Genomic DNA, 70,738 nt, shown 5'->3' on the forward strand with positions numbered 1-70,738 from the left:
ATTGGGCCATCTAACCTAAATCCACTATTCTAAGTGGGCTTAGCCTGTTGGACTCACCTACAATATATATAAAAATTAGGTACCACTATAGAACCTAGATATGCAGTAGAATCTATCAACAAAACCTATTAAGAGCACCTTGCAACATGGATAGCCCTAAAGTTGCCCCCTAGCTTCCTTGTGTCATCCTCATGTACGTTTGATGAAAATAAATTTCGACACTACTATCAGACTTGGCTTTTCTATGGTTACTGTTATTGGTAGAAATGATGTGGGAGACATACTTTTTGCCCAATCATTTGTTTTACCTCCTATGGATCCTTTGATTGGTGAATTTAAGGCTATTCTTTTGGCCCTAGAGTTAGGGGTGCACCACTAACACATTTTTGTTTTGTTTGAAGAATACTCCTTTCAAGTTATATAAGGTTGAATCATAGAAGCTTTCAACTAGTTATCCTTAAACACTACAAAATTCCAAGCTCCATTGTGCCATAGGTAAAGTCTTCCTTAAGTTCTCTATATTGTTGAGTAGCTGAGTATAAGTGGAATGGAACTTTAAACATCTCTTTTCTTCTGCTTGGATCTTCTCCTAGGGTTATAGACTATGTTTGGCTCAAGTGAAAATAGAGAGAATGGAAAAAAAAAAAAAAGGGAGAGAAAATATGAGAGATTTTAGGTGGGAGGAGTGTTTGGTTGAAGTGATTTTAGAGAAGAGAAAATAGTGGAGTCCGACTGTCTTCTCCATAGGCCCATCATTTTACAGCCCCCAAATTAGAGAGAAAATTGGGAGAAGGGGTTGGATGAAAATTGCTCATCTATAGCTTCCCCTCCCCCCAAACTAAATTCAAACTTTTTTTTTTTTTTGGGGTTCCTTGCTTTACGTTTGGGTTGCTCATTTTATTCCAAAACAATAATTTTCTTCCCTTCATAAAATATTTATATATAAAAAATAATGCAATAGAGTATAAAAATAAATTTATACAAACTATTTTCTACTCCATACCTCTCAAATTTTTTACCCTCCAACCAAATACAAATTAAAAAAATTGAAATATTTTTAATCTTTCCACATTTTCAACCTCTAACTAAACCGACCTGGTTTAGCGGCAGCTCTCCTCCCCTTATTTTCTCTCAATACATAATTTTCCCGACCAGAAAAACTTACTATTGTTAGCCAGCCAACAAGTTCCAAATGCCCCCACTACACTCTATACTCTACATTACAGAGTACTACTACACACATGCACTCAGTTAAAAAAACACAAGGGGGACACGGCTGCACATAAAAAATACAGTTTACCCCAAACCCAAAGGAATCTTAACCTTTCCCAACTCCTCACTCAAAACCCGCGAAAATCAAAACCCCTAAGAAATTAAAAAAAGAAAAAAACAACTAGTAGTTCCAACAAGCACTCAATTTTAAATTTCCAGTGCAATTAAGCGCCGTTACATGAAATGGATCGAATCGAAGCAACAAACGAGCTCTCTTTCCGGGTCGGGTTTTCCGGCCACAGTGGCCATCTCAGAGTGGAGCCAATCTCCACCGTCGAGCGCTCCGACCCCGTCAATTCCCTTCCCGATTTCATTCTGGTCAGTGTTCAATCTCATTTCACACCGCACTTTTTAAAATTATTGCTTCTGCTCTGCTCAGTTTGCTTGCTCAACTTTGGCCTTTTGTTGTGAACTCTGTGATACACTTCGTGGCTCTTAGGGTTTGGTTAAGATGTCATTGTGCTCTAATTTTCCATAGATTGTTGTAATTTTGTTGTTGTTTAATTTAGAACCTTTATTGCGTTTTGAATTTCTTGTTCAGCAATTCTATTAAATTTTTGTTGGATCATTTTTTGTTATGAGCATTTGGCACTATGAAACTTTCAAATATTGGGAGCTAAGTGAAGCATTCAATGTCAAATTGGACAGGTTATTAGAAACCTAAAGTTTCAAGTAGCTAACTCCTTTTTGTTTACTATAGTATTGTTTTCAGTCGCCAAAGTTTGCATGAATTTCAATTTTCGTCCCTAAAACTGTTGAAAAATGTTTCACTTTTATCCCTAAACTAAGAAATATTCATACCTATGTTTGCGCCTAAACTAGTGAAAAGGCACTTTAAAAAGTAAGTGTAGATGAAAAATGAACTTTATGCAAACTTTAGGGACGAAAACAATATTTTAGTCTTTTAATTATGCTACAAAAAGAGCACTCATTCTTTGCATTGATAACTTATGTAATTTCTGTTTCAGCCACCTGCATTTCCGAGGGAAACACCCAAGTCGATTAAAACGTATGTAGAAGAGACATATCTATCGCCTAGATTAGACCCTGAAGAATTTTCGCCTGAAAAGGTTGGAAGGCAGTGGGATTTTGATTGGTTTGGAAGGGCAAAAGTACCCCTAGAGCCATCATTACCACGCTCTATTGTGGTTCCTACATGGGAATTGCCATTTAGACGCCAGAAGAAAGGGTTGATGCAAGAAATATGGGAACCCAAGTCTGTTCAGGTATGAGATTACCATTTCTTCAATGTGTGTTATTGGTCACTAATTCTTCATTTGGCCTAATATTGAGAAATCAAGAATGGTTGCCATTGTTTATATTGCTATTTTGCAATTGATAATAAAACTTACCAAAAGAAATTTGGCAATATTCTTCATTGCTGTTATTATTACCTCCTCTGTTCCTGACTTAGTCTTGGGAGTTGGTTTATTATATTGTTTTAGGTGGATGTATCAGAACTAATTGTTCGAGCTCAAGACTCTTTGCCACGCACAGCTGGACCTCCAAAGGATTTTCTAAGGGGCAGCATAAATAACCGCCCTTTTCGTCCTGGAGGTTTGGATGAGTCCCAGTCTTTAGAAAGGATTCATCCTGAAGGTGCTTCAAATGGTGAATGGGTACGTGAAGTTTTGAATGGTGGCCCTGCTCAGGCCGTTACTCCAAGCTTGAAGAAAGGGTTGGACCTTGGCAATCTCAAGGTTAATTGACTTATCGATCATTCATAAATCTTTTGACAAATTACTCTATATAAAGATTTTATACTGCAGACTTATTAAATACAAGATCTTTTCCACTTCCTTCTTCTACAGGTTTATCCATCCTCATGGAATGTTTACAAGGACCAAAGTTCAATCAAGAGCACATCTGATGAAAAGCTGGTGAGTCTAGATTCTTGTTTGGGCTTCCTGGTGTTAGGATTGTCTAGACACCCACCCAATTGGACCCACTCGCTTGATCCAGACTGACTTGTCATGATTCGACTGGTTTTGATGGCAGTAGGTGGTTGATGGCAGTTTGTTTGTTTCCAGCAAGTTTTCCACCCAGATATGGTGGAGATCTTGAGACCTCCACCTCTCCCCATCACCACCAGCCCCATATTATACCATTGTCGCCAGATCTACAACTACCATTGTTTTTAGCCTGTTGCGACTGAATACACTCAAATGGTTGAGTTGCCGCTTTTGTTTAGTCGACAGCAGGTTTTGCCCTCCCCCACCTGATTTGCTCGGGTTGAGTGATGGGTTGAGCCCAAACTCAACTCAACTTGACCAGTGGACACCCCTACTTGGTCTCATGAATGTATGTTATTGTCTGATATTTTATGCCTGGGTAATGATTTCCGTTACTTGAATATGCAGGGTGAGTTATCTGTACAGTTTGATGACTTGTTCATGAAGGCTTGGGAAGATGATATTGTTCCTGAATATGAGGGAGATGGTACGTATGATCTGCATTTTGATATTCTCTTCATGGATGCATCTGTTTTTGAAGTTATGATATCATGAGCAAATTGACATGAAGGAGCAGAGCAAGGCTTGTTCAGCTTGGGCTTATGAATGACCCAGGTTGTCCTTGCATTGCATCAAGTAGATTCTTCTTTATTTATACGTATAGAAAAAGGAATATTCTTAAAGTAGTTCATTTTCATTCAGAAGGCTACTAAAAGTCCTCTAAACAGAGATGGTTGAGGTGGCTTGCTCATTGTGATTTTTATATCCAGCTCAAGGACCAAATTTTAAACTGACTAGATCCAGGTGGGGCAAAATGGAATTTCACAGAAGTTTTGCATATTCTGTGATCTGCGTTTTGCACTGGATTCTAGTATGTTTGTATTCTGTCACAATAGAACTGTTCTAAAAGAACAATATAGAGGAGATGAGATGAGAAGATAAGTGAATCTGGTCCCACTACCTCTTGTTTGGTGATGGTGCAGGAAGAGAAATTATAGACTGTGGGTTGCATGAAGGTTTTGTTATGAGTGGGTTGTAGCTGTGTGCTTTATATGTTCTACACAGACAAATCTTTTTTTTTTTTTTTCTCTGCTAGAGAAGTATTTAGAAAAGAATTTAATGAGAAAGATTAAAAATGACTACCCATACAATATTGACTTAACACCTAAAATCTCTCCTCTTCTGGAGAGATTTGAAAAATGGCCCTCAAAATATGTTTTTTTTTTTTTTTTAATCTCACTACTCTCCTCTTTATTTTTCATCTAGGTAGTGAAAGGGGAGAAGCAATGAACTTCTCTTTGTTTCGTTTCTCATAATCCAAATACACCGTCCAACTTTTTATGTGTGAAGGATTGAAGAACTATGGATTTTTTTTATCATCATCATCATTATTATTATTATTATTTTAAATATGCTTTTATGGATACAAGGTTTTTATTGTAAGGTTTGTGTGGAAAGTTTTAATATTTATATATTGAAATAATATTGGTGTATCAATTTTAGCTTGGGAAAGATTGGTTTGTATGCATTTAGTCTTTTTTTTCTTTCTTGGGCTAATGTTCAATGCTGACTTTGAAGGTCCATTGTCGGAGGCAGAGTCTGTTAAATTGGAAGATGAAGCAAATAACGCTGATGTGTCCAGCAGCCCAAATGAGCCTGAATTATCTCTATTGGATGATATCTTGTCAGTTGAATCAGGAGGATCAACAACAAAATTGGATGGCATAAGTGATGGTGGTGGACAGCAGAAGCAGCAGGTGAGTTCTCCAAATGTGTATAATATCATGTTATTTGCCTTGCTGTCTGCCCCTTTCGCTGTTGGTTATGCTGTTCTTTTATAAGTTAATCAATTGGCAGACTTGGGCTGTTATTGGAGGTGGTGAAGGGATTGCAGAGCGCTTCCATGAACTTGTTCCTGATATGGCTTTAGATTTTCCCTTTGAATTGGATAAATTCCAGAAAGAGGTATTGGTCAAAGCAAATCATTTTCGCCATCTGTTCATATATTAGTTTTCTATGGCAAGAATAAAATGGATAACCTAAACTTGCAACAGTAATTTTTTTTTTTTTTTTTTGGTTATGAAATGAAGCAGGGAGGAATATACTTTCCGCTAACTTTTAGGATTTTATTTTTCTCATGTTCTTAAATTTAATACCCTCTACCGGTCATGGTAGAAACCAGTATATTATAAATTTTGGGTCTTTTGTAGAAATTAATGTTGAGGCCTGTAAGAACCTTTTTGGTATATCTTTAATTTCATTTACCATCATTAAACCATCCATTGCATTTTTTTTTCATTGATTTAGTTCTAATTTTGTCATGTTTTAGAAGCTTAGGAGTTCTGGTAATATTTTGATTGTGCTACATTCCATTTTAAATGGATTCCAAAAAAAAGAAATATAATTTGCATTAAGCACATTAAAGAGGGCTGAATTGGACATTGCATTTTCTTCTTCACAACATCTACATATTATTTGTGATACAGCAGGTCTTCCTAGAAATGGCATCAAAGCTTTTGTGGTGTATTAGCATATATGTTTTATGACAAGTTTCATGCATGTGTAAAACCTTTGTGTGTTGTGCTATCTATTATTTCTTTTCTTTTTAACTGTAGTAGCTTGAAGGGTTATCTGCATCTTAACTAAGATTTATATTTTGGGTAATAATTACAGGCTATATATTATCTTGAAAGGGGAGAGTCTGTTTTTGTGGCTGCTCATACATCAGCTGGAAAGACGGTCGTTGCAGAATATGCGTTTGCTTTGGCATCAAAAGTATGACATGAGCTTTGAACTAGTGGTTTAATTTTTTAATTTTAAATAGTTAATTTAATTGAGTAGTTGAATGTAGCGTTTTGATTTTCAGATCTCCCGAATGTTGAGGATCTACTTATGTGTTAGAATAGTTATATTCAAGCATGAGTTGTTGTTGAGTTTTACTCATTTCCTATGCTAAGCATTTTTACTTGATCCTTATGCCACGCAGCATTGCACAAGAGCTGTATATACCGCTCCTATTAAAACCATCAGCAATCAAAAATATAGGGATTTCTATGGGAAATTTGATGTTGGACTTCTCACTGGAGACATTAGCTTGAGGCCAGAGGCTTCATGTCTCATCATGACCACTGAAATATTAAGGTCAATGCTTTACCGGGGTGCAGATATTATACGTGACATTGAATGGGTAAAGAGGCTCCTTTTTTTTAACAGTAATTTCCCCCCTTCTTGTTACCAATTAAGTTCTTTCATTACTTTTAATTTTGTGATTCTAGGTATTTCATTATAAATTAGTAAAAATATTTTCTTTATTAATTTTTTTTTTTTTTGGCTTCATTTATGAAACAGGTTATATTTGATGAGGTGCATTATGTCAATGACGTTGAAAGAGGTGTTGTTTGGGAAGAAGTTATAATCATGCTTCCAAGACATATTAACTTTGTTCTCCTTTCGGCCACGGTATTTGCTTTTTCCTAATATACATATTTAATGAACACTGCTTTTGAGATGAGTTGCTTCAATATCAGTGATGATTACTTTGATGGTTTTTCATAGCTTTAGTAATCTTAGAGGGCTGGCACTGCTAGTTTATTTGTTACTCACTTGCAAACCAGCTTTAAACATGTGAAGCATTTCATTGGAATGTCACATTTGTTAGCTTGAGGTCAGGGATTTCTTGTTGTTATGTGTAAACTATTGGTCATTTAAATTTCTCTTATATGTACCTGTCATTTCATTTATTCCTTAATTGTACACGTAAACTCTGCATTTATTTGCTGTTGCCAATTACACCAATTTTTGAATTTGTTTATCATCCTGTTATCATGAAGTACACAGCTCAGTTGTTGACTTTCTGATGATGTTAATGTTGATTCATATTTCGGGATAATTTACGGTTAAGCTTTGCATTTATGTACAATGTACACTATGTTAGATTCATTAAGTTGTTTTGGGTTCTAGTCTTGCTTTGCCGCTTGCTCAAGGTTTAAAATGCTACTTCCAGAACCTCCTTTTTTTTTTGTTGTGAATGGAGGTTCTTCCAAGTTAATTGTACAGATAGAAGCACCATCAATTTTTGTGCTGGGTAATTAGTGAAGAGCTTAAGTTACTTTGCCTAACAACATTAGAATCAGATGAAAAGGAAGATTTTCTTGTTACTTGGGTTCGGCCTATCTATATATTGTAAATGCTCATTTCCTGAAATTGTAAGGAAAAAAATTATATTGTTTCTTACAGACAAATGTGTTGGTTTACTGCATTATTAAACTTTTCTAATAAAAGTCAGCTCATGTAAAGATATGTATTAGTTGCATATCTTTGATGTTTAGTCTTTGTTTCTGCAATGTCTCTCTTTTTCATAGCCTCAAGATGTTATTATCATTTTACAGGTACCAAACACGTTTGAGTTTGCTGACTGGATTGGGCGGACAAAGCAAAAGGAAATCCGTGTAACTGGGTAAGTAGTAAATCTGTATGCTTACTGGAGTTCTTTGTTTTTTTTTTTTTTTTTTTTTTGTTCACAGGAGGGGTGGGGGGGGGGGGGGAAGGTCTTACTAGAAGCCCATTGGGACTATGGGCTACACAACAGGACGTACCCTCTCCCTTCGCTCAAACCCCCCTTCCCTGGTATAGGCAAGATTCACTTTAGTTTCATGATCTTGAGAGCTTTGAAGTTTTTGAAATTATTGGTTTTTTCTTGCTTTCTTTTCTTCATTCATGTTTGCTTTTCTTAAATAAGGATACAGCAGAAAGGGGATTTATATTATGCCTGTTGTGTTTGCTTACCTAAATTTCTGTAATTAAGTATGTTTTTGTTATCAGGACTACAAAAAGACCAGTACCACTGGAGCACTGCCTATTTTATTCTGGAGAACTTTACAAAATATGTGAAAATGAAAAATTTATGCCTGAGGGATTTAAAACTGCCAAAGATGCATTCAAGAAAAAGAATTTGATTGGTGTTGGTGGTGGTACTGGATCTTATGCTGGGGTCCCAGCTGCTATCGATGGCCGAGCTCAGAGACGTGAACATTCTAATCGGGGCAAGCAGAATAAGCATTCTGGGAGCCAAAATCTGGGTAACTTTACTGGGACTGTTGGGGGGAGTCGAAACTATGGGAACAGCCAAAATAACTGGGGGTCAAGGAGATCAGATGCTTCTCTGTGGTTGCAGCTTATTAACAATCTATCAAAGAAAACTCTATTGCCTGTATGTTAGAATATATCTTCCTTCAGTATATTACTGTTAATCATGCTTTTTTTATTTTATTTTTTTTAATTCTGGTGATTCTGAAAACGATACCGAGAACATTTTTAGAATTTGTGGTTTTGTAGCTCTGTTTCAATGTTTTAGAATTAGTTGTATGCTGCTGATTTTCTTTCTTAACTATAAAATGAAATGAAAACATAAAAATGCCTTTGGAAGATAACAAAGGTAGGTAGTTTTGTTAGATAAGTGTTTTATAAAGTGTTTTGTTTTCAGCCATTGAGTGTTTCCCTCAACTAGGAAAAAAAACCCTGCTCTTTTCGTTAGCTGTGTCACCTTCATTTTTATCAACAGAAGATAATATTTGTTTTTCCAACAAACATGAACTCATATTTCACTCTGATATCTATGAATTACTAGACTGTTTTATACAAATAGTGCACTGGATATAATTAGTTGCAACATAGTGTTCTTGAAGAGCTGCGATAGTGTTCTTGAAGAGCTGCGATAATTTAGAAGGGATTTTTGTTTTATTTTATTATTATTATTTTTAATGAATGATAATGTAGAAGTATTTTCTTTTGTTGATAGGTAGCTGTAGAATTCTAGCTGGTGCTTATTTGGGATCACTTTGGAATTGTTGTTTATATGATGTGCTTATGTTTGGATCATTTTGGGCTAGATTAGGGTAGCTTAATTTGTGTGAGTTAGCATTAAATTATTGACTGTTTCTTTGTTAAATTTATAATTTTTAAGAAATAAATTAGGAGCTTATTCTTGCTTTTGCTCACATGTGTAGGTGGTTATATTTTGTTTCTCAAAGAATCGCTGTGATAAATCAGCTGATAGTATGTATGGAACTGACCTCACTAGTAGTTCTGAGAAAAGTGAGATTCGTGTTTTCTGTGACAAAGCATTTTCCCGACTAAAGGGATCTGACAGGAATTTACCACAGGTTTGGTTGCTTACTGATTATTATTATTTTTTTCCAATTTACACCATTATTTGGGTGTTAGAGATAATAAAATAATGTGATGTACAGATTGTTAGAGTTCAAAGCCTACTTCATAGAGGGATTGGTGTCCATCATGCAGGGCTGCTTCCAATTGTTAAGGAAGTAGTTGAGATGCTTTTCTGCCGTGGTGTAATCAAGGTAAATATGCTTGTAGACTCTTTCAGTGTTGTATGACATTCAAATTTGGTTTCTCAAAATGATGCTTCAGTTATCCCTAATGCTCTTAGGAGGTTGAGGAAATGCTGCAATCCAATTCTTTATAATGCATCAGAGTTGAGGTTTCACTAACGTTATTTTTGTGCGTATTTGAGTTTTAACAGTCGGAGAAGCTATAGTGGGTTGATGCTTATCTCTGTTATTTTTAGGTTCTATTTTCAACGGAGACATTTGCAATGGGGGTCAATGCTCCAGCAAGAACGGTGAGGCTTGTCTGATGGTTTTACTTTTACCATAATTAGGAGTTGTTCACTGCTCCAGTATTCAATCGTTGTACTAGGTTTATAACTGACCTGTATGTTTTGCATACATCTTTTAATTACTGAAACCTTGAATGTTCAGGTTTTTGAAAGTCAATAAAACTGGCTGCTATTCTGATCGATCAAGTAGTTAGTTCCATGACATTCTAGGTTATAGTAACTTTTGTTTTTGACTTTCTAATTGTTGTTGCATTAGTAACAAAAACGTTTTCTGTTTGCAATGTAAGCATCAAGCTACAGATAAGCTGTTATGGTCATGCTAGTGTTCCTCAGCTTGATGAAGTTGTATGAACAGTCATCTATGAAGGATAAAACATAGTTGGGCATAAGGTCCCCTCTTGTCATCCACTAAATATGGCATTGTGTGTATTGGTGTATGGTTTTATGTCCAGAAGTAGAAACATCAAGAATTACTAATTATGACGAATTAGTTTTTATTTTCCATATCTTTATGTGCTATGCTATATCCAGTTGTAGGTTTGACATTTTTGTATTAGAATTTAACCTAACTGAGGTTTTTGCAGGTTGTTTTTGATACTTTAAGGAAGTTTGATGGCAAGGAATTTAGACAATTATTGCCAGGAGAGTACACTCAAATGGCAGGCCGTGCTGGCAGAAGAGGACTTGATTCTATTGGTACAGTGGTTGTTATGTGTCGTGATGAAATCTTAGAAGAGAGTGATTTGAAGCATGTTATGGTTGGAAGTCCAACTAGGCTTGAGTCTCAGTTTCGGCTGACCTATATCATGATTCTACATCTTCTCCGTGTTGAAGAATTGAAGGTACAATATTCAATTTATGCAACTCCTATCTTAGAATAAGGGTTTTGGATAAAATTCTCTATGAAAGCTGAGCTTCTTTCCAAAAGTGGTTGTAGCTTGGGCTATCAGTACAGATACTAGTCATCCATACTTATGTAGGACATGAATGGGAAAGCAATACATAGATATTTTTATGATATAGTGGGCATATTCTTCAGGCTAATCAGTGAGATGTTTTCAGTTTTATAGAGAAATGGTGGTTGAGGATCTGTATCTACAATAACCTTTTTGGACTGACTTCCTGTCAAGGTTTTTTTTTTTTTTTTTGGGAAAACCTTGCATGTTCTTGAGGAGTCTCCTTTAATAATTACAGTCCAACAGATTGTCTCCTGCATTCTATCATCAATCATTATTCTGCTTAAGTTTTTTCTCAGCCATTTCAACTAATCAAGGGAGTTTATTTAACCAATGTTGGTTGGGGGGACCCTAATTGCAGGTGGAAGACATGCTGAAAAGAAGTTTTGCTGAATTCCATGCTCAGAAGAAACTTCCCGAGCAACAACAACTTCTAATGCGAAAGCTTGCTCAACCCACAAAAACTATTGAGTATGTCAGCAGAATCTTGGTTATTAACGGACATATACTCTTCACAATAAATATTCTTTACTTCAGGCTTCAATGCATGCTAGTACTGCAGATGTTTTGTCTTGTCTGATTTTTTTTGATAAGTAATAAAAATTCATTGATAAAAAAAGGGAGACACACAAGTACACAGGGGGTATACAGGGGTGAACAAATCAAGAACGAACATTACAAAAATCAAGTAGATCCAAAATAGAAGAAAAAGGATGGTTCCTCCACAAAGAGAACCAGTCCAATAAAGTTCTAAAAAATAGAAGCTTGATGTCAGGCATGGAATGCTCGCTATCTTCAAAGCACCTACTATTTCCCTCCTTCCAAATACACCACAACAAACAATGAGGAACAACCATCCATATATCTCCATTACGATGGTGACCAAAACGACCTTGCCAGCAAGCTAATAGCCCAACGACAAACATTGGCATAACCCAATAAACTCCAAATAAACCAAACACCATATCCCACAACTCCAAAGCAACCGGGCAATGAAGGAAAAGATGGTCAAAAAATTCACAATTAGATTTGCACATATAACACCAATCCAAAATGCAAACCTTTCTTTTCCTTAAATTGTCAATTGTTAGACATTTCCCCAAGGTAGCGGTCCAAACAAAGAAAGCCACTCTAGAGGGAATCTTCTGTTTCCAAATGCTTTTCCAAGGGAAAAACTGCTCACTATGGCCAACTAGGAGATGATAGTAAGCACTAACCGTGAACCCCTTACTCTTACAAGGCAGCCAACATCTCTTATCCTCCCCGAACCCCCTTACAGGAGTGCAATAAATGGTGTTGATGAAGCTCCGGAAAGCGTCTTGTCTGATTTTGGATACCTAAATGTGTTTTCTCTTGTTCGTCACTTAATGTGTATATCATATCGTTAGTTTGGCCTCCTATGCATGGGGATAAACTGCTTAGCCTATCAGGGGTGAAAGCCCCTGGATTACTTAGTAATTGGTTCTGGCGGGTGGGGTCAGTTGCCCATAAAAGTTTAATTAACAGTGAGGATTGTTTTACATTATGCTCTGCGCAACTAATTTGAGTGAAGTTATCCTATGTCAACCAAAAAAAAAAAGTTAGTTCTTAGATGTAATAGTTGTGACAAGTGGATATTTTCCTTTATGCCACGTGTATGATAAAAAGCCCTCACTGCACTATAAATATATTAAAATTATTAAGAGAATTTTTTTCTAGATGAAACTCTGTTACCAAAGTTTCAACAAGGTTGAAAACACTACTTCAAATAAAAATTCACTACCAATAGTTTCAAGAAATTTAAAATAAGTTTCACTATTTTTAAAAAAGTATTTTAATCATCTACATATTTTTTTGTTTTATTAATAAAAGCTGGTCTTACGCATCGTGCTTGCACTAAGCATTAGTGTGTCATATTAAAATAGTTTGCTTTAATTGAACTCTATTACAAAAATCAATTTCTTATACTTTCGTGATTGGGTCGTACCCAGTGCACAAAGCTACCACTTTTGCGAGGTTTGGGAAAGGTCATGGTAGGCAGCCTCAACCCCAATTTATTAGAAAAGTTGATTATCGGACTTGAACCTGTGATTTGTCGCTTTTGGTGGAAGGCACTGGCATCACCTCTATACTTTCATCATTTGACTACATTAAAATTCTTTCTTTTTCGACTTGCTGTATTTGTCTTGGAATTTTCTCTTACTCCATTTTTTTTTTTTATGTTCATTCTTTAAAAGATGGTTTCTCAACTTTTTTGAATGCTGAAATAGCAATATATTAGTCCTGGGTTGGAAAAAGTAACACTTTTCGGCATAATAAAAACTTTTATCATGAAGAAATTAAGCACCTTGTTTTTAAGAATATGACTTTCAGAATCAGATGTGGCATTTCTGGCTGTATTGTGGATTTTATGCTGTTTTAATTGTGAAGGGGAGAGGGGACCATCTAACATTTATGATTTGGTTATGCACACACCCTATGGTCATGAAAAAGTATCATTGATGAATGTAAAGATAATTTATAATATCATTACATTTTCATTAATTGCATATGGTTTATCCTTTAATATCAGTTTATCTTTCTTAGGGTGGATCCAATTTTTGTCACACACCTCTGGGAAAAAAAGATTCAATTTTTGTCCTCTGTACTCACATGTTTTTTTAGATGAATCCTATGTACTTACATTTCCATCTAAGACATGAGGGTAAGGGGTAAGGGAAGGGTATTCGGGTTTAGTTGTTAGATGCCTACTTTTGATGCTCTTTTTTGTCTTCCACTGTCTGAAGCATGTCTGTTTGCATGTAGATGTATAAAAGGTGAATCAGCTATTGAGGAATACTATGAGATGTACGCAGATGCTGAGAAATATGACAGTGCGATATCTGAAAAAGTAATGCAGTTACCTGCTGCCCAACAATGTCTTACTCCTGGAAGAGTGGTAGTTGTGAAATCAACATCGGTTAGTTCCTATTTATACCGTATCCTGGTATTCCAATACTTATATAATTGAGACTCCATTAAATTTACTACCTTATAATTTCTTTATTCTTTTTGTTCTTTGTTTTTCTTTTGGGGGAGGGGTCCTGGACTGTGAAGTGTTGGTATTTTTTGCTGGCCTGCATACAATTATGTATTCATACACATGTTTTACTTAGTAAATTTCTTGATTGCTGATATTTAATCTAACCATTCATCATCTTCCAGGACCAGGAACTAATTTGGACCAGAACTGATACTATCTTGTGATATGGGTTGGTTTTGATTGGTGTATGATAACAAAAAAATACTTTTTGAACAAAGTGTGACTAAAATTATACATACATTTAAGAGAAAAAATGCATGAATAACAACTAGGATTAGACTTAAAAAAAAAAAAAAAAAAAGAGGATTTTCCTAGAGTCATAAATTTCTCTTTTAATTCATACCTGAGGAAGAAAATCAAGTTGACATCTTTAACCTGTAGTTTGATGAGGTGGCACTTCATATGTTTATATAGCTGACTGGTTCTGCAGTGATGACATTAACTCCCTTGACCATACGTTTAGTGGAATATGCTGTTAGATTCATAATAGCTGCATTTATATTATCCTCATTGAACTATATTATTAAAATTCCTTCATTTAGCTGTTTGGATATATGTAATTATGGGGGCTAAACCTAAATCATTCACAATTGGCAGGCCCAGGACCACTTGCTTGGAGTTGTTGTGAAAGCAATTTCTGCTAGTAACAAACAATACATTGTTTTAGTGCTGAAACCTAATTTACCAGTAACAGCACAAAGTCCCCTGGCTAGCATTAATTCACAAGATAAAAGAAATGCAGATTTCCCAGGAGGTTATTTTATGGCACCAAAGGCAAAACGTGCCCTTGAGGAAGACTATTGTTCTTCTGTCACTTCTCGCAAAGGATCTGGGGTTATCAACATAAAATTACCTCACTGTGGTGCTGCTGCTGGGGTGAGTTATGAGGTTCGAGGAATTGATGTTACAGGGTTTTTATGCATATGCAATTGCAAAATAAGAATTGACCAAGTTCGACTTCTTGAAGATGGTAGTAGTGTTGCTTACTCCAAGACAGTTCAACAGCTATTGGAACTGAAATCTGATGGAAATAAGTACCCTCCAGCCCTAGATCCAAAGAAAGGTATGACCATGTCTCAACTAACTTAAAATATCAGTTTTGGGGAAAAGTAACCTTTTGACTTGTGCATTCACTCTATATTGAATATGAAGCAAATCGTGTGTAAAATTTGATAGTAGCGTACATGTAAACACTTGGTGATTCTGTTTCAGATCTAAAGTTGAAAGACGTGAATCTTGTGGAAGCTTACAACAAGTGGACTGACCTGTTGGAAAAGATGTCAAAGAATAAGTGCCATGGGTGTATAAAATTGGAAGAGCACATTAAACTAGCAAAAGAGATAAAGAGACACAAAGAGGAAGTTAATGCTCTAAAATTTGAAATGTCAGATGAAGCACTTCAGCAGATGCCAGACTTTCAGGGTCGAGTATGTTCTCATGACATTCACCTCTTTTAATTGTTCAACTTTGTGGCAGTTTGATAATCTGAAGTAAATTGTGTCAATACTCAATCACAAAACATTCCGCTGAACATTTTATGTTGTGCATTTGCAGATAGATGTTCTGAAGGATATTGGATGTATAGATGCTGACCTTGTAGTTCAAATAAAAGGCCGTGTTGCTTGTGAGATGAACTCAGGGGAGGAGTTGATTTGCACAGAGTGTTTATTTGAGAATCAGCTAGATGATCTGGAACCAGAAGAAGCGGTGGCATTAATGTCAGCCTTTGTGTTTCAGCAGAAGAATACTTCTGAACCTTCTCTTACTCGCAAGCTGTCTCAGGCCAAAAAGAGGTTAGTTCCCCCTTCTTTTTGCCCATCATCTTTCTCCTTGTATCTTAAAGATCTGATAATTAGATTTCTTGCTGTACTTGGTAGATTGCTCCCCATTATAGTATGCTGTGGATGTATAGGGTTGGAGGATAGATCAGTAGCTTTGCCTCTACTAGGAGATCATTGTGGGGGGTTTTGTATAATTTTCTTTGGTGATAGCCATGAATTTGCAAATTTTGAATTTATCCTGGCAAGTGGTATGTATGGGAGAAGTTATGTGCTTATAAAGATCTGGCTTTTTGAGTTCTCATATTGAACAATTTTGCCCATGGAACTATTCTCTTTAGTGAGGTTATGTGCTTTGGCAGGTGTCATGAAATTCCTAGATGGTAGTCTTGAAAATTGAGTACTGATATGATGGACATTGAGGTTTTGCATTTCCCCCACTTTCTTCCTGGTCCCCCACCCCCACAAAATAAATAAATAATAAAAAAAATATTTATATAATCATTGTATTTTGCTATTTTCTTTCCAGATTATATGACACAGCAATAAGACTTGGGGAGCTTCAAGCCCAGTTCAATGTACAGATTAGCCCTGAAGAGTATGCCAGAGACAATCTAAAGTTTGGTCTTGTTGAAGTGGTTTATGAATGGGCAAAGGTTGTCTTTTAGAGCACTTAAATTAGATTTATCCCTTGTTTTTGCAGTGGCTCACCGTCTCATGCTGCTTTTTTTTTTTCCCTTCTCCTGGCAGGGCACTCCATTTGCAGATATCTGTGAACTTACAGATGTTCCTGAAGGCCTGATAGTGCGCACCATTGTAAGACTGGATGAGACATGTCGTGAATTTAAAAATGCTGCAGCTATTATGGGTAATTCTGCACTCTACAAGAAAATGGAAATTGCTTCCAATGCAATAAAGCGAGACATTGTTTTCGCAGCTAGCTTGTACATCACTGGAGTGTAACCATATCATAAATATGGAAATATGGAAGGGGATCTGGAGAAGCAAAGTATGGTGCTCTTACATGTGCATTAATCAATGACCTGCTCAATGTGCTCAAATTCAGCAGATTTTGTTGATCTTTCAACCATGTTAGTTTCTGATATGGATAGTGCTATAGATTACCTATCAAAAAAGTGTTAAGAGATCTATTAGAGCAACAGTCACTCATTCTGCACTTTTAGTTCAGAATGCTTACTTCATCTTAAAATTTCTGCCGCTTATTAGTTATTACAATCTTGTTAAGAGCATTCATGTCAATGTACAGTACTCCCATTTGTGTCCTATAGGTATATTTTGTTAGTAATTTGTTTATTTGTTTATTTTGCTGACTTTGTTAGCTAATTTAGTTGTTGCAAAATTGACCCAACCTGTTAATCCAGTGTACTGGATAGCTGATTGTTGTTCATACTTCGTGGTATAAAACTGAACATTTGATTCTTTTTTATTTATTTATTTATAAGTAAGGCAACCTGGTCTCCTAAATAAAGGAAAGCAGATTATAAAACTGAACATTTGATTCTATCTGTTAAATAATAATTTTCATTATTAAAAAACGTGGGCCATGTTCTTAAACATAACTTCTCAAAGATTCTATTGGTTGTTGGTACTGCAGTACTGCTAGAATAAACAATTTAATGGGCTGTTTGGATTGGCGATTCCATAACTCAATTCTCAGTTTCCATAACTCAAAAATGGTGGAACCTATAGCAAAAAAGTTGTTTGATAAACGATAACTTTATTTTCAACTCTGTTTTCATCACTCAATTCTCGAATTTTTGAGTTATGAGTTATGAAAACTGACAAACACATTTTGGCTATTTTTAGTTTCATAACTCAATGGTAATATTGTAATTAAACACACATAGGGGACCTACAATCACAACTTTTGACTACCTTTTGACTTTTTTTTCTTATCCTGGGTTGGCTGTTCGGTTCTTTTTTTTTTTTTTCTTCATTGGTTCAGTCTATTCTAGGTTTTTTTTTTTTTTTTTTTTTTTTTTTTTTTTTAAGCTTCTGTGAGTTTGGGTATTGAAAACAAAAACAAAAAAGAAAAAGAAAAAGCTACATCGGCTGACAGGTATGGACCCACAAATAGTGTGAAAAATATTGAATGATAGAAATTGGGTGATGATGCCAAATGGGTGTGAAAAATTGAGTGATAAGTGATGAAAATTAAGTGATGAAATTTCTTTTTGATAAGTAATAAGACTTTTATTGAAAAAAAATTGAACATCGTGCTCACGATGGTGAACACTTTGAACAAAGAAACAAATACAAGAAGATCAAGAGTTAAAAGAAATAGAAACTAAAAAATCAGCTACAGTAGTACAATTCGTACACCCCCAAATACGAGCCCAAAGAAACAGAGTACGAAAAAGTAAACATTTTAAATGTTCCAAAGTTCTCGCCTTGTCTTCAAAAATGCGGGCATTACGTTCTTGCTAAACTAACCACATTAAACATGCCGGGACCATGTTCCAAATGATAGAAAGACGCTTTCCAAACCAGTTTCTCCATATAAAGAAAAAAGATTTCACTGACCTTGGCATTACCCATTGAATCCCAAACACTGCAAAAACTTCACACCATAAGGCATGAGAGAACTTACAATGAAGAAGAAGGTGATCCACTGATTCCCCATCGCAACAACACAAACAACACCTATTAACCAAAAACTGACCTTTCCTAATAAGGTTATCAATGGTGAGTATCCCATCATTAGCTGTTGTCCATAAGAAGAAAGATATCCGTCTAGGCACCTTAGTATGCCATATACCCTTCCAAGGAAAGGCATCAGTGGTGGAACTAGCTAATAGCTTATAAAAAGAGCGCACATCAAAAACACCAGATGTAGTCAATCTCCAGATTAGCCGATCATCCCCCTCACCCCTCGGCATAGACGAATAAATAAACTCAAAGAATGAGTAGACAGTGGTTGCTTGCCAATCCTGAGGACCGTGACGGAATAATAAATTCCAGCTCCTACCTCCTTCTGAATTTGAAACAACCAAGTCAAAGACTCATGCTTCTTTAGAAACAGAGCAATCATACATGGAAGGAAAAAGTTCATTCAAAGGAGTAGGCCCACACCATGTATCATGCCAAAAACGAACACGGTTACCCTCCCCCACATTATACAAAATTTGGCTAAAGAACTTCTCTGATCCTTCTTTAATACTCCTCCACATCCCACACCTGTGAGCACCTCTTATCCCTCTAGTGCACCAGCCACCTCTTGCCTCTCCATATTTGTCTGCTATAACCTGATGCCATAATCTATGATTCTCTTTCCCAAACCGCCACAACCACTTCCCAAGTAAAGCCTTGTTAAACAGCCTAACTCTTCAGATTCCCAAACCACCACACTCAACTGGCAAGCATACCTTATCCCAAGCAACTAAAGGATATTTAAAAACATTCTCTGAGGCCCCCCAAAGGAAATTCCTCTGAATTCTTTCAATTCTTGCAGCCACAGCCTGAAGGATAGTAAACAAAAATAAAAAGTAGGTGGGAAGACTCGATAGGGTACTTTTTAACAAAATAAGCCTACCTCCTTTGGATAAATACAGTCTTTTCCATCCAGCAAGCCGTTTCTCCATCTTTTCAATAATAGGATTCTAAATTGATGAATCCTTATAGTGTGCCCCAAGAGGCATGCCCAAATATCTCATAGGCAGAGTGCCCACCTTACAACAAAGGATACGAGCCAAACCATTCAAATCCCCAACATCGCCAACAGGAACAATCTCACTCTTGCCTATATTAACTTTCAGGCCTGTAATAGCTTCAAAGAAAATCAACACCATCCGCACATATAATAGCTATTCCTTAGAAGCATCACAAAACAATATAGTGTCATCAGCAAAAAGAAGGTGAGAAATATGGATACCCCCACGTCTATGCGACCCCGCTTTAAATCCACAAAGAAAGCCACCATTTTCTGTCCTCTTCAACAGTCTACTCAACACTTCCATAATCATTAGAAATAAAAGTGGAGACAAAGGATCCCCTTGGCGAAGACCACGAGAACTACCAAAAAAACCTTTAGGGGATCCATTAATCAAAACTGAGAATTTAACTGTAAAGATGCACGCCTTAATCCACCTACTCCATCTTGCCCCAAAGCCTATCCTATCCATAAGGTAAAATAGTGCATTCCAATTCACATGATCATAAGCCTTCTCAATGTCCAGCTTTATTATAACACTAGGAATACCACTCTTCAACCTGCTGTCTAAGCATTCATTAGCAATAAGAACCGAATCAAGAATTTGTCTCCCTCCCACAAAAGAATTTTGAGAGTCAGATATCAATTTATCCAACACTCCTCGAAGCCTATGAGCCAACACCTTAGCCAACAATTTATAAAGGCTACCCACAAGACTGATAGGACGAAAGTCTTTGATATTTACTGCATTAATCTTCTTGGGAATCAAACATAGAAACGTGGCATTAAGAGATTTCTCAAAAACACACTAGCTGTGGAAATCTTTGAAGAAAGCCAATATATCCCCTTCTAAAACACTCCAGCATTTCTGAAAGAATGCCATGGTAAACCCATCTGGCCCAGGGGCCTTATCACCTTCTGCATCCTTAAGAGCCTCAATAATCTCCTCCTTCTCAAACTCTCTCTCTAACATATACCTCTCAGTTTCATCTAGACAAGCGAACTCTAACCCATCAATAGTAGGTCTCCAAGCTTTCGGTTCTTGATATAATCTCTAATAAAAATCCACCACCTGATCTGTAATATCTGACTCCTCCTCAAAGAGAACGCCATCCACCTCCACACCCCTAATCTGATTGGTTCGGCTATGGGAATTGGCAATTCTATGAAAGAACTGTGTGTTGTTATCACCCTCTTTGATAAACAGAGCCTTGGACTTCTGCCTCCAAGAAATCTCTTCCAAAGAAGCCAGAAAATCTATATCTGATTTAACCGCCAACCTTCTAGTCTTGTCCTCTTGAGTCAACACCTGCCTCCCTTCTCTCATGTCAATGTCTAAGAGCTCGGTCAAAAGACTCTTTTTTCTAAAAGCTACATCTCCAAAACATGCTTATTCCAGTGCTTCAAATCCCTATTAAGGGCTTTCGGTTTACAAGCTAGAACATGACTTGGAGGTCCCACAAAATGATAACCATTCCACCAATGACGAACCTTATCCACAAAACCCTCCACCTTTAACCACATATTTTCAAATCTAAAAGGATTCTTCCCCCTCAACATACCACCTGCCTCCACTAGCAAAGGACAATGATTCGACACCATCCTAGGGAGAGTTCTTTGAGTCACATCTAAGAAATGCTCTTCCCAATCTGCTGTCATCAAAACTCTATCAAGTCTAGACATAGAAGGACTATCAGAATCAAGAAACCAAGTATATTCACCTCCTACCAAAGGCAAATCAATCAGTGAATGTTTAGCAATGAAATCTGAGAATTTAAACATAGCAGGACTAAAAGAATTACAGCCAAGTCTCTCAGCCGGATAATGGATACCATTGAAGTCTCCAAACAAACACCAAGCCCCAGCCCACCGTGATCTCACTAAGTCTAATTCTGCCCACATTGCATCCCTAAGACTTCCGTCAGTCGGTCCATACACCCCTGAACAGATCCATTCAAAGCTATCTGACACACCCTTCAACATAATTGAAATTGAAAAACTTCCAACTACTGAATCTACCCTCTCAACAACCCTATTATCCCACACCAGAATGACACCCCCAGCTGTATGTATGGCATCTAAGGCCCCCCTAGTCTACAAAAGGGCTACCCCAGAGACTTTTAACCAAGCTGGAACTGGTACTGTCTAGTTTAGATTCTTGCAAGCATACTATATCACACTTCCATTCCCTTAAGAGATTCTTCACAACATCTCTTTTATGGGGATTATTCAAACCCCTCACATTCCATGACAGCATTTTTAAATTCATTTACCAACAGATGAACCCAAACTAGAGGATTTCAAACTGCCTCTAGAACTTCTACCAGAATGCCCATCGTAATTAATAGATGAAAACAAATTTCTTAACTCCCTCATCACCTTTTGGTTTGAGTTGCTTACCCAACGAGTAGTAACAACATTGGCTTACTGCTCCCAAACCTTCTCAAGTTTTTGAAAAAAATCAATACACTGTCTCTCACAACAATCAATTGGGAAACCCACATAAGTACTAAAATCTTTAATCGTCCTACTCACCCATTCTGAAGGCTCCAAAACCTCTTCCACTGAAAACCCATCTAAACCATCTTCCATAGAGATGAGATCAAAAGAACCATTTGGGTCCCACAAAGCCAAAGGTGTAATGACCTCAGGATTAACAGCCTCGTCATCCTTACCCGACATCAAAGAAGCATCCTAAATCAGTATAGGAACCTCAGAGTCAATCAATCCACAACCCACCTCAGAAATAGGAAACTTCAAGTCCGAACCCACCCTCACTTGGCTCTGAACCTGAACTGGGCACCCAGAATTTTTAGTGGTTGTCGAATGAGCTCCAACAGCAGTATTGGCAATCAAAAACCCAACCCTTTGGTCCACAATTTGATCATCGGCAACTGGGAAGTGTGCCGGTTCTCTATTGGCACTCAAGATAGTCTCCACAGTATCACTGTGATCATTTGAACCCGAAACACTATCATCGGGCTTCATATCAGTCGCAAGAGGGCCGCTTAGCCTCTTGCTAAAGCTCTGGAACTCCCCTACCTCTGCCTTGTGAGACAGTTTCTCATCGGACTTTGTATCGGCAGTAGGGGAGCCACCCAATCCCTCACCGGAGCTTGGGATCTCCCCTTCCTCATACTCGTATGTTCTCGATCCTTGCCCAGTCACCCACTCTTTCATTTGTAAATTATCAGATCCATCGCCTATACAGACATGTTTGGACACGTCAAATAAAAGTTGGCCTGACCCATTCTCACAATTGGGTTGGTGGGCTTGAGCAGGTCGACTTACAATGGGCTGTAAATTACCCCAAGAAACAGTCCGTTTACCCTCACCCACCAAGTCAATAGATATTTTTAAACAAAAGTGGGCCTGGGTCCATTTTAAATGACATGCATGTATAGGCCTGCCAGCTGTTGACACACTAGCAGAATTTTTTGAAGCATCAAATCCCCCCAAAGACTCAAACTGATTACGCTGATCAGTTGTATTTAGAAGTTGTTGCACAACACGTAAATTACTCCCTTTATTTTCGTGGCCATTTAATTTTTTCCAAACTTGGGGTTTTTGCATGTCAACTGCTTTTTCAAATTCTCCGCCTCCGGCCACCACCTCTTCCTCCGATCTAGCAATCGTCTTCCCCAAAAAATGTTCACGTAATCTTCTTCTAAACAAAGTCCAACCACCTATCTTGGTCCCTCTGGAACCTGTAGGCAACCCCTTCTTACACCATTGTGGTATTCAAAGATTTCCACAAAAAAGCCACCCTTGTTAAATCTACTAATAAACTCCAAAAGTTTAGAGTTCTCACGTAAACGTTTGAAAAAAGGTGATTTTCGGAAGTTCCATTGATCTAGGTCTGCCAAACAAGCAATAATCCAACCCAAACCCGAACGACCCACCCTAATGGAGCCATGGAACTTACCCCATCATTCATGAATAGCAGAGGAATCTATCCTACCACCCTCAAAAGCTAAAGAAAAAACCTTTGAATCAATACGAAAGACAGCTGAAATCCTCTCTAACCCCCCTGACTGTGTTTTATGATTGGGCTGTTGAGATTTGGGTGGCTGTGTGGGAGTAGCAGTGGGCTTTGATTGTAAAGTTGAAGGGTGTGAAACGGTATCAGTATGGGAAGCTATGGGTACAGGTATTAAGGGGAGTGGTGGTGGTCCCTGACCAAAAGTTGGCCAAAAAAATTGTGGTGGTGTGAAAAAAGGTAAATAGGGATGATATGGGTTATAAGGATGGCAAGTTGGTAGTGATGGTGGTGGTAGTGATGGTGTATATGGATGCTGAAGTTGGACAGGTTGTGGTGGAGGGGGTTGTGGATATGGTGGAGGTGGTAGAAGGGTAGGGCGAGGTGGTAGAGAGGTCGGCATGCATTTTAGGATTAAGGATATGAATTACAGTGATGGAATTTCCTTGGCCAAACAACCCATAAGCCTTGAATTCAAGTGGCATATCTTGGTGTTTCCATCCTTCAATGTTCAAGGTTCAAATCCCCATCCCCCACTCCCAACTATTGGATAATCATAAAATTATCATAAAAATAGTTAGAATAACTAATAATTACCTTTTCTTTCATAAAGTTTGTACAGAGATCGAATGCATAAGTGACAGTTTAATAGCTAGAATAAGTAGGATTCAAACCCCAAGAACCCACTCCCCTAATTTACCTAGCAAAATAAAAAAATAATATTGAATTTCTATCCAAACCTCTCATCACTTGGAATATGTTGAAGTATTTGTGGTTTAACTACATGTAAAGAATATTGAATAATTACCCCGTACTGAAAATTATTATTTAATACATTGGAGGTATACATTATTCCTTCTATTTAGTTTGTGAATCTCATTATGAGAGGGATAATGCATCTATTTGGCGGTTGTGGGGTTCTGAAAAAAATAACGTATATATCTAATTATGTATGCATTAAATATCTTTTCTTAGCCTTGTTTAATGTAAATTTCGCTAGAACTTGATAAAATGTTTCCCTCTTTAGGCCAAGAAGGAGAATTTTCTTAAGAGCCAGAATCAGAGTACAATAATCAGAGTACAAAGGCTACATAGCACAGTCCAAACACAACCATCCGTACCCTCTTAAACCCAAGCAGGTACCACGCAGATACCATTTCATATCCAACAGATATTTTCCATACGAAGTCACAATAAACATGCCTAGAATATATGCAAATTCTAGATCTTTATTGAAAACAATGGCTGAATCAGAATGGCACCCATTCTCCAAATTTTTAATTCTCACTCCTTTTTGGCTTGTCTGAAGCATGAATTACCTGAAACAAAATTCATCCAAATAATTTAGTTAAAACCCAACTTGGAAATTTGGTGAAAAAACATATTAATTTTAAGTGCTCATAGAAGCAAGCAGACTGGTGTGTACCGTATTAGCAGAACCAGGAATCCAATCATTAGTGGCTGGGTTACATTGGCAAGAGGTGTGGCAGCTAGCCACAGACTCAGGTTCTAGGTGGAAGCATTGGCCATTATTGTCCCCCATTTTGATGAACCCTGTTCCTGTCTAAATTACAAATACTTAAAACAATCAATTTTTTTTTCTCTGCTAGGCAAAGATCCAATTATAAAATTTTAATTGTTTTATTACACGGTCTTTCATATATTATGTCTCAGCATTGAATGAGTAGCCATGTGATTTTATTGGTTTGAAGTTAAGGAAACACAGTGTCAAAACTCAAAACAAATAATAAACTACTTGGTTCTTTTTTAGTTAGTACAATTTTGTGAATAGAACGTATAAATATTTGGAACCCTTTTTTTTTCTTTCTTTTTGGTTTATGAAACATTTTGATAATCATATTGATTTTGTTAGATATTAGTGATGAATTATACAAACAAGTGCCATAAGAGGCTACTAATTTCTTAACTAGAGAAGAAAGAGAGAAAAACAAAATTGCACTGTAGGTGGCAGTATTAGTACCGTGTGGTGCTCTTTGTCAACACAGTTGAGATCCTTGTAATACTCTGTCTCCACAAATTCCTCTGTCACTTTGCCTCCATCGTAGATCAGCTTCTGCTTTAGTCAGTTACAGAACAGAGCATGTCAAATTTTATAGACATGGATAAATAATAATTAACAAAAAGACATCGCAACAAGCGTTTGTAGTCCAACGGTTAGGATAATTGCCTTCCAAGCAATAGACCCGGGTTCGACTCCCGGCAGACGCAAAAACATTTTTCCTGTTAATTATTTTTTTCATTTTTTCAAACAAACAAATTGAGAAATGAATAGAAGTTGTCTAAAAAGAAAAACCAACCTGAGGATCATTTTCGAGACGTTGAAACTCAACGAGTTCGGGGATGAAATTGTTGTTGTTGTTGTTGTTGTTGTTGTCATTATTTGAGTTTGAGTTAGAGAGAGCATCGACATATTGAGTAGAATACTCACTACGCTGAGGCTTAGTGTGGCGCTTTGGAGCTGCTTCATCAAAGTACTCTCTTGCCTTTGCTTCCAACTTTGCTTCTTCTTCCACCGACAAGTGATCGTCACTCCTATTTGGCCTTTCCCTACAGCACTCCATTTTTTTCTCTTATTAAAATTTCTCTCTCTCTCTCTCTTTCTTTTTGCTATAATTGAGCTACAGAATTTAGATATGCCTATGCCTATGCTTAAATAGATGATATCAGATTTTTTTTTGCCTTTGGTTTTGTCGACTTGATAGTACAATCATTTGGGAAAAATATCAACCTTTTTGGAAAAATATCTTGGAAAGCTGGTCTCAGGGACCGGTAGATAGGTGGCAAGTTGGACTTTTTCTCCTAACCGACTAGTAGTTGATTACAAGAATATATTACATACACATATTACATCTATATAATTTTGTGCTCTTGTTTTTAAATTTATAAAATATATAGATATCAAAATATTTTGTTTTAAAGTAATAGACAAATTAGAATGTTTAATGGATAGATTTTAAAACTTTGGTCAAATTAGTTTTTTGAAATATATGATAGAATTTTAAAAATCAATTAGTTTAGTTTATGGTGTAAGATGTAAGTAAAATTCAAACTACAGATTTCTTATTTAAAGACAATAGATTTTACTAGTTGAAACTCCAGGTCTCGAGTCTCTTGTTAGCAATAATCTCTATATGCAAATACAATTTTACATTTTATCATATAACAATACAGCCTCACGAGAAAGCTGTAAAAATGTGTAAAAGAATTGTCTATTAATATGATAATCATCCGTCTTAACTACAAAAATGTGTAAGATGTTGTCTTAGATTGTTTTTTTTTTTTTTTTTTTTTGCTACATTAAGAGTTCCACTATAGGAGATTGAACCCTACGGGCCTACACGTCTCCTATAGGAGGTACCTTAGACAAAGATGTTTGGTGGTTAGTCAATTGTAATATAAATGTTTTATTGCTGAACTCCTAAAAGCTAGTATACCCCAAAATATTAATTTATTGACTCTTTAATAAGAGCTTAGGACAAATAAAGTGTAATTTTTTTAATGAAATTGGCAAAAAAATTATTGCTAATAAAAATATTTACAAGGAGTACATGTTGGGGGAAGACAGTGCCTCAAAGCAAATTACAAAGAAAATATAGCCAAATAATTATACAAATTGTAAATCATAAAGATGCGACCAATACAATTTTCTATAACAAAAAATCTATAACAGAGAAAAAAAAAATGAAGATTATTAAAATCTTTTTTTTTAAAAAAAAAAAACTACTTCCTAAGCTAAATGCATGGGAAATAAGGGTTGACAACCCCTAAAAGCAAATAAGAAAGGCAGAGAGATCAATAAGAAAGGCAGCATATGACTCTTGAGGGACGCACTATCTGACACTTGTGATGGCGCACTACAAAAAAATTAGGCTATAGCCGCATTCGCAAAACACAGCTATAGCATATAAAAAACGCAGCTATAGGCTATAGCTGCGTTTTTATGGCTGCGTTTCCAAACACAGCCTATGCGGCGACGCCATAGCCCTTGCGGGGACCTAGAGCTGCGTTTTCAAAAACGCAGCCCAAGCCGGCGTCTGTAGCTGCATTTCAGGCATACTAGAGCTGCGCTTTTTTACAAACCCAGATGCGACATCTATAGCCGCGTTTCCTATAAAAACACAGCTATAGGTAACATAGAGCTGCGTTTTAAACGCAGCCCAAAAGCAACTATAGCCGCGTTTCTGTTGTCCTGGAGCTGCGTTTTTCACACTCCCAGACGCGACATCTATAGCCGCGTTTCCTATGAAAACGCAGCTATAAAAGCAACCTATAGCTTACCAATCTCAGTCAGTGCAGTAGGACACATCGTATAATTACAAGAAAGAATGGTCCAAGGTATTGATTAGAAGATTTGAGCCCGGAACTTTATGGATTACATGAAGCAGAGAACCATTAATTAGACCAATCACTTGGTCTTGGTCAATAGAAGCTTATAGCTGTAAAAATTTTCCTGGCCACATAACAAAGTATACATGCTTAAATTGACAATGAAATTTTCTTTAAACTTTACCTGTTTTAGATTCTCCAACAAGGTTCCGGACTTCTAATCTGCAATGCACATATTGGAGCTTTGATGGTACTGATCAGTTCTGCCAAGAAAGTAAAGAATATTAAAATTTCAGTTAATTTTGGATAGTCATATGCAAGAGGGTGAACTTCAAAGATAAGGGCTAGATGGGGAGTGAAAGACTACTTGCATGGCAATGCACGAAGATGAAGACGTGGACGTGTACTTTCTTTTTTAAAATTTTTATGTAAAGCTTATCTCTCTAACATTGTTGACTACAGTGATAAAGGAAACAAAAGCATGAGAATGGGTAGCGATTAGGACAGGGACAGATCACTTTGCTGGGCTAGAAAAGGAAAAACTAGTTAAAGCGACTAGGACAGGCTAAACAATTTGAAGAAATAAAGAAGTTGCGAAATAAAGAAGTTGCAAAAGAAACTAGCTAGCCCTCCTAATTGTAACTTAAAGAAGAAAAAACATAGATTCTACCTATTTAAGATAGCATGTGCCTGTCTAGCTACTTAGTGACATATGAAAGAAAGAGAAGTAATCTGTATATAAAAGAGAGAGGGCCAGATAGAGAGACTGCGTGTATGAGTGTAGTCCAGAATGATTGGAGGGAGATGTTTTACCTGCCAAAAAGCGACTTAATCATTAGGGTAATATTTATTGCACACAAATTATTATACATAATTTTACACACATCTAATTTTTAAATTAAAACTGATTGAGAAGTCACAATTTCAATTCAAAATGAAATGCATATAAAATTATGTAATAGTTTATGTATAATAAACAAAACTCTAATCATTATATCACAATTGGTGTGTAAAGTCAAAAGAAAGTGAGTGGGGATTAAAAGCCTACGCCTAAGAGAAGAACACGCGGCTCATGGTACTATCACAAAACAATTTCTCCTTTTATGTACATTTGTGCACATACACATATGGAGGCATGAACAAAACAAAAACGGCCATGAAACATGTTCAAGAAGGAAATGGCCATGAAATTAAGAAGGGTCCACAGTATTTTCAAAAAAAAAAAAAAAGGTTCTCTTAAGTGAAAGGGAAACCCATCATCTTAGAAGATAGGACTTCTAATGATGCAAACTGTCCTTCGCATATTCTTTCCGCAATTTTATATTCCAAAAGCTCTTAACACATTGAGAACTTCAAGTTATTTGCTTTACCCACCACTAATGTCCCTTTTCAACTCGATTCATTATATTAGGACTAGAGAATTATCGCACTCCTAATGTGAAAAACACACATAGTTTGGCCAAAAATAACCGTTTATCACAATCAAGGAAGGAGTATCTTTTAGCTATTGAAAAGAAAAAAAAAATTAACACCTTCAGAATTACAATCACAAACATAATTCTTCTATTTTTTGAGTAAATTTTAATAATTGACATCCATCATAATTTGGAATTGCTATATTTTTCAATCACAAAAATTCTTAAGAGTGTGATGAATGTTATGGGTGTGTGTGAAATAAGAATGCCATTCCAATAAAGAATGATCATAAGCTGCTTGTGTTTGAACTTGCAACATTGTCCTGGAATGGCAAGGAAGAACCAAAAAAATACTGAACTTTATGGAGAAAATTACTTACAAACTCAGTTTCTAAGTTCAACTTCCAAAGTTGCTAGATATTTGAGAAGTTTAAAAAATGCAAGGATTTGGCTACTAATTCAGTTCAGAGGACTAAGAAATCTTGCTCAACAAAAGGAAATCTTTCTATAAAAAAAACAAAACAAAACAAATTTGTGTGCAACCATGTAATAAGCTTTCTATAAAAAAAACAAAACAAATTTGCAACTATTAGATACAATAAAAAATGCAGAAAAATTCAACAGACGCAATACCCATCAAAATCATCAACAATTTAAAAAAGAAAAGGCAATACCTCAAATTGCCTTGTGTTCGAGGGCTCAGGTGACAACTCAAAATCTAAGATCTCTTCCTTTGGCACTACTGCTTTCTCAACATTAGGATTCGGGGAAACCTATAGAATATCAAGCATGTGATTATGTGAAATTACAAATGCATTCAACTATCTCTAAGGACCAAAATTATCACAAAAACTTAGACACATACGATGTCGAGAAAAAACAAACACGGCAATCTTGAAAACAATTTTTAGCAATCCACTAAGCAACCAAATCAGCCTGCAAACAAAACAAATAGTTTCATTAAAGAAAGAATCATCAAACACATAGTTTCATTGTTCGTATTTGGTATTTAACAAATCTAAAGACGAATAAAATCAATTAGGTAGCATAATTCTTCATTCACAAATGAGCAATGCTACATACACAATACTTTTCACAACTGTTAAATTATCAAATTGTTATTGATTCTTATCTGGACTCATCACGAAATTACTTTATTGTTTACCATCTAGAACCAAGCCCAAAAAAAAAACGTGATTCTAGAGTTATTGTTCACAAATATATGTCAAGCACTTTTCCTATAAAAAAAGTTATTAAAAAAAAAAAAAAAATGTCAGCCAAACATTTCATCGAACACGTATAAGACTCACCGTCATGTATATTGGCCCGCTGCACCCACATACTTCCGTGAAGTAAGGAAGTGCACCAATGTGATCCAAATGGCTATCCAATTAACAAAATCAATAAAAATACAGTGATTTCAATCAAAATTGAAAAAAAAAATAACAAAGAAATAATAAGCTTGGGTTGAGAAAGTAAGGTACAAGTGGGTGATGACAATGCAAGTGAAGGCGCTGTCGAAATCGCTGGAGTTGGAGATGCGAGAGAAATCGGGGTAGCTTTGTTTCTAGAAACTTCGCCAATGCCGCTGCCTTGTTCGTCCTCAACGGTCCTCCTGGGTGCGCCAACCTTCAATTCAAAATCAATTTCCACTATCAATACCAAAAAACAAAATACCTAGAAGAAGGGTACGTACACCTGGGTTGGGAACGGTGAGAAGAAGAAGGTAAAGAAGGGAGAGGTGCAAACAACTGAGCCAAATCAAATTTCCAATCAAACCCAAAACCTCACCTTGCAACGAATCTCTGAAATCTTGGCCACTCGGAGCCCGGGAACCAGTTCTTCGCGGTCAAGCTCTCTGAGCGTGGGTCCAAGCAACAGAGTCAGAGGCCAACTGGGTCATCGAGCACGGCGGCGAAATTACCAGGAGCTAGGTTGAGAAGCTGAGTGTTTTTCAATTTAGGGATTGATTGGGTTGAAATTTTAGGGGTTTTTTTGAATTTATAGGAAGGCTATAGCTGCGGCATAAATGAGTTTGGAGCTGCGTTTAAATAAACGCAGGTCTACCACATAGAGCTAGAGCTGCGTTCTTCTAAACGCAGCTTTGACATGTCTAGAGCTGCGTTTGTTAAACGCAGCTCTCAGATATATTGAAAAAAAAAAAAAAAAAAATTCCAGGTTGGAACTAAAGCTGCGTTTTTGAAAACGCGGCTTCAATCCTACCGGGTTAAACGCAGCTCTAACATCAAAAAACGCAGCTTCAGAGATGGTCTCAAACAGCATCCTGAAGCTGCGTTTAAGCAGAATGCAGCTCAAAATTCGACCCTAGAGCTGCGTTTTTAGAAAACGCAGCTCAAAAACGCAGCTTAAATTACCGATTTTAGTAGTGGCGATCAATAGAAGCTCAGGCACATATTAGCAGCAAGTAGCTAACATGCACCAAAAGGAGTCTAATTCTCACCCATTCCTATGATCCCTTTATTGCATTTGGTATATGCATTCTTTGTCAAGAGATCTAGATCTCATTATTATTGTGAGCAAATGATTTTTAAGATAATTATTGTAAAATCATATTGAAAATTTCTGTACAAATGAGTAGAGTGCATGATGTTCAAGATAATTATTGTAAAATATTATAAAGAAGTCTAATAGGAATGGAGTACACATTAGTTATATTCAATTCCATAAACTAAAGGAACTTTACCAAAAAAAAATAAATAAATAAATAAACTAAAGGAAACTAATAACATCATGAGGAGGTTTGGAGGAGAATCAAGCACCATTGGATCAATTAACACTAGTTTGATAATTTTTTAAGTTATTTTCATTTTAATCCTTTATGTTTCAATTTTTTTTATTTTAATTCTTCATATTTAATTTTGTTTTTATATTGGTCATACTACCCATTTTATGTTAGTAAATATGATAATTACAGGCAAACACACCCAAAAAAAAAAAAAAAACTTAGAATCTTTTTTGACCTCACCTTTTAGAAGATTCAAATCTTCTAGAGTTCCTAAGATACTTTACGACATTAAGTTCTTTTAATCTTAACCTTACATTTTATAATGAATGGTTCAAGTTAAGCCATGTTATCAATCCACTTAAAAAAACCTTAAAATAATTAACCCACCTTAACTATAATGATTCCACCTTAGCTTTTGAAACTAAGGGCTCGTTTGGATTGGTCATGACTCAATTTTCACAACTCATAATTCAAAATTCATAATTCAAACTCAAAACCCATAACTTATAACTCAATTCTCCCTATAACTCAAAAACTCCAAAACTTTTGTTTGGTTACAAAACTGAGTTACATATCTCAGCTTTTAACTTCACTTTTTACCAAAGTGGTGGAGCCCACCCCACTAACAGTAAACAAAATTGCTTGGAGACGGAAGATGGAGATATGAGCAGGTGAAAAATCATAATGCTGCATGCATGATGTCAATCCTCAAAAAGAAGAACTTATCAAATTTGGGATTTATTTTTTATAATAATTAAAGGAAAATGTTAATGAATGTCCTAAAGACATTGTTTTAGGAATTATTTTTATAAACATTTTATGGGAAAATGATAAAACAATTAATTTTTTGACAGTTTTTTATATTTTTCATAAAAGTGGTGTTAAAAACTTTCTTAATATGATTTATTAACAATTATTCTAAAGACACCTGTTAACATGACTCAATTCAATAAGGATAAAATTTTAGACAAAATTTAGATACAGTACCTTAGGTGCTGTTCTTTAAGTTCCACTCTTAAAATTCAATCATGTGGCTATTTAACTTAAAAATACACTTCCATCCCATGAGAAAAAAATCATATGGCAGAATTTTAAAATGGGAACCTAAGAAACAGCACCTACGTATTGTACTTAAGTCTTGCTCAAAACTTATGTATCGCAAACATCTAATTGCATTAACCAATAAAGATTATTAGCAGCAAGTAGCAAACATGCACCAAGAGAAGTTTAATTCTCACCCATTCCTATGATCCCTTTATTGCATTTAGCATGTGCATTCTTTGTGAAGAGATCTAAGTCTCATTATAATTATGAGTAAATGATGTTTAAGATAATTATTGTCAAATCAAATTGAAAATATGAATGGAGTGCGTGATGTTCTAGATAATTATTGTAAAATATTATAAAGAAGTCTAATAGGAATGGAGTACACATTAAATATATTCAATTCCATAAACTACAGGAAATTAATAACATCATGATGAGGATTGGAGGAGAATAAAAAATCTCAATTAATACTACCTCCGTCTCAATATGTTTGTTCTCTATTCCATTTTGGGATGTCCCAAAATATTGTCATATTTTTAAAAATAAAAATTATTAATTTATTAATGTTCCTATTATATTCCTACTTTATTTTCAAAACTATTTGAAAAGAAAACTAACTAATATTTTTTTAAAACAAAATTAATTTAATTGGGGCACCTTTTTAATTGTCTTATTAAGAATAACTCTTTTTTAAAAAGCTGATAAATTTATTTAAGGGTAGTTTTGTAAACTTATACATTTTTATAGGGCAAACAAAACAATAAATGATGTTTCCTTAAAAAGTTTGACTTTTCAAACAGGACAAATAAATTGAGACGGAGGGAGTACTAGTTTGATAATTTTTTAAGCTATTTTCATTTTGATCCTTTACGTTTTCATTTTTTTCATTTTAATTCTTCATCTCTAATTTTGTTTTTATATTGGCCATACTACTCATTTAATGTTAGGCATAAATGCACTTTTAGTCCTTACATTTTGGCTTTATTCTATTTTGGTCCCTACATTTTAATTTTACCACTTTTAGTCCCTAAACCAATTAACGCGTGTTATTTTCGTTCTTTCTGTTTGTCAACCGACGAAAATATCTGAAGTGGCTGGCAGAGGAATTAAAATATTATAAAAAATGCCACATCAACATCTAATTTTTTTGGGATAATTACAATAAACCCACCTGTAGTATGACCCGTTTTCACTTTACCTACCCGTGGTTTAAAACTTTACACCTGATCCACCTGAGGTTAGTTCCGTTAGCCTTTCGTAATCCATCTCTCCATTTGCTGTTAGAAAAACACATTTTTAGGGAAAAACAAACATAACAAAAATCAAAAAGTAAGGGTTTTGATTGCTTAAGAACTTCTAAAGAACAAAGTGGAGGAATAGCGCACACAAATCCCACTCTGATCTTGGCTTCTCTCCCCACTGTGGCTGGGATTCAAAGTGCGTTTGAAGTTGGAATGGGGGGTGGGTTTGCTATTGTGGTTGGGTTTCATTTGAGCTACCTCAAAAAAATCCCTTCTTCTTCTTCTCTCGACGGCCCTTTCTCCCCAAATCCCCTAACTCCCCAAAACCCCACTTTGGCAGAGAAGAGAAGAGAAGCAAAGGAAGCTTAGAAAGAATGAGGTATTTATTTGTGGTATTGGGTAATTGTTGGAAATGGATTCAGATCAGGGGAAGCTATTCATAGGTGGGATTTCATGGGAGACCACTGAGGAAAAGCTGAAGGAGTACTTTGAGAACTATGGTGATGTGGTCCAGATAGTGGTCATGAGAGACAAGACCACTAGTAGACCCAGAGGCTTTGGCTTTGTTGTCTTTGCAGATCCTTCCATTCTCAATAGGGTTCTTCAGGACAAGCACACCATTGATGCTAGAATGGTCTGACTCACACCTATAATGGGGTTTTCTTCTTTTTTTTTTTTAATTTTTTTTTATTTTTTTTTTATTTCCTAGGTTTTTGTTGTCTGTTGGTAATTGTAATGATTTGGCTTCTGGGTCTTTTTTGTTTGTTTGTTTTCTTATTGGGTTATTGTGGTTCTGCTTCAATTTTTTTTATGCTTGTTTGTATGGAATTTTGAGTTTTTGGGTATTTGGAAATCTTATGTTCTTGTTGCGAAATTGTGGTTCTGTTTAATTTATGCTGCCACTGATGTTTGTTCTTGGGATTTTGTTGTTTCTGAGTTTAATCGTGATGGGGGTAATGTGGTTTCTCATTTTATTTTGTTCAATAATGTTGTTTTTGAACTCAAATTATCCTGTGGTTTGCTATTCCTTCACTTTGTTCTTATAGAAGTTCTTAAGCAATCAAAACAAACAACTTTTTGATTCTTGTTATATTTGTTTTTGCCTAAAAATGTGTTTTTCTAACGGCAAACAGAGAGGTGGGTTACGAAATGCTAACAGAACTAATCTCAGGTGGGCAAAGTGTATAGTTTTAAACCATGGGTAGGTAAAGTGAAAACGGGCCATACCACAGGTAGGTTTACTGTAATTATCCAAATTTTTTTTTATAAATAATTTGTCAATTTTAACTAAATAAAAAAAAGAAAAAAAAGAATTAAAAACAATAAAATATATAAATTTAGATCTAATTCATTTTAAACAAGAACATATCACAAATTTAAACATCAATACAAGAACATAAGACCACGAACCCAGAACCAAACCCAAACTCAAATTTAAAAACACAAAGAACACAATGACAAACATAAACTAGATTTAAAAATTTGAGCATAAGCCTCTCTCTCTCTCTCTCTCTCTCTCTCTCTCTCTCTCCATTACCAAAAAACCCTTTGTCTCTCTCTTTCTCCGATGGTTCTCTCAGACAAATCTTCGTGTCAATCTTTGATCTCGAGCTTCGTTTACTCCTCTTCCTCCACCATCTCCACCTCGCACAAATCCTTCAGTCTTGACAAGACCATGCTTGGTGCTGCTGCTCTAGCAAGCTCCAACAACGGCGTCTCATCTTTGACTAAGAACTTCATTGTTTCGGCGCTAAGCGAGCCGGCAAGATCGAGATGTACTCGCCGGCCTTCTACGCCGCTTGTACTGCCGGCGGTATTCTTAACTGTGGTCTCACTCACATGGCTGTCACTCCTCTCGATCTTGTCAAGTGCAATATGCAGGTCTGATTCTTCTAGATCCCTCGCTTTCTTCCGTTTTCAGCTACTTTTTGGCTTGGGTTGATGATAGTGGGTTTTCTCTAAGATTGGTGGCTGTGGCGTTGTGAACCCCAAGTAGTGGTGGTTGTTGATTGGTTTGGATTCGTTGGTTGTGGTGGGTTTGATGATTTTTTCATGTTGGAGGTTTCAATGGAGGATGGGGATTTTGTATGAATTTTTGCATGTTTATTTGATAAGAAAATACAAGAAAAAAAAAAAACTTAGATTATTTTAATTTTCTGGGCAACCCGAAGAACATGTTACCCATTGTTATTCCGAAAATAATGAAAAAAAATTTATTTAGGTAAAATTAATAAATTAATTTTTTTTAATTTAGATGTTGATGTATCATTTTTTAATGTCAAAATAATTTTTTTTTTATTATTATTTTAATAGTGTTGTCAATCATGTCAATTTTTTATGTTAGTTGGCTGACGTTAAAAACTGATATGACACGCACTAATTGATTTAAAGACTAAAAATGATAAAATTAAAATGCAAAGATAAAAAAAAAAAAAAAAAAAGAGTCAAAATGTACATATTAAAAGTGCATTTACGCGTTTACGTTAATAACAATAAGATTACCTTAAATGGCAAACACAGACCTAAAAAGAAAAAAAACTTTGAATCTTTTTTGCCCACACTTTTTAGACCCTCAACCAAACAAAACATAAGTGCTCGGACCCAAACCAAAGGGCAATAATTAATGGATAATAAAGAGATGGGAAAGATGGTCCACGTGACGTGACTGGTTAAACAGAGTCAACTAAAGTCACAGATTCCAATTTTTTACTTTTTTTATTATTTAAATTAAGGTACTTTTAAAACATTATTTAATAATTTATTTAAAAAAAAAATTGACACCATTTTTATAATAAATAAATATCAAAATATTAATCCTTATTTTTTTCTATAAAAACTTTATTTAAACAAATTATTAACCAATAACATTTGTTAGTATTTTTTTATTTCCGCCGTTCTGCTTAAAAAATCACAGAATCCTGATCTCTACCGTACACCTGTCCCCCAGTAACATTATAGTACGACTCAGATGGGGAGTATCCATATACTCATTGATAATTAAGGCCTGTTTGGTGCCCAAGTTTAAACTCAAATTTTCATATTATAAACAATATTACACGTATTTTTATATTTTTTTTACCTATACATATTTTAAAAAACTCCAAACTGCAATTCTTAAACTGCTCTACCAAACAATCTTAAGAAGTCGTTTGGTAATATTGTTTTAGTAACGTTATTTATATATTTTTTTAAATATATATATTTAAAAAAAATATAAAAATATGTATAATATTGTTTAAATATTGAAAACTGTAGTTCAAAATACACTGCTAACCCCTTAATTCCCACAAACCAAGTTGTGTGACTATTCTCCAAAAAAAAAAAAAAAAAAAAAAAAAAACATAGAAATGATTCTATGCTTTATAATAAAAGTTTGGGTGGGTACGGTGGGCACAGGCAACTTCCCAATCTTCTCTCACTCACAATGTTCAGTAGCGTCAGTTGAGAGCTGAGGACCCATAGTCCTTTATCATAGCAGTACCTTTCCTTCCTAGCCAAGCCAGAGAGACACTCGCAGGTCCACTATTCCACCACCACTCAACTCTCAAGCTCAGCGCTCTCCACTCTCCAGGAATAATAATAATACTAATAATAAAGCACCTCCAATTTGAAACCATAATTGACAGACGCAGCCTCTTGATTGTTGACTCACAGAGAAATTCAGAGAAGCAAACAAGATTTGGTTTTAGTACACAGTGACAAACAAAAGTACACAAATAGGTTAGACCTCTTTGCTAGAGGATAGCTATTGTAGAACTTAAACCCTTGTAGCTGTTGTTTCATTTTTTCTTTGTTTTAATTTAATGACATTCCCTTTTTTGACAAAACCTTGTTTTTTATAGGTTTTTTTGACAAAGATGTTTACTTGTTTTAATGACATTTTACTTTTTTGACAAAGTTGTTTACTTGTTTCAATGACATTTCAATTAAATATTGCAAAAATAGGAAATTAGACTTTGATGTTAATTAAATGAGCTTCATTAATCAATTGCACTTGCGTGTTTCTTTTGTGTCCTGCTCTGCTCATTTAATTATGTGCGAATAATAAATAATAAAGGGTCTTTGTTTTCTTAAATGCTGGTGGAAAAGCTTTGATCTGATTCTCAAGAAAAAAAAAGCTTTTAGAAACAGTCAGTGAGTGTAGTGCTTGAGCTCTGAGTTTATCTGATCTGCTGCTTCTTTCTTCTCTGAAGAAAATGACGAGCAAGGCGTCAAATTTCTCGGATCTGATCCAAAGAGTCGCCGCCTCTTGCTTGCTTCATCCACTAGCCGCGAGCCGCCACGAGAATCGAGCTGGAGATGAGGAAGACGAGTCTGAGTCCGAGTCAGAGTCGGAGGCAGAGTTCAAGTCCGGAGAAGAAGAAGAAGCAGCAGAAGAAAAGGAAAAGTACAAGGAATGGTGGGAAGGGACGAAGGAAGAGGCGAGGATAGAGAAAATGATGGAGATGGAGAGAGTGATGAAGGAAGTGTTCGAGGCAGTGTCGTCGATGAAGAGAGCTTACTCGACCCTGCAACAAGCGCATTGCCCGTGGGACCCGGAGAAGATAAGGGTGGCTGACGTGGCTGTGGTGGGTGAGCTGAAGAGGCTAGCTGTGTTGAGAGAGAGATTTAGGAGGAGTAGCTACAATGGAAGTAGAGAAGGAGGAAGAAGTGGAGGAGTAGTGGGGGTGAGAGAGGTGGTGGCGCCGTATGAGGCGGCGGTGGAGGAGCTGAAGAGGGAGGTGAAGGTGAGGGAAGTGGAGGTGGAGAATCTGAAGGAGAAGCTTAGGAATGTTGCTACACTCACTACTGCTACTACTACTACTGTTACCAATGGAAAGAAGGGAAGGTCCCACTCTCACTCTTTGTCAAAAAAGAAGCTTTCGTGCACTCTTCAACCTCAAGGTCAAGCTCTAAAATTTTATCCTAATGTTTTTTCTTTCCTAAAACTTTTTATCAATTCTACTACGACACCTCGATTTGTTGGGTAGTTTTTACTTTTTACAGTTACACCCCCATCTTTTCACACTGCACACTTCAGTCTTCATAGTTTTTTTTTTTTTTTTTTTGATAAACACTTCAGTCTTCATGGTTCTTTTAGTTAATAAAATGCTGAAACTAATGGCAATCTTATTACAAAGTGATGTCACAATAAATGCAACTAGTGCTAGATGTACATTAATAATATGAGAAATAAATTTCTTAATTACATTTTTGGATAGTGTTTAAAAAATTGACACTTAGCTTTGTTTAGTAAAATTGCTAATAATCCTAGCATCAATACTTATAGCTAGATGTATGTTTTAACTGTTTACATTAATTCAAAACCAATAGTATCATTAACTTCTCCCGGCATTGGAACTAAAACTAGTAATTATTCTGTAATTCAAAAATACAACAATGCTATTCTCATTTCTCTCATATGAATAATGAGTCTTACCATAAATTTAATTAATAGGACCATCATTCAGGTGAAAGGAGGGAGTACTACTAACCAAATAGTTTTCCAGCCGAAATTGTTCCTCTCCTCCCCTCTCCTTTTTATTCCAAAAAAACAAAAAAGGGAAAGAAAGTATTTTCTTCTCAGTTATGACTAGAACTCACTCAATTTAGTTCCTTGAATTTTACTTCAATTGTTAAATTAATCATGAAAGTTTAAATTTTGTCAATTAGTTTGGTCATTTGGTCCAAGACTGTTAGTAAACAACATTGTTTGAGCTTTTTTTCATTAGAAACTTAATTGAAACCATTCATGAGATCTACCACTTAATAGATCTTATTGTTTGATGAGTGATTTTTCTAAAGATTTAAAAATGTTTACATAGCTACATTTGCTAACAAATTTGGACGGAAGGTCTAGATTGTCTCATTTTGACAAAGTAAGAGCATCTACAGCAGTGGAGCTAAAAATTTAGCTTTTTAGCTCCACCAAAAGTTACTTTATCTATTATACCTACACATATGCTGCAGCAGTGGATCTATTTTAGCTATTAACGTAATAAAATAATATAAACATCACAATAAAATAATATACCACCTACAATAAAATAATATACCACCTATAATAAAATAATATATCCCACTACCCAAAAAAACAACCCAACACCATCCACAACCACCTCTACTATCAGCCACCACCACCACCAGACACAACCAAACCCACAAACAAAATAAAAAATCAAACCACCATCATAGTCACCAATCCACCACCACAGCCACCAAACCCACAGGAAAAAAAAAATCAAACACCGTACCACCAAACCATAGCCACAACAACCACCATCGCCACCACCACAGCCACCAAACCCAGAAGAAAAAAAAAAAAAATCAAACCCACAGAAGAAAAAAAAAAAAATCAAACATCATTCCCATATGAAAATACATTAAAAAAAAAAAAAAAAAAACAAACAAACAAACAATTTCAATCACAGTAAAGAGAATATAGAGATGGCGTGGGTCTGATCAGAGGACTGGGCGGAGGCGTTGATCGGCGGAGTGGGGAGGACTGGGCGACGTGGGTCTGATCGGAGGATTGGGCGGAGGCGTGGATCGGCGGCTTGGGGCTTGGGCCGGTGACGTTGAGGCCGGCAGAGGGGCACGGACTGGGCAATGGGGTTTGGGGAGATTGGCGATGGGGCTTGGCGTGGGTCGACGAGCTGGGTCGGTGGAACAAGTCGGCGGTGAGGGAGCTGGCTGGCGAGCTGAGGGATGAGGGAGGTCGGCAAGCTGAGGGATGAGGGATGAGGGAGGCCGGCGAGCTAGAGAGAAAAAAAAATTGACCCATGAGCTGAGGGATGAGGGAGATGAGAGACCGGTGAGCTAGAGAGAAAAAAAAATTGAGGAAGAAAGAAGAAAGAAGAGAAGCCGGAGAGAGAGAGAGAGAGAGAGAGAAAAGGAAAGGAATATTTTAATGAGAGAGAAGAGAGAAGTGAAATAATTTTTTTTTTTTTTTCTTTTTTAGCTTTGAGCTACAGTGCACATCTATCTTACTGTAACTGAGGAGCTAAATCTAAAAAAGATTTAGCTCCACTGCTACGTGATGGTTTTTTGGTATTTGGAGCTAAAAAATAGCATTATACCTATATAGCACCACTACTGTGAGTGCTCTAAGAAACTAAAATTGACAAAAATTAAACCTTATGGACTAATTCGACATTTGAAGGGGGGAAATTAGGTAAAGGACTGATAAAATTTTAGCCTAAATTGTAGGAACTAAAACAATAAAAATTTCCTAGAAGGTTTTACGTTCTTCTGGTTGTATTGATAATATGTAAGGAATCTGATAACCTACTTTTAATTGTAACAGGTGCAGTAGCCCCAACTTCTGAGCTCTTTGAAACTACAATGAGCCAGGTTAGAGAGGCATCCAAGTCCTTCACATCCCTCCTCCTCTCCCACATGCGCTCTGCCCACTGGGACATTGCTGCTGCTGTCCGTTCCATTGAAGCTGCCACCACTGCCACTGATAGTATCACCTTTACCAACAACACTTCATCTGCCATTGCTAGCCACCATGCCAAATATGCTCTTGAATCCTACATTTCCCGCAAAATCTTTCAAGGATTTGACCATGAGACCTTCTACATGGATGGCAGCCTCTCATCCCTCCTCAATCCAGACCAGTTTCGCCGTGACTGCTTCACCCAGTACCGCGATATGAAGGCAATGGACCCTTCTGAACTTCTTGGGATCTTGCCGACCTGTCACTTTGGCAAATTCTGCTCCAAGAGGTACCTTTCCATTGTTCATCCCAAAATGGAGGAGTCCTTGTTTGGAGACTTGGAACAGCGGCGCCAGGTATTGGCCGGGAACCATCCTAGGAGTCAGTTTTATGTTGAATTCTTGCAACTTGCCAAGGCTGTGTGGCTGCTTCACTTGCTGGCATTCTCACTTGACCCAGCACCTAGTCAGTTCGAGGCAAGTCGGGGAGCTGAGCTTCATCCACAGTATATGGAGAGTGTTGTTAAGTTTTCAAACGGGCACATGCCTGCAGGTCAAATTGTGGGTTTCCCAGTTAGTCCTGGATTCAAGCTTGGAAACGGTTCGGTTATTAAGGCTAGGGTTTATCTGGTATCTAGGACGTAAGGCAAACAATTGAGGTTGTTATATGTCAAGCTGGCTGTTCTTAAACAATTAAAGGGCTTTTTGGGATTGTTTGTTTATTACTAATGCTGTTAGGATATCATTAGGTTATTCTTGTAATTAAGACGGTTAGATCACTAATGAGAAGGTAAATGTAATATTAACATTTGCTGTTTTTGGAACCGGATGTAGCCACTTCAGATTCTAGACTTGAAATCTGGAACCACTTAATCAGTCTTAATTGATGTTTTCCATTTTGTTCCAAACAATGCAGGCTTATGTTTCATTGTTAGAGCTATTGCCATCAATGGAGGACCATGTTTATGCGTAAGATACCAAGATATATTGCAGATGAAACAAGAGTTCTGAAATTCATTTCATTGCAGTTTCAAATATGCCTTACTAGTCCAATCAGTCTGTATTTAAAATAACGGGTCACCAGGCCATGAAGAGCTAATTGTACAAGATGTTCTGCAAGATATCACCATTGGCTAGTAAATTAACAATAATATCAATCTAAAGTCTAGACGAGATCTAAATGAGCAATTGGCATAACATCTCAGTAAATTGATCCAAAAAATCTATACAGGTAACATCGAGAACAACTCAACCCTCAGATCTTGCCACGGGTATAACCACTCAATTTCTTTTCCTTTCAGACCGGTAAACAAGTACACGATGAAAATCCCACAATATAGTGGTTTATTTTCATTCAAATTTACAACGTAATAATGTACGCAATGTCAAATTTGGAGAAATGGCAAGGAAAGCCGCTTGCAAACTATCACAAAAGGATCAATAATAACGAATAACTTTTCAAGTCACTCTAGTTTGACAGTCTATTCAATGTTACATACACTACCCTATATAAATAACTGAGTGGTGAACCAAAAAATGTAGTGGTGATCTTATCTCTCCACAAAAAATCAGAAATAGATGAAGAGGCAATTTCCAAGCAAAGGCTGCACCTTCCTGCTTGCTAATTCCAAACCAGGAAAGCTATAGAGTTGGACTTCACCTCAGAAAATTCTCTTGGCCTGTCATGGAGATGAAATAATGAGCACTTTCAAGATTTTCAATGACAGAGTGGTTAATTGACTTATATGTAGGTTAAGCAAAAGTAAATCAGCATAAGCCTCTGCAAACACTCAAAATGATTATTAAAATTTTTATATTAAAAGAATCAATACTTTCAAGCTTCACAGAGAATCATGAACACAAAAAGATCTACCAACCTAAAAAGATTTTTTTTTTTTTTTTTATAATTATATTTCTTAGTTGAGGATAATCCATAAGGTTCAAAGACATAATAACTAAACATAGTAGTCTACTAAAGTCTAATGTGAACGGTCATGCAATTCCAGAATTGTGCCCACTTCATATGTGAAGAGTGTCATCAGGCCAATTCAGCAGTCCTGCATTAGAAATGGAACTCTAGTTTGCACATCTGGACCAATGAAACTCATGGTAGATACAGTGAGACAAATATTTCAATAGCAAATCCACATTCCATGAATGAAAAACCATAAGTGGATAAACTGAAGAGACCTGGTGCACTACCTTATGGAACACCAATTTACACTTACCTATGAGCATAGGCAATTCTTCTAGTCTAGAAAAAAGTTCGTTTAACATTCCAAATTCTAGTACATTTTCTCTATGTCTAAAAGAATGAAATAGTAAACTCCATTGCATATGAATGAAAACTGCAGGATGAATAGCAATTCCCAGAATCAGGTGCATGCAAGTACCTAGATTTAACTAAAATTCAATACCAAGATGCATTAACATAATTTTAATATCTTACTTGCTCAAAAGTTAGAAACATAATAGCATTCCAAGAACCCAGCCGGCCAAAATTAGGGAAGAACCCTTTATAAAAGGCAAAAAATCCCTGCAATATATAATTTTTTATGAGTTAGTGCTTATTTTACTGAAGTTGATGGTCCATGCAGACATTTATGTCAAGTTCTTAATCAAGAGTAAGAACTTGTTTCTCATTTTAAAAGGAAAAAAAATCCCTGCAATATATAATTCAATTGATTTTTTTTTATTGTTAAGTTCCACGTGCATTCAGCCTCCACCCTATATTTTAGGCAGAGGAGATCACTGGTTTCTCATTATATTCCTCTATCCCCTTTTTTTTTTTTTTCCTGATAAGTAGATAGTAGGGGAGGGAGGTGGTGCAGTTCGAACCACAAACATGGGACACCACAAAGGATGCCATTGCCGTTGAACTATCACTTGAACCCCTCTGTTCCATTTTATATGTTCACTTTAGAATCCAATGTTCTAAGGGGATGTGTTATTTAATGCATCATCTTTTAAATTAAAAGGCATAAGTTTTCAACGTTATCATCTTTAATTTAAACTCATACAAAACAAGAGGACAAAATCAGTAACTTTTTTCAATACAATAAAAGGCAATTTTAGGATTTTTTTTTTTGATAAGTAGAAAGATTAATAATAAGAGGTGTACAATTTTTTTTTTTTTTTAAATTGAAAATTTGATAGTTAGAGTTGGAGAGGAGAGATTTGAACCCTAGATGTCTCCATTGGAAACACCAAGAGATGCTACTTGAGCTACAAGTCTCTTGGCTAGGAAAATTATTAAAATTGTTCTTATTGACTTTTCAAAGTAGATAATGTGTTGGGATATTCCAAAAAGTAATAATGGACAAAAAAAATGGAACATAGAAGAGTTTTTTTTTCCTTGAATGATCTCCATTTTGGAAATCGGTAGCCTTTTAGAGAGTCCAATCTAAAGTGTCTTTGTGAGGTGTGTGTGTGTGTGAGAGAGAGAGAGAGAGAGAGAGAGGGGGGGGGGGGGGGAGGAGAGTAATATTCACAAATACATAAAAGAAAATTATTAACTTCAGAGACAAATCAACATACCTCACTCTTCAAAGTTTTGATGAAGCAATCAAGCGTGTTTTTGTAAGTTGAATCTCCCATCATTCTAGATTTCACCTGGAACATAACAAGCATGGCATCCAAGCCAACATTGACTGACTAGCTCATCCTTAAAAAACTATATAAAATTGCTTCATATGATAAGAAACAAATTTTGATCACAATCTTTCACTAGCACAGCCGCGTTAAAGCCTGCAGCGAATAATTTTGCAGATTATGCTACAACAGGAAAACAGCTTCAACAGCAATAAAAAGTTAGAAAAGCAAGAAAGCTTGCACAGATTCACTCATATAAAAAAAAATATCATCTCATAGTCAAAACGAACTTATGAAGATATTTAAATGTTATCAGTACTATTTACAAGGTTACACACATGAGAGACAGCATGTGACTCTTTTGAATCCAAAATAGTTGGTTTTTATAATTATCATGTCATGCTTGTTTTAAATTATCCAAGATTTGCATCGTGTCCATCATATTATCAATTTTTCCATCAGTGTTGCAAATTTCAACAAAGTTCAGTGGAAATTTTCTTAAATGAAAACAGTTCTGGAGGACTGAGTCTGATATAAAAGCTTGAATTTAGAGCTGATTTGTCAGAATCATTGAAACAAAGAGAACACCTCAGAAATAATGACAGAATAAATTCCTACAATAGTGAATGTCAACTTGTCATATACAAACATACAACTATAAATCAAAGCATACGAAGATGAAAGTAGACTATTGGAAGACTGTAAACCATACAATTTGTGGCTAAAAGTAGAGGAAGCAGAAAAAGAATGCATACCACATCAACAGGAGAACCAATACAGACAGCAAAGAAACCTGCACCTAGACCAGCTAGCAGATGAGTTAAGATATTATCCATGAACCCTGGAATGTTCAAAATCATCTGCATAAGTATAGTGTGTTAGGACATTTTGGAAGTAACTTAACATAGCAACAACTTCGAAATACAAAACAAGGTCAACTTAAAAGACCTAATACTTTTATGTTACCTGTTTCACTTGGTCATAACTGGCTAGTTCAGCAGCATTTACTATAGCATTTCTTGCTACATTGGGGCCAAGGCCAGTCCACAGTGCCCCTAAACCTTCCTAATTTTTTATAGATATTTGAAATGATACACTTAGATACTGGGAAAAAGAAGAAGAAGAAGAAGAAGAAGAAAAGAAAAGCACAATACTACTGCAAGAAAACTGACCTGCTTCACTATGGTGAAATAAGCATCCCAAGCTCCAGAATAACGCCTAGGCACGCCAGCTGGCAATTTTCCTTCTGCTTGAAGCCGAACTTTGACAAGATCAGTTGGATTAGCCACAATAATTGCTATAGCACCTGTCAAGTTTTTTTATTTATTAAAAAAAAAAAAGGCTTGTTATGAAATCTAAAGAAGCAATGGGAATGGTAACAATAGTTTGAGAAAGTTAATACAGGTTGTATGCAAATTCGAACAGCAGGCAGGAAAGTGAGAAACATTTTCACCTGTTAAAAAAGCAGCAAGTATTTTGTGGTATAAAGGAATTTCTCCAATAAATTCGCTGCCAACTAGATATCTTTTGACCTGTTCAACATGCAATTTATGAATACACATAAACTTGTGACACTGAGAAAGCATAAGAATTAATCGTATTCATGAAAAGAACATATAATAAACTCACAGGACCATATAAGCCAATCCGTAAGCCTCCATAAAGACACTGGCGTTGTAATCCTGGAATAAGGCCTTTCCAAAGTGCCGACAAACCTTCTTCCCTGGCAATGGTGGCCATAGTACCCAACAAGCCTCTATATTTGGGAAAACCCACTCCATCCACCCCAGCTGCTGCTGCTTTCTTTTGAAGCTGAAGCCTGACTTTAGCAGTGTCCAAAGGAAGGGTACAGAACTGCAAAAAAAATCAATGAAGACAATGACAAGTGAAATCCACTCATATTTTTGTGAGCTCCAATAGGTGTGTGTGTGTGTGTTTTTAGAAGAAAAGAACTGTGACATTACTAAAGAAAGCAAATGCATTATGCATAGAGCATGAACCATTATATCATAATGCTTAACTACAAAAACAGATTATGGAAACTAATACCTTAACTCAGGCTAAAACAAAATCCATCACTTTGAGATCATGTACTGCTGTTTTGCCTTATTAAGTTAATGCATCAATTTTACAATCAGAATACAATTCTTAAATAATCAAGTAATGTGTTTCTTTCGTTGTCATAAAGGAAAATTTTTATAAACAAAACAGGTTTTCAAAACTGAATTTCAAACTGCTTGAGAATGAGGAGGAATTATCTGAAGTCAAATAAGCTTAAACAAGTAAAGGGGAAAAAGAAAAGATAGAACATAGCACATAATGTAGTATAATACCATTACTCATTGACTAAAATCCTTCAACAGTAAACTAGGGCAATGCTGTCTAATAGCTATAAAATCAAATTTTAAAAAGAAAATCATAAAAGAATATAGCTGAAAGCCAAACATCAATTGCAAAATTACCAATTGTCCTTGGTAGGCGCAATCTCCCCGTTTAAATGGGAGTTAAGAGTAGAGATAGAGTTCAGACTCATGTCCATCTACTCTAAGAACATGATAAATTACCAATTATTCCAAAAGCTTAAGTTAGTAGAAAATGGTGAACTTAATAATTTAACCATTTTTCTAACAGCAATATAACATTAATTGTTAATAACAAAACTCTTCCACCCAGATCACGTTTTGGTAGTCACCAGCAGACAAACACATCAAATTCAAGTAATAGAATTTCATAAGCTTTGATTACAACAGACAGACCTGTTTTCAACACAAGAAAGAAGCAGTAGCTTATTTGCTTATTTGTCGATGCTTGATCGAATTATAGTTGTAGCTAGAAAAAATTGAGACTCTAAAAAACTGTACATAACCCAGAAGATGAAAATTAGTAATAATTTAAAATTAAAAAAAAAAAAAAAATTTGATGACAGACAGACAAATGGCTTTTGAAATTCAGCTGCACCACATTTCCTAGAACACCCAAATGAGACATATAAATCAAAAGAATCACACTACGCTGATAATAATAAATCTCCTTAACAACCCAGATTAGTAAGCAAAGCATACTCTTTGAGCTCAACACACGAAAGAAAAGTCAAAGATTGTTAATACCCAGATATCAAATTAAGTAAAACGCATAAATGAGAATTGAATGAACACAATTTTAAGTCAAAATCAGGAAAGATCAATGGTACCTCGGCAAAACAAGCCGCGAAAGCGCTGCACAGGAATATTTCAGCGAAAGAAATCTCGATCACAGGCTTGAGATCTGCCATTGGAAGCTGCAAAGGCTATATAGTATTTAAACTAAAAGAAAAGCTAGAAAGCAAAGAATTGGTAATGGAGTGGCAAATATTGAAAAAAAGAAAATGTGGGTTTTATTTCTTTATTGAGAGAAAGGTTATTACTAATGAGTCACAACGAAGGAAGAGCACGTGAAACATAAGCGCCTACAAAACATTGGACACCATAGTCATAGGATAGAAGCCTGTGCAACTGGGTTTTTTCACTCACTTTCCTTGTCATTATCATTTCAATTATTTATGTATTTTTTTGGGTAAGTGGGTGGGAGTTGTTATGGCAGTTAATCGCTTTTAATCTCATTCTAGTATTTAATGCGATACCAAAAATAAAATCCTAGTATAATTTTTCGTTACATTGACACAATGTTGAAAAGACATTACTTGATTTTCTAAATGATTTATATAAACAGTGGATCTTCATCTGATATATTTGAAAGTGTACTAATGTAATTCATCCACGTATAACGTAATAAAAAATTAAGCATTCCCTTCCACAAATACAGATGGAACTTAAGGGTCTGTTTAGATATCTGTAATAAAAAAAATTGAAAATTAAAAATACTGTAGCAAAATTATTTTTAATTATATGAAGAGTGTCATGAGACCCAGTTTTAAAATGTGGGTAAAAAAATCTGTAAAAATACATGTAATATTATTTAAAAATTGAAAATTATTATTTGAAAACACAAAACAAACACCCCTTATTCTTGCCAATCTCATAAATAATAAATTTATGGGTCTATTTAAATACAATTTATTATTAAAAATTAAAAATATTATAATAAAATAATTTTTAAATATATAAATAATATCATGAAATCTAATTTAAAGTTGATTTTGCAGATTTTTATTTTTATGAATCTCATAAACAGTAAATAAGACCCACTATTTTAATCACAGTAGCAGACGCCAACCTAAATTCAGTTGTATCCAAACTCTCACATATTCAACCTCCTAGGTCCTAGGGTACTTTGAGTTTTTTTGTTTTTTTTGAGATTCACTTTACGGTGGTTATTTATATACGTATGCAAATCAAGAAAAAGGCATGCTTTAGATGCTGGAATCACTGTACGAAAGATTCCTTGACGTGTATAAGCTGTAGAAAGTAGAATTTATATATTTCCTACCTTTATTTATATTTGTAAAAGGTTGGAGAGTTGCTTTATGTGTCACTATGAAGTCTATAATCAGTAATTCCATTGTTCCTGTCATGCAGAAAGTGTCCGGATTCAGTTTTTTTTTTTTTTTTTTAAAGATATAATTATAATTAACTAGCAAAGCTTACTAATTAAGGAGTTTCCTTCTATAAAATACAAAAACTAGAAAGGCTTCTCTCTCTCTCTCTCTCTCTCTCTCTCTCTCTCAATATTAGGCTCGTTTTGAAAGGAAGGGAAAAAAAAAATTGAAAATGGCCTATGGATGGCACTACGTCTAAGAGCATTAGAGCATTCACATTCCATTATTCTATCATATTTTATTTTACCATCTCAAAAAATTTACTTTATCAATTATACTATACAATTTTACAATACTCCCAGTATCTCAACTTTTATTTTACAATATAACATATTATAATAATATTTTTACACAATAAAATAATATATCCTAAAACCCAAATAAAAACAAAAACCCAAAACCCAAAACCCAAATCACCTCTGCAACCACCTGCTACCACCACCACGAAGAACATACCTAAACTGATTTTTATCTCCAAAACTTAGTACCCAAATTGATATATATCAGTTGAAAACCAAAGTCATCTTCACCACAGCAACCCCAAAAACCCCAACCACAAACTCATGGCCATCGAAACCTAGAAACCCATAGAGAAAACAAAACCCAAAAACCTTAGCCACAGAAACCCATGGCCACTTCACCACCACACCACGACAACCGCCCACCTTTACCACCATGAACCCACATACCAATATTCCAATTCCTTCAAATTACACACCACACCAATGGCCACTATTTCTAATCACCTACAAAGCGAAGAAGAACCAAAAAACCACGAATTCGACGATGGAGAAGAAGAAGAAGAAGAAAACAAAATAGAAAACGAAGACAAAGAGCTCGAAGGCTAGGACGATTGGGAAGCTGAAGACGAAGCCGCAGAAGATGGAGGCTCTAATTCCAATCTCCTTTGCTTGTTCTGCGACTCCAGGTACAGTTCCTGCGATGCGCTATTTGACCATTGCATTTCGTTGCACCATTTTGATTTTTGCAGGGTTCAAACGATGTTGGGTTTGGATTTCTACGATGGGTTTAAGCTCATCAATTACGTCCAGTCTCAAGTTGGTTTGTTATTTGATTTGAGCTTTTGTTTGGTTGCTGAGAATTTGAGTGAAAAATGGAAGAATGTGTATGAAAAGTTGGGTCTTTGTAAACTCACGTCGAAAATTAGCTACTTTGTTGTTTCAGTGAGCACATTTTCTCAGCATTGAGAAAGCATGTTGTTGTTTGCTTTATAATTTGTTTGGCTGCTGAGAAAATGAAGAAGAATAAGAAAAAGACCACGCTGTGACCTTGCAAAAAAAAAAAAACACCACCACTGTGACCTTACCATGCTGAGATCCACCACAAACAGGCCACCACTGCACGTCGAGAGAAACAAGGAGTGGGAGATGGAGAGACAGAGTGGGAGTAAAGGAGAGAGAGAGAATCACTGAAGGAGGAGAGAGGACTGAAAAACACAGAAAATAAAGAGAGATAAAAAGTTAGAAAGAATAAAAAACTATTATTTAGTTTTACAATTGTGTTACAGTACAATTCTACATTTAGAATTGCAAATTTTTTTTTTTTTTTTTTTTTTTTTTTTTTTTTTTTTTTTTTGCAATAGTCTACATTTACAAGTCTGGATGCAGTGGGGTTTTTGGGCCTTTATACTAAATTGAACCAACATATGGCATTTACCATTCCCAATGTGAATGCTCTTAGGATTAGCGGAAGCAAATGGCTAAAATGCTAAATTGATCAACTAAATATAATAAAATGCTCCTGGAGGGAAAGCCAATTTTTTTGGTTGTGCACTATAGTTTAGATGTTAAAAAAAAAAAAGTATTACGTCCACAACATTCAAACAATATTTTTATAACAAATCATAGGTGGTTAGTTTTTATTGGTTCTAATTTGAACCTATAACTGAAATTCATTTTCTACCCCACCAATAAAAACTCATAACAACTTGCCACATATAATTTGTTATAAAAAATGTTGTGAAAATGTTCTGAACATAGCATTTCTCTTAAGACATTATTTTTATTAAAAGATATATTATTTTATTATGTTGGCAGTGGTGGTTGTTGTTTATTGTAGTGGATATATTATTTTATTGTGTTGTTTATATCATTTTATTATATTGAATGCTAAAATAAAACTAATTGCTATTTTTTTTTTGCACCACCGATGATGCTATGGGCTATATATGTGTCTAGTCAAGGTTTTTTTTTTTTTTTTTTTTTTTTTTTTTTTTTTTTTGAGAAGAATGTCTTGTCAAGGTAATACTTTGCACATCAGAGTCTCGTCTTCGAAATGGACGGCCATTCTCTGGTTAAACTAGCATACATGCTCTATGGGGTCCGTTCGACCGTTTTATATAGTGAAAGTTGGTTGATGGAATCGCCAAGGAAGCTTAGCCCCTTCTATCTTGCGTGTGAAGGGTGACTTAGAGGTTCGATCCAAGGCCTTGCTCATGACATCGTTCATTAGGCCTTTACGGGACGGACTTTTGTGGCTGCGTTTATGGTGGTGCTCTTTCCCATAAGAAAAGGTCTCACCTGGTGGAGTTCTTAACCTTCGCCTATAGTTGTCGTCCCCTTCATCACTAGTGTCTAAACTGGAGGGGGAACACTTCTATTGCCCGAGATGTAGTTTCTTTTTTAAGTCGTCAATCTCCTACTGTAAGGCTTTGTTATCATCCTGCTTTTGGGAGACGTGACTTCTTACCCTCGAATGACTTCTGCTTGTATGGGTCGTACGTACACTACCCTCCCGACGTTTGTCCTGATCTCTTTCCCGCTCAAGGTTAAGAAAGTTGTCCTGCTGTTAAGAACCTACAGGCTCTGTTTAGTGTAGACCTGATCCCACCATGTTTAATCGTTACACTCGCTGAGACACAAGTTCTCCCTACAAACGGCGTCAATTGTAAGGTCACAATTTGAAACCCAAGCCCAAAATGTACGGAGTCTTGGTCCAAGGGGCCCAATACAATTAATTTGTAGAGAATAGGTCGAAGAACTAGAGCCTAATGAGCTGTACAATGGTAAGTATTGAATTAAATGACAATTAAGCACAAATAAGAGATATTGATGTTAATGGAATTTCAGTCCGAGGAGGTTACAATTATATATGTTGATCACAGTTGAATATTGAGACAATTTAGGTTGCTACAGTATTCTCTCTCTATTTTCCGATCCCTATCTCATGGGGGTCTCTCACATTATATAGCCATTTTTGGGCCATCTTGATCCTACACTTGTTGATCATCTGATTCTTTACTTGAGTGATTGTCCCATCAGACACCCCTCTTCAACTTTCTGTGAGTTGTGGTAGCCAAGGTAGCACTGTTCAAAGGTCCTCTCTACATAAATGCGACCAGAAAAGTAGTTGCAATGCATTCAATGCAATGGTAGTAGCTTTTCCTTAGATATTTTGTGTTTCCTTCTTCCCCGCATGTTTATGAGGCACATTCCTATTACTAGTGCCTATTGGAGGGTCCCTTTAATTGCTAGAGTACACATTTAAGCTACATTTGTCACGTCTGAGGAGGTATTTCTCCTCGAGTCATCTTCCATATATTCCTTACTTATAAGACTTTAATTGGGAGTCCCTTTAACAACCATTTGCCTCTTCTCGAACTGTCAATTGTCCCGAGTGAAGCCCAAAACCCAATATATGATCTTGGGCCTTTACCTTTACAATTTTTATAATTGATAGTTTATCCATGTCACGCACCACATCAGTTTTTTTTTTTTTTTTTTTTTTTAAATTAATGAAATGGATGTCCCATTATGATTATTGAAGTGTAACCTTTAAAATATTGTGAAAGAGAAATATAAGTGCAAATTTTTTTTCAAATGTTATTTGAATCCTAAAATAAAATTTTTATAACAATTTGTTGGGGTTGGCTAAGATAAAGGAGTCATTTTTAAATCCATTACAAATTGTTGGAAGAGGATTCTCTTCCTCTTTTTTTTTTTTTTTTTTTCGGCTGGGACAGGGGAGTAGAAACTTGATATAATGGGTAAAACATTTTTTTGGAGGAGTCCCATTTGGGGAATGATCAAGACTTAGGAACATTACTTAGGTGTTGTTCTTTAGGTTCACCTTTTAAGATTTTGTCATGTGAATTTTTTCTCATGTGATGGAAGTGTATTTTTTAATTAAGTAGCCATATGGCTGAATCTTAAGATGAAAACCTAAGAAGCAGTAGCTAAAGTACTGTACCTAAATTTTGTTCTTGGGGAATAATAAGGTGGAGAAAAGATTTTCTCGATAAAATAATCACACATATATATTGTTTGTCATGTGCAAATATTCTAATGTATTGTTTCTATGAATATTGCACATTTCCTATTCTCGAATGACAACAAACTAGTATCAAATTGGTCGAGACAAGCCTCTACAAGATTGGCCTTGATTGTATAAAGTTAGTTATCATACTTGTATTAAGCTTCATTAAGGTGAAGCTATCGAAGTAGAGAAGTGCTAGGTCCACAATATTTTCACAACAAATCATATGTGGTAAATTGTTATTAGTTCTAATTTGAATCTCACAACTTAAATTACTTTTTTGCCCACCTATAACAACTAATAACAACCTACCACTTAGAATTTGTTGTGAAAGTGTTATGAAAATATTATGGACATATCATTTACCATCGTAGTAAAGAATAAAAATTTATTTATTTATTTTTTGAGTCAAAAGTGGAAATTTGTTGTAAATCATTTTAAATCAAATGAATTCCACGTTAAAAAGTAAAAAAGTAAGTAGATACAATTTCCCATGTAAAAATGGCAATCCCTCATCTAAATGAAGACAATAAAGAGCTATAACTAAAAACTTAGGGTTATACATATCAAGATAATCATACGTCTAAAAGAACTACCCTTAGAGCATCCACATCCGGATCTTATATCTCATCTTATTTTACCATCTCAAAAAGCTACTTTATCAATTATACCATACCATTTTACAATACACTCAACATCCCAAAACTCTATTATTTTACCATCTTATTAAAATATTATTTTTTTAATATTTTTTTATTATTACTTTTCCAACCGTCATTTTTTTTTTTTCAAAATCAACTATTCCCAGCTTTTTCAAATGCTTGCATTTCCAGCGGTCATCCTGCCCATTTTTTTTCTTTTCAGTTTCTTTTCAATTTCAATTTATTTCCAACTATTTCACCAACCTGCCAATTTTTTTTTTCAATTTAGTTCCAACTATTTCAACAACTGCCAATTTTTTTTTTCCAAATATTATTCTTGGTGATTCGGACAGCAGCTTGGTGATCGGAGAGAAAAGCGAGGCTTGGGGACAGCGGCTTGGTGATCGGAGAGAAAAGCAAAGCTCGGTGACAGTGAAACGGATTTGGAGATGGGTGAGGGTGAATCGACAGAGGCAGAGGCTTGGTGATTCGGACAGCGGCTTGTTGATCGGAGAGAAAAGCGAGGCTTGGTGACAGCGACTTGGTGATCGAAGAGAAAAGCGAGGCTTGGTGACAGTGAAAACGGATTTGGAGATGGGTGAGGGTGAATCGGCAGAGGCAGAGGCTTGGTGATTCGGACAGCGGCTTGTTGATCAGAGAGAAAAGCGAGGCTCGATGACAGTGATGGCTTGGTAATCGGAGAGAAAAGCAAGGCTTGGTGATCGGAGAGAAAAGCGAGGGAAAGAGAAAAGCTTGATGGCGCGAGAGAGAGCAAAACCCAGTAGTGTAGGAAGAGAGAGAGAGAGAGGTTGAACGACTGTGTGCTATTAAAATAAACTTTTTTTGGATGGCATAGCGCTACAGTGCGATCTCATATGTGAGATCGCACTGTAGCAGTATGCCAAAAAATTTTGGCCGGTCCCAGGTTTAGCAATCCAATTGCTGGGGTAATTTGGGCCAAAATGCCAAATATACTTTACAATTTGGCATTTGAGAAGCCCACTGTTGATGCTCTTATAGTGTTATATTTTGAATTTGTAATAATTTATAATTTGTATACAATTCAAAGGGACTAGTACCCAACCAAAAATCGAGGTCATAATTGTCATGTCAAATGCATTAGAGTGAGGGAAAAATGCCTAAACATCCCTTGAATTTTGAACTAGTGGCCAAGACACTTTTGTAAAGTTGTGATTTACAACTATGTTTTGCGTTGGCTTTATTCCATGACAAAAAGTGTTGTAATTGTTTTAATTTTGTTTCTTATATTTTGTGGGATTTTATTATATTGGGTTTAGTATTAAGTTAGTGAAGAATTGAGCATAAAATGAAGAATCAGTGTAGTTCCGTGATTGGCTCGCGAGAAGGGTTCCCGCGAAAAGGGCACATGAGAAGCACATGTTGGAAGCTGAAGAGTCATTCCAGGCTGTCAATTTCGCGAGTGTCTCGCGGGTAAGGCCTTCTCACAAAATACTCGCGAAACGTTCTGCCTGAAAGATTTTTAAGTGTGACTTTCTTACCCTTCACCCATACTATAGATACCCTCATTACCCACAAAAGTATGAGAGGTCATTCAAAGAGAAAAACCCTAGATAGGTTTTCTACAACATACACACCCATCTTTTAGAGAGAGAGCTACTCATCTTTAGTGAAAAATCATTGTAGCCTCTTCTCCTTCCCTTTCCCATTGTCATACCTTGAAAGGAGATTTGTACCCAAACAAAACCCACACCTTTTCAAAGTGTAAAAAATGTTTTGGAACTTGGGAAACTTTGGAGATTTGCCAAAAGAAGTCGGTGAGGCTTGGTGGATGCAATCGGGCGTATTGCAGGATCTGGAAAGCTAGAAAAGATATGACTTCAAGAAGTCAGTTGGTAGTACGAGCTTGGAGGACTCAAGTACATTGACTAGACTAGGCTTAGAGAGTCTTTTGTTATTCGTATACTCCAACTTTATTCTCTAGCGGATCGATTTCGACTTGGAGGGTCGCGAAGAGGTTTTTTATCAAATTTTTCAGTTTCCTCTTCGATAACACATCTTGGTGTTATCTTATGTTTGCATCTCTCATCCTTTACTCTTGTACTTTACTTTTATTGTTTGTTGTTCATATTTATGCACTAGAGTAGTATCGGTTCATTTCGCACATTTACTCTTGTTCCGCACTTTGATTCAGTAAAAGCAAAAGCAATCTAGTCGTAATTTAATTTTTGGGGTCTAAACAAGCTCTTGTATTTTTACACAAATCCGAGCTTTTAACTTCCTTAACATTTTCATTGGCTGATTTACTTCTTAAACTATACACACCTACTAAATCAATACTCCAGTTAATTTCACATTAAAACACTAACAGAATAAAAGCATGTAAGAAGCACATGATCTTTAAAATCTAACTAAATCATTATATACACAAAAAGAAGAGAGAGGAGAGATTGACCGGTTGAGATGTGAGAGAGAGAGGCGGTAGAACCACCAGAGGAAAAGCTTGGAACTTAGCTCCAACAAAGATCGGACAAATCATACCTGAAGACACTATTTAGAGCAATAATTGAGAGGGTTGGTTGGCAAGACAAAGCAACTCGTGTTATTAGCAAAATAATAGCCTGCTGCCAAACAAGAAGTAAAAAACGCCATGGAGCAATTTTGAGAGCATATATATGGTTTAATTTTTTTGGACTTGTTAGGCTTGCTGAGAAATTACATGGAAGCCAGGAACATTTTATTTTTATGGATCTGGGTTCCTAAGATGGGATGATTAATTCAAACACAATCATTGGTCGGTGAGAAATGAATGATTATGATATAAAGTTTAGGGGGAAAACTCCTGTTGATTGTCTTGCTGAGGAGTTAACCAAGAAACCCTTGTCCTGTTATCTATTGCCTTCCTTGAAAATGTAGATAAAGCTAATGTACTTGCTCAAAATAGTTTTTCTCAAGCTATTCGGACCGATAAACATTCAGACTCACATGGAAGAGAAATCAACATCAATAACACGATATTCGTGACGACTTCAACATTCTCAAGGGGAAACTATCTTCACACTGTCAGAAGGGAACCCTCAAAATACTCTGCCGAAAGAATTTTACCAGTAAAATGGTGGCCAATGCAAAGTAGAATTTCACATGCCTTTGGAAACAACACCAAAAGCCAAAGCACGAATGTATTGGATACAATGAGAAAAGACATCTCTAACCTAATCTTTTTTAATAAAAGGAAGCTTGTCAGTGGTATTGACTCTCTGGGGCAGCCTCAAATCTCTGAAATGGCCAAACGGGCTCACAAGACATTAACTAGGTATCTAGATTTGAACCTTTTGGCTGAAGAAAATGAAGTGCGTGACAGTAAGGGAATATTCTCACAAGATATCAACTCTAATGGTGCTACCGCCTCTCTCTCTCTTCTCTGCCTGTCAGTTTCTCCTCTTTGTTCTTTTAGTCTTGTAAATAGTGATTTAATTAGTTTTTAAAGGTCATATGATTCTCACGTGTTCTTATTCCATTAGTGTTTTAATGTGAAATTAACTGGAGTATTGGTTTGGCAAGTGTGTATGGTTTAGGGAGTATTAGCCAATAAAAAAGTTCAGGGGGTGTTTGGGCATTTTTCCCTTAGAATGACATCCTAACAACTAGATACAAAATAAATCTCGCATGTCAATGAAGAAGATTATTTAATAAAATATATAAATAGAAATAATGACATTAGCACAACTTACCTATCCTGTAAATGAAATCCGAAGAGATTGGCCACTTCTATCAAAATAGCTCTCCATGTGTAAACTTTATCCATATAATCTTTGAAATGTTTTTCATGTTCGTCAAATGCTTGTGCATATGTTCCCGTCTGTTTTCACACCTCAGATGGATCCACATCATAAAATATGGGCTAGACTATCTACCCCATCTTTTTTTTGCATTCAGTGATATTCACAAGTTCATCCAAACACCATGTTAAGGATGCATAATTTTTTGAGAGAATGACAATAGCAAACAATGATTCTTCTATTGCTTTTAAAAGCTCATGTGAATTAGGTTCTCCTCTCTCGAGATTTTTGTCATCCCTAAAAGTGTTGACTCCCTTTTGTTTCAAGGTAACGTATAGATGGTCGGTAAAATTCTTGCAAGTATCCTCACCTCTAAAACTTAGAAAGAGATTGTATTTCCACTTATGGCTAGAAGAAGAGAAAGATGGGCTTTTTGAATCCATGAAAGCCAATCAAAGCTTACAAGTAAACCTTGAATCACAATATAGAATTATAGATACTCGTCAAGATTTCATTCAATTAGATTTGAAGTATAAATAAATAAAGGAATAAGGGGTAAAAGGAAACTATGTAGAATTTAAAGAGTAAAACTAAGGAGAGGAAATTAAAGAGAAGAATGAACGTATATAACAAGTGAGAACTTAACAGTTATAGATACTCATTGAAAAAAAAAACATCATATTTCTACTTACGGTGAAAATTCCCTTATGTTTCAAAGTAGTGTAGAGATAATCTGTAAAGCTCTTGCAAGTATCTTCATCTCTGAAGCTAAGAAAGACATCGTATTTCTAATTACGGCTAGAGGAAGAGGAAGAAGATGGGCCTTTTGAATCCATGAAATCAAATCTAAGCTTTCAAGTAAACCTTGAATCACAATATAGAATTAGAGATACTAGTCAAAATTTCATTCAATTAACTTTTTAAAAGGAAAAATTAATAAATAAGGGGTAACATGAAACGATTTGGAAATAAATGAGTGAAACTAGGGAGAGGAATCACAAAGTTAATTCATTGGGACAATTTATCAAACAATTGGAATTCAAAAATAATTAACCTAAGTTGTGAACTCAATTAAATTAATCACAGTTCAATTTTTATTTCAAGTCAATCAATGATTCAAAATGAATCCCTGTGTTCATTAAGATCACAATAAAGGCCATGGAAACAATGGAAAGGCATCTGGCATAACTTGATATCTAAGAACACGAGAGACCCCCAACTACATTGAGCTTATGACTCTGAAAACCACTAATCAGAATCTTTAACAAACATTTTGCATAAATTTGATAGGTGCCAAATATAATTAAATAATAAACTCAGAGACTTTCCCATAGGTGCCAAATATTATTAAATATGAGGAACTACGACAGCAAAATTGATACACAGCCCATAATTTTTTCTGGGTATGAGTCTATACAAGCAAGAATAAAGAAAGATGGATTTTCATAATATATACCGAAAGAGAAGCTCCTAAAAGAATTGAACGAGTATATTGATTATTGAGAGAGAAGCGAAGAGAGAGATTGAGAGCTTACATTGAAAACTTGAATGGAGAGAAATGGAGAGATCCAAAATCCAAGACGTTGGTTCCTGCTGCTAGTGCTGAAGGCAAAGGCGCAAAGCTAAATAAAATGCAAGCGTGAGCAAAATGAAGGTGGGATGAGATAATTCGCTATAGGTTTTTTTTCCTTTTTCTTTTTTTTTTTAATACTATTTGCTTATCTAATTTTTTTTTTTTTTAAAAGTGTGCTTTAAAAAAAAAATTATAAATTTTCTTTTATATAAACTAAATAAATTGAGTAATTTCTTTCTTGTCAGTAAATAGGGATACGAACTCGAAGTTTAGCATGACTTTGATAGTTGTCATTTTGTCTGGTATCTTCAATTAAGTTCTCTCGAACAAAGTTGGAAATTTGTCTTAAGTGTACGTTTAATATAATTAATTTTGTCAACTTATTTTACTATTTAACTTATTTTTGTTACTATTTATAAGTTTCATTGTACTTTTTTGTATTATTTATGGGTCCTATTATACTATTTCAACTAACTTTTACCTTTATCTACAGTACTTTCAGCAAAAAGTTTTCAATTTCAGCAAAATAAACAGATCCCAAAAAGATCTTAAGTCTCTATTTGAGAATAACTTATTTAGCTGAAACTGAAATTTCTTTTTGCGGAAAGTACTGTATTTAAAACTAAAAATAGCTGAAATAGTGCAGTGAGATCCATAAACAGTACCAAAAACTGCAATGAGACCTATGAATAATAACAAAAATAAGCTGAATAGTAAAAAAAGTTGGCTTTTTAAGCCAATGCCAAACACACACTTAAAATGTTTGTTTTGTTTCCATCTTTTTGAAGCCTAGATATAATTTTATAATTTAAAGAGAGAGAGAGAGAGAAAACAGTTCTCACTTACAGCATCACAAGAAAGCAAGCCAGTAAAGGCCCATTCCTAATAACAAATAGAGGACACTACAACAGGCCCCAAAGGTAAGCCCATCCAACAACTAGACTTCCCTAGCAGCACTTTCAAACGGCGTTACTAAGGTTGTTTCTTTGAACCAGTTGTGTAAGCCCAACAAGTCACACAAAAGGAAGGAACACCCTTTCCAAATAACAATAAATATCAAAAAAATTAGTTAGTTGTCACATTTCAAAACAATGCTGAAAAGTAGCATCTCGAATGTCTAAAACTCGAGTTTTTAAATCTCGATTTGTAAGCAGGATGGGTCTGATGTGGAAAAAATCCATGTGGAAATCGAGTTTTAAAAACTTGAGTTCCATAAATTGCAGGAAAACGCCGCTATAGGGCTTAAAAACGTCACTATAGGGCTTCTTGAACCTAGTACGGGGTGATCATACTCATAAAAAAAATTTTACAGGAAAACGCCGCTATAGAGATTCAAAACGTCACTATAGGGATTAAAAATGCCACGATAGGGCTCCCTGAAGTGTGGGGTGATCATATAAAAAAATTTTGCAAGGAAACACCACTATAGGGCCTTAAAACGTCACTATAGGACTTAAAAATGCCACTATAGGAACTCGAGTTTCTAAAACTCAAGATCTATGTAGCAGTTTTTAGCCAACTTAGCAGTTCACAACAACTGCAAAGTGAGTTTATAAAACTCAATTTTTAATTGAATCTCGAGTTTTTAAAAGTCGAGATGTTACTTTTCTTAAAACTTTGGAACGGTTCCTAACTTACTACTTTGAATCTCTATTAACAGCTATTTTGCACATTCCCTCCAAAAGGAAGCTATAAAATCTATGTATCAAGGTTCAAGAGTTGCACTAAGCTCAAATAGTGGTGCTTCATCATGAGCAAAGGCCTTAAGAATGGTAGAATCCTATCATCAGGCATGCATGCGACATGCCTAGGCACTAGTGTTTTTATTATACTCAAGCCTGGATTGAGGCTTGAACCCATATGACCAAGCATGCTCAATGTCTAACAAGCATGTAAACATTGTAGTACATGTTCCATGTCTCCAAGGTAATCAATATACGCAAAGGAAAAAAAAATGCCATGAGACTATTGTTTTTCTTAATTAAAAGCCAGAAATATATTATTTTAAATAGAGAATTACAACACAATTTAGGAAAGTAGAGCGTGAATAAATTGGAGGAGTAGTGGTTGAGGATGTTAGAGAATGGAGACTTCTGTTTCTATCAAACGCCTAAACAACTATTCTTGTCTTCCTTCAAGATCTTGAATGCATATATCCAATTTTTGTAGCTGATTTTGTGCATTCTTGAGGATGCCATCATATTTGCTGGTCTTGCAACCAAAGAGAAATTGCAACACAGCATTTATCTTTGAGAATCCGATCCATCTTTTCCTTCTTCACAGTATCATGCTTTCTCCTTTCGAGTATGCCAAGTTTGAAACCAATGACCATTTCAGAAATAACAAAGACTACAGCTATAGCCATGAAGGAAAAGCAATCTTCTTTCTTGGATAAATGAGCAATTCATTTATAAAAAAAAGTACAATCAGTTCAAAATATAACCAAACACACAAACATCCTACACCACACCATAAATATTACAAAATGAAATTCCAAATCTGTTAGTTCAAGGAGAAAAGGACCATTAATAGTACAGAACATGAAATACCCCCAAAGAAAGCTCCTGTTTTGAACAGAATTATAGTAACTATTACGTTCAACTCTGTTCTTCACTTCCCACTAGATCATTTTGACCATAGCCTCTTCAGAAAATAGTTTCCTTGATGAATACTAGCATTCCTCTGAAGCCAAATATGATAGACAGTATGCCAGTCTAGACACAAGTGATTTCTCCTCGTAGAACATAATCAGCCAACAGAACTTTGGGTTTTAGACAGCAACTCATTATGGTTCATCATATCCACATTGAGAAAGAACAGTCACAAAATAAATGGTACATACTTTTAATTCTTCTTTTACAAATAACACATCGAGCATCAAAATTAGCATATTACTAAAACATTTGATCTTTTGTAGACAATCTGTTTTGAACCCTTAGCCATCCTATAAATGCATGTTCTAGAATTACTTTGGGAAACCAGCCTAGATGCATGAACACTTCATTTAAGGTGCCATACCCATGTTATACTGGTGTCGTACCTACCGTTTCATGTTATAATTTTTCAAAAATTACTCATGTTGCTATGTTGTACCCATACCCGTATCCATACCGGTGTCCGTGTCCGTGCATCCTAGGAAACCAGATAATGATCTTCACCATTTAACCTTGGGGCATTTCTTCCTTATACAGTTCCACTTCCATGCACCCGCACAAGAATATTTTGCTTTTATCTCAGTAATTCAAATTAGCCTGTATTCACTTTCAATCTCAACCAGATTAAGCTTACTCTAGATGTTAAACAAGCAATCTGAGGACGCATAACAAAGAAAGCGCCTCCAACTATGTGAAAGCTGTCTGGTAAAAGCTGTAAGTACCATCTAATTGCATCAGATTTTGTGGCAATTAGAAGTTGCTATTACATACAAAGCAAATAATGTGAAAGCCTCTAGCATGTCTTCAAAATGCATGAACCTGCCATAATCCGAATAAGAGCTTCTAATTTATTTACCTTTGTATTTATCTGGTTAATGATTTCTTATAATAAATTGACATAAAATGCAGTAGGGCAATTACTCATTTTTTTCAAAATGCAGCAACACCAAATTTAAAAGTAGGAGTTTTTTTTTTTTTTTTTCAAGACAACACAATCAGTTTCATCTAACCCCATTAGTCCAAGATTCCAAACTAACCAGAATTAAGCAAAGTGCCTAAGCAATTAGAAAATAATAATAATAACTATATTGCATGGACAAGGCTAAAATAGCCAAGTACCCGGACCCGTGTGGGAACCCATGCAACTTAGATGTTCAATTAATTTGAACTATTGGTTTTTAATTTAGACAATATTTTATGGGTGCCTCTTTGCTATTTATTATTATTTTTAAATTAATTTTAGATATGTTTTCAAGCATTTTGTTTTTGTTACTTAATTTTAAAGCTTAAAATAAACATATTATGTCCAAAAATATTTAAAATACACCTTAAAAATATTAATTAATTAATTAATTAATTGTCATATCCCAGATATTTTGTACTTCAGTTTTTTAAGAAATACCATACCACCATACCTATACCCGTACCGTGTCTATACCCGTTCAACATAGAATAATAATAATTGAAATACAACAAAACCAAAAGGGAGAAGATGAAAAATCATGGAGAAAAGTCCAAAATAAAATAAAAGCGAAAGAAACCCAACAAGTTTCATAGCAGAACCATAAGCAGAAGAAAATGGATCTTTTTCCAAACATCTTCCTGACCATCTTGTAGTTGTAGGCAATTTGTCAAGAATACAATTGCATGAGTTAAGCCTATCAATTCCAAATTTCACTCACATACATTGTTAGAATATGTGAAAATAGAAATTTTCAGAATTGAGACTGAGAAAGAGAGAGCAAAAGTAAATATTTTCATGGTTCAACTTGACAGCCTACACTCATGTTGGCAAACCTTGCACTAACTACATCTTTATTGTGTTAAATTGAATGTTTGAAAGAGTCCAACGAAGTATATAAATAGGAATACACAGGTCCATTATGCATGAAATCTTAGAATCATAGCAGCTAGTTGAATTGCAAAATCATGGTATTTTACAAAGACATGATCTACTCTATTTTTATATAGTCTATTGTATTCTAACATATATGTCTTCATCGCATTACATCAAACACAGAAATATCATTCATCAAAAAGAAATCCTACAAAAAACAAAAAAGACAACTTCAGGGGGTTCAAGTATGGAGGGACTGAGGCTGAAGTACTCAACAAAACAAAGACAATTGTTGATTTGAAATTTTGAATAAACCTTCCCAAAACAAATGGAGCATTAATAAGAATTTAGCGCAAAATAACTATTTAAAAAATTACAAACAAAAGCAAATGATGTATATACAGTTGATTTGCATTAAATTTCCTTGTACCTTGTTCCCAATATAAGTTTATCAAAACTACTTAACTAAAATTTGGAATTTATTCTTTTATGGAAAAACTTGTGCAAGGTGGTAAAATGAAAATGACATAGTAAGCTTTTGACACTCACAAGTTTAAGAAACTAGCAATGGCAATGACATTTTGACCCCAAAAAAAAAAAAAAACTCACATATTATAGATTTCCTATAAACAATCTTGTGCACAAGGAAGATTCCTTTGTATCATGGCCAACTTTTTGTGGAAAGAAAAAAAATTAAGGGTACCACAGGCCCAATAGGAAGCTACAAAGTCTATGTATCAAGTGCTGCACTTAAAGTAAATTCAAAAGTTTAAATTGAAAAAAAAAAATAGTATATATGTGCCCAATAGGAAGCTACAGAGTCAATGAAGTGATGACTTACCAGTCCCAGGCCACCTTCCTTAGAATCCTTGCAATCAGAGTCACCATAATAAGAGTTAATATAATCGAAGTTACTCTGAGCCATACATCCTTTATATGTCTTCCAATCCGCTTTGAGTTGTCCAGTAAAAGCTGCAAGTACCATCTCATTACAACAGATTTTATGGCACTTAGAAGCTACTATAACATACAAAGCAAAAAATGTGGAAGCCTCTAGCATACCTTTGAAATGCATGAACCTGCCATAATCTAAATTAGAGCTTCTAATTTATTTATTTATGTATTTATCTGCTTAATGATTTCTTATAGTAAATATACAGCAGGGGGAGGTTACTGCTTCTGATTCAAATTGCAGCTACACCAAAGTTAAATAAAAAAGATAAAAAAAAGCGCGTTTTTGTGAGGGCGCTTCGCTTTAGAGGGAAAAAGCCCCAAAGGCTCTGTGCTTTGCGCTTAAGCACGCTTTTAACAACACTGACATGACCAAGCATGCTCAATGTCTAACAAGCATGTAAACATTGCAGTACATGTTCCACGTCTCCGATGTAATCAATATACGCAAAGGAAAAAAAAATGCCATGAGACTATTGTTTTTCTTAATTAAAAGCCAGAAATATATTATTTAAAAATAGGGAAATACAACGCAATTTAGGAAAGTAGAACCTGCATAAATTGGAGAAGTTGTGATTGAGGATGTTAGAGAATGGAGACTCTGGTTTCTATCAAATGCCTAAACAGCTATTCTTGTCCTCCTTCAAGATCTCGAATGCAAATATCCAATTTTTGTAGTTGATTTTGTGCATTCTTAAGGATGCCATCATATTTGTTGGTCTTGCAACCAAAGAGAAATTGCAACATAGCATTTATCTTTGAGAATCCGATCCATCGTTTCCTTCTTCACCATATCATGCTTTCTCCTTTTGGGTACACCAAGTTTGAAACCAATGACCATTTCAAAAATAACAAAGACTATAGCCACAGTCATGAAAGAAAAGCAATCTTCTCTCTTGGATGAACGAGCAATTCATTTATTAAAAAAAAGTACAATTATTTCAAAATATAACCAAACAAAGCAACACCAATACACAAACATCCTACACCACACCATAAATATTACAAAATGAAATTTCCAAATCTATTAGTTCAAGGAGACAAGGACCAATAATAATACAGAACAAGAAATACCCCCAAAGAAAGCACCTGTTTTGAACAGAATTGTAGTAACTGTTACATTCAACTCTGTTCTTCACTTCCCACTTGATCATTTTGACTATAGCCTCTTTAGAAAATAGTCTTCCTTGATTAGTACTAGCATTCCTCCGAAGCCAAATATGATAGACCATATGCCGATCTAAACACAGGTGATTTCTCATTGTAGAACATAATTAGCCAACAACACTTTAGGTTTTAGACAGCAACTCATTATGGTTCATCATATCCACATCGAGAAAGAACAATCACAAAATAAGTGGTACATACTTTTAATTCTTCTTTTACAAATAGCACAACGAGCATCAAGATTAGCATATCATTAATACATTCGATCTTTTGTTGACAATCTGTTGTGAACCCTTAGCCATCCTATAAATGCATGTTCTGGAATTACTTTGGGAAACCACCTAGGATGCACGAACACTTCATTTAGGGTGTCGTACTTGTGTCGTGTCCATGTCATACTAGTGTTGTACTTGCCATTTCATGTTATAATTTTTCATGAATTACTCGTGTCACCGTGTTGTATCGGTACCCGTGTTTGTGTCCATGCATCCTAGGAAACCAAATGATGGTCTTCACCATTTAACCTTGGGGCATTTCTTCCTTATACAGTTCCACTTCCATGCACTTGCACAAGAATATTTTGCTATTCTCTTAGTAATTCAAATTAGCCTGTATTCACTTTCAATCTCAATCAAATTAAGCTTACTCTAGATGTTAAACAAGCAATCTAGGGATGCATAACAAAGAAAGCGCCTCATAATATGGATGTCCTATAAAAAATATTGTGAACAGGGAAGATTCCTTTGTATCATGGCCAACTTTCTGTGAAAAGAAAAAAAAAATCAAGGGTACCACAAGCCTAATAGGAAGCTACAAAGTCTATGTATTAAGGGATTCACTAAACTTAAATTCTAAAGTGAAAATTGGTGAAAAAAAAAGCATGTATATATACGCCCTATAGGAAGCTACAAAGTCAATGTAATGATGACTTACCAGTCCCTGGTCAGCTTCATTACAATCCTTGCAATCAGAGTCACCATAATTAGAGTTAATATAATCGGAGTTACCATGAGCCATAAATCCTTTATATATCTTTCAATCTTCTTTGAGTGTGGTACATCAAAAGAGCTTCCTAGCCTGCCTTCACCTCTAGGTCCTGCCCCATCGTATTCATCATGACTTCCCTTAATTTTGATAGCTTCTACTGAATTGTCAAAATCATGACAAACATCCATACCCTTATAAGGAGTGATGCAAGTGTTGTTGCTAGAATGAGCCATCATATATCTAATATCTTTAATGTCTTGCTCATATACTAGGCGAAACCCACATTTCTTAAGCTCCAAGCATTGAAAAACAAGGTAATCAAATCTAACCTCTATCTGAATGAATCCATTCTCATCAATTTGACTCAATAATGCTGTCCCATTCTCATTAAAATTTTGTGGGGGTAAATAGAATAGCCAAAGGTGATCTGATTTAATCTAAACAGATTTCTTGCCCAAGATTTCTGAAATGGTTGCACCTTCATGTTTATTGACTAGAATCTCACATGACAAATAAAGATAGTTAGATAAAACATGATTGTTTGGTTGAAGATTATGGCCTAAAAAAACAACACACACATCCATTCCAATCCACTTAGACAAAACATTTTTGTTTGGATGAGTTACTTGTGCATTCACTATAGCCCCCACACTCTAATGGCTAAACCACCTCAGTATTTCACTCCCTGTAATAACAATAACAAAGATAGCTGCCAAAGTAGATTCTATAGATTCCTTGTCAATATCCTGAAACATACAAATCATGATATTTAGAATTTATATATATATATATATATAGAGAGAGGGAGAGAGAGAGAGAGAGAGAGAGACCTGAGGAACCACTGATAGCATTCTAAAGAAAATGTCACTCTGACCTAGATTATCAGCCAAATTGAAGCAATTGAAGAGGAAAAGAAGTGGTTGGCAGAATTTGTCAAGTGTTAATCAATTTGGTAATGGTTTCAATGAGCTACAACCATCAACCATCCAAGTGCTTGATGGAAATTGTGGCAATGAACGAAGTCTTGTGCAATTCCTTAAATAAATATGTGTCAGTCTAGATGGTTGAATGATACTTTCAGGAAGACCATCAAAAGTATTTTCACTTAGATTTAAACAAATTAAAGAGGATAAGTAACCAAAATCATTTGGGATTGTTTAGAGATTACAGTCACTCAAATCCAATTTCTTTAAGTAACACAAACCTGGAAAGGAAGGTGATAACAAGCTCATAGGATTTAGCTTCCTCGTGTGGCATTAAATTAAAGGAGAAAAGCTTATTCCAAACTTTAGGTGGTGACTCTTTAAATCCCCGAAAAGATAATCTTTTAAGATTTCTTGAGAGAACAATAGAGGAAGTAAGCTCTCTTAAAGCTATTCCACTCACATTGAGCTCCTCTAGACTTTCAAGATTCCACAAGTCCTCCGGTAGATTATCAAGCTTCGAGCATCCAACCAAATTGACATCTTCAAGCAACTTAAAGCTACAAATGATACTAGGAAGGCACACAAGATTTTTGCAATCTCTTAAATGCAATGAAGCAAGGTTAGTCAAATGTGCAATTGAAGAGGGAAGTTTTGTAATAGCAGTTCTATCTAAGTGAAGTTTCGATAAGCTTATCATATTTCCCATAAATTCTGGAATTCTCTTGATTTTTGAACAACATGAAAGGATAAGAATCTCAAGAGACTCCATTTCAAACTTACTTGGAAGAGTATTAAGGTTATGGCAACCTTCTAGATTAAGATGAGTAAGCCTTTTATGAACTACAATAGATGGGTGAATTTCAATCAAATTTTTACAACCTTTAACATCTAATTTCTCAAGATTTGGGACTCCAATGACGTCAGGGATTGCAATGAGGTTTAAGGAGTCTTCCTATTTAATGGACTTCAGCTTGTCAAAATGCTGTTAAAAGTAAAAAATACTGAATAAGAAAAGTAAGATTAGGTTCCACAAAGCTTAGAATTTATAAATTTTTACTAAACGTATATGAGTATTTAAATAAAAATGTTACCTTTATTCCATTCCAAAGTCGAACAATTTTGGTATCGCACATGCGAAGTTCAACAAGCTCATTAGGAAGATGTTTTGGACCATGTGGAAGATGAACACCATGAATTATAAGCAACTTAAGGTTAGGCAACTTTGAAAAGGCATCAAGGTTCCAATGTGCCTTTACAGATTTTTGTAGTTCACCCAATTCACGCATCTTAGGAAGTACAAGGACTATGCCCTAAACTGCTTCTGCTTCCTGATTAGTAAAGGAAAAGAGATGGGTGAATTGCAAGATATATGATTACTAAAATGGTTCAAATTTAACTTTTTAAAATAATGTGATAAGGTATATGCTCAAGTTCTCCAAATGATCTCTTACCATGTTTTTCATCAACACATTGTGAATATCCTTATTTCGCCACAATCTGCTCCACTTCCTAGGTTCTTGAGGATACTGTCAACGAATTATATCTTGACCCATTTTTTGCAGTAATTCATGCATGCAAAATTTATTTTCTTACTCTTGCAAGAGGGACTTTTCAATAAGAACATTTAATCCAATTTTAGGGTGAAGACCAAGACAATCAAGTATTTCTACTACATAATCTTTGTCTTTCATATTAAAAAAACATGCCATATGTAGAAATATTTCTTGTTCCACTCTATGAAGGCCATCAAAACTTATTTGAAGTATTTTGCTCATTTCTTTTGCCGGAAATTCTTTGAGCCTATCTTATGCAATTTCCCATTCCTCCTTTCTTCTATTGAACAAAAAAGAACCCAAAACCTCAATAGTTAAAGAATGACCTTGTCACTACATAAAAACTGTACTATTGCGGTGGGCCAAAACCATTGCAAAAGCCAAAAAAACTACCGCTAAAGGTCCATTTAACCTTTAGTGGTGGGGGCTATTGCGGCAGTTCTACCCGCCACAGTTGCGGTGCCACTATAGATTTATTACTGTGGTCACAAAAAGTGCCACAATAGATTGGCCTATTGCGGCGGGCATAAAACCGCCGCCATATGAGGTTACCATTCCGGTCAAGTGACCTTTTAGCAGCAGGAATTAAGCGCCACTATAGGGTTTATTAAATAACAGACTCTACGCACCTTTTAGCAGTGGTTATGCCCGCCGCTATATGTGTGAGGCTTTAGCAGTGGGCTATAAATGCCGCTATAGGTCTCCAATTATTTTATAATTTTAGTCCTTCAGCGGTTGTTTTTGCCCACCGCTATAGGTTAATGTTTTTTC

At 35.5% G+C, this 70,738-nt stretch overlaps 5 protein-coding genes, 1 long non-coding RNA gene and 1 other non-coding gene across 9 annotated transcripts; 3 read left to right on the plus strand and 4 right to left on the minus strand.

Moving 5' to 3' along the window:
• Positions 1-1,163: 1,163 nt before the first annotated feature.
• Positions 1,164-17,103, plus strand: LOC115985420 (DExH-box ATP-dependent RNA helicase DExH11). Its single transcript, XM_031108361.1, has 23 exons — positions 1,164-1,590; positions 2,241-2,498; positions 2,718-2,972; positions 3,084-3,152; positions 3,633-3,711; positions 4,803-4,981; positions 5,082-5,189; positions 5,898-5,999; positions 6,211-6,411; positions 6,573-6,683; positions 7,613-7,680; positions 8,046-8,433; positions 9,230-9,385; positions 9,473-9,583; positions 9,811-9,864; positions 10,446-10,703; positions 11,179-11,288; positions 13,602-13,755; positions 14,476-14,941; positions 15,091-15,305; positions 15,433-15,671; positions 16,186-16,312; positions 16,407-17,103. The coding sequence occupies exons 1-23, from the start codon at positions 1,456-1,458 to the stop codon at positions 16,617-16,619; spliced, it is 4,056 nt and encodes a 1,351-aa protein (XP_030964221.1). The 5' UTR covers positions 1,164-1,455; the 3' UTR covers positions 16,620-17,103.
• Positions 17,104-18,679: 1,576 nt separating this feature from the next.
• On the minus strand, positions 18,680-20,653 carry LOC115951776. The gene is made up of 5 exons (XM_031068925.1): positions 20,399-20,653; positions 19,549-20,080; positions 19,346-19,443; positions 19,043-19,135; positions 18,680-18,922 (listed from the first exon to the last, which is right to left on the minus strand). The coding sequence occupies exons 1-5, from the start codon at positions 20,651-20,653 to the stop codon at positions 18,680-18,682; spliced, it is 1,221 nt and encodes a 406-aa protein (XP_030924785.1).
• A 3,655-nt stretch (positions 20,654-24,308) lies between these two features.
• LOC115985427 lies at positions 24,309-25,983 on the minus strand. The gene is made up of 4 exons (XM_031108367.1): positions 25,624-25,983; positions 25,287-25,379; positions 24,732-24,869; positions 24,309-24,624 (listed from the first exon to the last, which is right to left on the minus strand). Exons 1-4 carry the CDS (start codon positions 25,885-25,887, stop codon positions 24,583-24,585), a joined length of 537 nt encoding a protein of 178 aa, XP_030964227.1. The 5' UTR covers positions 25,888-25,983; the 3' UTR covers positions 24,309-24,582.
• Positions 25,463-25,534, plus strand: TRNAG-UCC. Its single transcript has one exon. It is a non-coding gene; the product is annotated as a tRNA-Gly (tRNA).
• Positions 25,984-27,640: 1,657 nt separating the features above from the next.
• On the minus strand, positions 27,641-30,963 carry LOC115985433. The gene is made up of 6 exons (XR_004090573.1): positions 30,859-30,963; positions 30,552-30,696; positions 30,378-30,450; positions 29,933-30,003; positions 29,742-29,840; positions 27,641-27,915 (listed from the first exon to the last, which is right to left on the minus strand). It is a non-coding gene; the product is annotated as an uncharacterized LOC115985433 (long non-coding RNA).
• Positions 30,964-37,509: 6,546 nt separating this feature from the next.
• Positions 37,510-42,500, plus strand: LOC115985439 (protein GRAVITROPIC IN THE LIGHT 1-like). The gene is made up of 3 exons (XM_031108376.1): positions 37,510-37,821; positions 38,295-38,985; positions 41,387-42,500. Exons 2-3 carry the CDS (start codon positions 38,298-38,300, stop codon positions 42,163-42,165), a joined length of 1,467 nt encoding a protein of 488 aa, XP_030964236.1. The 5' UTR covers positions 37,510-37,821; positions 38,295-38,297; the 3' UTR covers positions 42,166-42,500.
• Positions 42,501-42,785: 285 nt separating this feature from the next.
• On the minus strand, positions 42,786-48,636 carry LOC115985446 (mitochondrial uncoupling protein 2-like). Of its 3 annotated transcripts, none has more exons than XM_031108389.1 (10): positions 48,515-48,634; positions 48,302-48,388; positions 46,741-46,965; positions 46,565-46,643; positions 46,284-46,417; positions 46,078-46,176; positions 45,867-45,971; positions 45,058-45,132; positions 43,970-44,056; positions 42,786-43,199 (listed from the first exon to the last, which is right to left on the minus strand). In XM_031108389.1, exons 1-10 carry the CDS (start codon positions 48,548-48,550, stop codon positions 43,182-43,184), a joined length of 945 nt encoding a protein of 314 aa, XP_030964249.1. In that variant the 5' UTR covers positions 48,551-48,634; the 3' UTR covers positions 42,786-43,181. The 3 variants fall into 3 exon arrangements, 2 of the variants coding, with proteins under 2 accessions (XP_030964249.1, XP_030964244.1); XM_031108384.1 differs by having other exon boundaries at positions 48,302-48,397; XR_004090574.1 differs by lacking the exon at positions 42,786-43,199 and having other exon boundaries at positions 44,033-44,056; positions 45,058-45,267; positions 48,302-48,397; positions 48,515-48,636.
• Positions 48,637-70,738: the final 22,102 nt, after the last annotated feature.

This window comes from Quercus lobata, chromosome 1 (genome assembly GCF_001633185.2).
Source record: "Quercus lobata isolate SW786 chromosome 1, ValleyOak3.0 Primary Assembly, whole genome shotgun sequence".
Lineage (NCBI taxonomy): Eukaryota > Viridiplantae > Streptophyta > Magnoliopsida > Fagales > Fagaceae > Quercus > Quercus lobata.

What these genes read in the sequence shown, in the direction of transcription:
- LOC115985420 (XM_031108361.1), top strand. Translation starts at nt 1,456, where the DNA reads ATGGATCGAATCGAAGCAACAAACGAGCTCTCTTTCCGGGTCGGGTTT. An exon ending in TCCTGAATATGAGGGAGATG is followed by an intron (nt 3,712 to 4,802) that starts GTACGTATGATC and finishes CTGACTTTGAAG; the next exon opens with GTCCATTGTCGGAGGCAGAG. An exon ending in CAAAGAAAACTCTATTGCCT is followed by an intron (nt 8,434 to 9,229) that starts GTATGTTAGAAT and finishes TCACATGTGTAG; the next exon opens with GTGGTTATATTTTGTTTCTC.
- LOC115951776 (XM_031068925.1), bottom strand. Translation starts at nt 20,653, where the DNA reads ATGAGAGAAGGGAGGCAGGTGTTGACTCAAGAGGACAAGACTAGAAGG. An exon ending in GGGGTCGCATAGACGTGGGG is followed by an intron (nt 19,444 to 19,548) that starts GTATCCATATTT and finishes TTTTCTTTGAAG; the next exon opens with CTATTACAGGCCTGAAAGTT. An exon ending in CTTTAGTTGCTTGGGATAAG is followed by an intron (nt 18,923 to 19,042) that starts GTATGCTTGCCA and finishes TTATGGCATCAG; the next exon opens with GTTATAGCAGACAAATATGG.
- LOC115985427 (XM_031108367.1), bottom strand. Translation starts at nt 25,887, where the DNA reads ATGGAGTGCTGTAGGGAAAGGCCAAATAGGAGTGACGATCACTTGTCG. An exon ending in GTCTCGAAAATGATCCTCAG is followed by an intron (nt 25,380 to 25,623) that starts GTTGGTTTTTCT and finishes TGACTAAAGCAG; the next exon opens with AAGCTGATCTACGATGGAGG. An exon ending in TTCCTGGTTCTGCTAATACG is followed by an intron (nt 24,625 to 24,731) that starts GTACACACCAGT and finishes ATTTTGTTTCAG; the next exon opens with GTAATTCATGCTTCAGACAA.
- LOC115985439 (XM_031108376.1), top strand. Translation starts at nt 38,298, where the DNA reads ATGACGAGCAAGGCGTCAAATTTCTCGGATCTGATCCAAAGAGTCGCC. An exon ending in GTGCACTCTTCAACCTCAAG is followed by an intron (nt 38,986 to 41,386) that starts GTCAAGCTCTAA and finishes TAATTGTAACAG; the next exon opens with GTGCAGTAGCCCCAACTTCT.
- LOC115985446 (XM_031108384.1), bottom strand. Translation starts at nt 48,550, where the DNA reads ATGTTTCACGTGCTCTTCCTTCGTTGTGACTCATTA. An exon ending in ACTTGCTGCTTTTTTAACAG is followed by an intron (nt 46,418 to 46,564) that starts GTGAAAATGTTT and finishes AAAACTTGACAG; the next exon opens with GTGCTATAGCAATTATTGTG. An exon ending in TCAAAACTTTGAAGAGTGAG is followed by an intron (nt 44,057 to 45,057) that starts GTATGTTGATTT and finishes TATATATTGCAG; the next exon opens with GGATTTTTTGCCTTTTATAA.